The sequence below is a fragment of the Gymnogyps californianus genome, chromosome 4 (genome assembly GCF_018139145.2).
Source record: "Gymnogyps californianus isolate 813 chromosome 4, ASM1813914v2, whole genome shotgun sequence".
Classification (NCBI taxonomy): domain Eukaryota; kingdom Metazoa; phylum Chordata; class Aves; order Accipitriformes; family Cathartidae; genus Gymnogyps; species Gymnogyps californianus.
The window spans coordinates 26,268,826-26,323,424 of NC_059474.1; the positions used below are offsets into that span (position 1 = coordinate 26,268,826).

Consider the following 54,599-nt stretch of genomic DNA (forward strand, 5'->3'; position numbering starts at 1 on the left):
CTGAACCAAATTTATACTGCCAGATTTTCTGTCAATGTACAGATACAAGTTTAATGAACATCCAACCACAACCTAAGCTGTCAGGACTCACAGAAAAAATATGGCTCGGTGGAAGGAAGAAACTCCACTGAAATTGTCAGAGGATCTATGGAGGGCTTTTGTGCTCCTGAAGCATCAACATACCAACACAGACTTGGAGATAAATTAGCCACAGTCCAGGGGAAATGATCACAAAGGATTGCTGCAATGCTTCCAGATCACAGCTGCCTAATGAAGTTTCCCAAACTAGGAAATGGAGGAAGGAAATCTGAAAATGAGGGGATGACAAGGATTATTTTACACTCAACTAGAATATCAACTAGTAACTTAGAGTAATTATGAAATGCAAGCAGGCCAACTGGGACACTTACAAGATCAGGCCTGCAAAAAACATTTAAAAACAGAGGATTAAGATCTGAACCACCAAATTGCTAATGGTAACACTCGCTGGTAAAGATATACCATTTGAACTAGGCTGAAATGGATCTGTAGAATTAGAACAGTAAGTTCTCAGTAATTACACAAGTTAATGAGACAAAGGTCCACTAAATTTCTTTGTGATTGATAATTATGCAATCAGTGTCAGGAACATATTTTGCAAATACTTTGGGAAATCCCCTCTAAAAATGCGGTCTAAGTGAACCAACACTGGTATAACCTTAACAAATTGTTTCTCCTCTGGGGCAGAAACCGTAATAGCAGCTGCACAACTGTGGTGGCTTTCTTGCAAAGAAAAGATGAAAAACAGTGTGAACTGCTTCTTAAGCAACTGTAGTTCACAGCCATAAGCTATCTGCAGCCATAAACTTACCAGCAGCTAACATTGCTATATTCATCTGAAAATTGCTGCCACTTGGGAAAAACACATCTCATGTCACCCTCTATCTATGTTCAGAGCCATTTCAGCATTCAGTCTGAAACTGCATCTGAACATGAGTCAGAGCCCTCAACTGTTACAGTTCCAACAGACTTGAAATAAAAATTAATCCCTGTTCATTTTCCAAGTGAACATCTAATAGAAGAAGCCATATCTAATAGGCGAACCACAGGCACAAAATGCAAGCCAGTAGATTTGATGAATGTTAGTGCAGAAGAAAATGTGAGAGAAGGAAATGAAAATAAGATCCCAAAGGATTTTTTTGGAACACTTTACTACATCTAACTAAGAAGCAGCAAGGAGTTAAACTTTTCTGGTCAGGAACTGGGAATTACTCTGATCTGAAATGGATATATGCAGTTTTGCAGTTGGTATTAAGCACTCAGTATATGACTGAAATTTAAGAGTAACCATCCATTAAAAAGCCAAGGCATTATTTACCAAGAAAAAAGAGAGAACAAAGAGAGAAGACATTTCATGCATCACTGAGGAGGTGTATCAAAAGGCATAACTCTGCCAGTCAGTCCTTGGAGATCAGTATTCTATCACACAAAATGTGGCAGCATCTCTGTATGGACTACAGAGAACTAAATCAAATTGTTGGAAAAGAATCTGATCTGTTATCACTGTAAGTGATACTCTGGTTTCTGCCGCACATTCAACCATACTTTTCATTTTGGATCTCAGAACGTGAGTATTGACAAGGGAACTAGAAATGAGTGCTTTCTCAGCTGGCCAAGATCTGTGTGAACATAATGCAAGGGTTTTAGCTTGTGCACATTTGCTGTTTGAGGATGTGGTATGATGCAGCTGGATGTTTGCTGCAGTATGTCAAACCTGTTGAACAGGAGCTGTAAACCCTACAAGTGGTTTGGTATAAGAAAGAAAATTAGGATTTACAGAACTTGATAACACTGTCAGGTCAGGAAAAAAAAAGAATTCTGTAGTATTCAGCTCACACTTCACAGTTAACAAATTTTGCAAAAGCACTGCACAGATTAAGGGAAACCATTTCAGTGTTCAAGAGTGTGAATTTACATTTTCAGTGTTTAAATGGGTTCTTGTGGTTACTTTGTGTTAAGCTACTAAGGTCAAAATTGGACATAGATGTTGTCTCTAAAACTGGAGGTAATTACTAAAAAAAAAAAAGATGGAAAGATTTGAAGCCAGTGCCGTATTATAGCAGAAGTCCAACTCCTCTGTAGAGAAACTACTGAGGGAGCCAGACTCTTCTCAGTGGTGCCCAGTGACAGGGCAAGAGCACTGGGCACAAACTGAAACACATGACATTCCAGCTGAACACAAGAAAACATTTCTTTACTCTGATGGTGGTTGAACACTGGCAGAGGTTGCCCAGAAAGGCTGTGGTGTCTCCATCCTTAGAGATATTCAACACCCAAACAGACATGGTCCTGCTGGGCAACCTGCTCTGGCTGACCTGCTCTAACAGCGCGGGTGGACTAGATGATCTCGAGAGGTCCCTTCCAACCTCGACCATGCTGTGGTTCTGTGATGCTGTGCCACTCAACAGGGAACACAGGAGTAGGTACATCTGCAGAGCACTTTCACCACAATTTCAGTGGGAGTAAAATTATTTGGGATGGGTAATATTAAAATACAGGGATAGTAAGACACCTAGAAATACCAGAGCAGGAAGACACTATATATATGCACTATTCAGTGTTAATATCTTTTATGTCTGCTGTATGTTTCGGGAAGGGACCAACAGTGTAACGTCACAACATTCCTAGGACTAAGAGTTAGGATCTGCAAAATCCTGAGAGACAATCGTACAGCATGACTGAATATCTCCCAGCATGACTAACCTCTAATTGGGGAAAGAAAGATACAATCTAGAATACTGCCTTTTAAAAGGTGACAGCTTCCAATTTACCATGTGATCTTTTTGCACTCTGTCAGGAAGATGAGAAAGCTGTAACAGGGAATTTTATGAGGGGTTATACTTCACTGAAACAGCTATAATTGCTACCCCTCATTTGAGAAAAATGTACAGGACAAGAAACTCCGTACATCTAAGCTAGATCTTCCACCTAAACAAAGGAATATGCTACTACTGAAAAGAAAGACACACAGAATAGTAGGGATTTTCTAGATACTGTTCTGTGAAACATTGTGTGCCTGACAGAGATCCAAAGACCAGAGAAATTGCTTACTTCTGCTGCGTTCAGGGAAACTGTACATTACTCAATACATCAACAGAACACTATTTGAGCCTTGTTTGTTTAACCTGACTTTATCCTCAAGGTTCTCCTCTAATAACTTGCCAGATCCTATGTTCTTGCTAGCCACATGGCCAAACTGGAGACAATCAGGTTACGAAAACAACAAAATACGCTTGTCTTAATTTGTATTCTTGAATTGGTCCTTACTGGTTTCTATGACTTCAAATGCAGTTCAATTAACTTACACAACTGTGGTCTACACAGTGACTACTGATTTAGACTTAATGATTTAGCCCTAAATGATTATTCTACTGTAGTAAGATCAACAGAAAAGTATTTTTTCCTAAAACAAAATTGTTCTAATCTGCAAAATGCAGATATTTTAGGATTGTATCAACAGCAATACAGCTTGATAAATTACCCATCTGTCATTGTTGAGCTCTTTCTGGATGATCTCTGACAAACTTCACTATTTTGTAAATTTTTATTGTAGACAGTTCCAAAAGACTTCCATCAGCTGTGGATTTGGTGCCCGTCATGACAGATTATACTGTAGTTTAGCATGATGGCCATCATTAGAAATAAGTTCAAATTCTAGTTAGAATTTTCAAAAAGCCTCAGAATCCCAAAATTGCTAGATCAAGCAATAATAGCTGAATTCAAGAGCTCCAGATTTCTTTTTTATTAAAAGGAATGATATTTTCCTGCCTTTCAGGATCTCTAAAGAGTCTTGTGCTTTACAAAACAGAGACACCATTGAAGGGATTCATAACAATCGACGATGCAAAGTACACTGGAGTATGTTCTCTCTGTGGTTTGGCTTCTAGTAGATTTCTGATTTTACTGCATATATTCTTGTATTATACTGTGGTTATTCCTACATCTTTAATCCATATTCTCTAATAGCTGGAAACCTTTTTTGAGTTGGGACCACAAGTACTGTGTAACACTATTGCCTGCAGGAGCTTGATCCTGCATATACCTCTCTGCTGCCTGAATTGATGGCTCTATGTCTCAGGTTACATACATGAAGAGGAAAAGGTGTCCAGTCTCATCCTTTTCTCCCGAGAAGACACAGCAGTGATGTAGGAGGACAGTTTGCAACATATACTCCCTGAACAAGTGTCTGTCTCCTCAAAGGAAAAGGCAGGAAGCCAGGTGGAAGCATCCTGGAGACCCAGATGTGATCTACATGCTATCAGTTAGACCACTTTATACACAATGAGCTTTCCAGCAGTTAGCTTATCTACACTGTCAGGACTATGAAAATATTTTAGCAATTAAAGACCACTACCAATGCTGTGCAATTAAGCTATGACTGCATTTACTTTTCCTCTGACAGAAAGTGGTTTTATTTTTTCTTTATTTTGGATTCCCATATTCATTTAATTAATGCTTCACAATAATTTACTGTTCCAGTTCTAATTGTAAACTCAACTCTCCTAATGACAGACTCTAACTCCACCCCCAAGCAATCATTCCAAAATATTAATGCCATTTTATCTTCTCTCTTATTTACTCGCTGCATTTAGGTACTTCCCTGGCTACCACTGCACTGAACAACAAATTTAAGCTTCCAGCTTCAAGGTCCTATATACTTCAGTCCTGATGACATTTATGAAATGGAGGTTTTCTGAGCATCAGCCTGAATCTGGTTTCAGCCCCTATAGTCATTAAAATAGCAGGGATTGTTATTCAGTCACAAATCCTAAGGACATGAGGACAAGGTGATGTCCAGCTGGCCAGGAAAAGCTGTCCAGCTGCCCTTTTAAGGCAGCTCTAAGTCCCTTTTGTACCTATCTATGAAAGGAAGACTGTCATATTTAATTAAAGTTACACAGATTTGATAATGTACGATAAGTTATTACATTAATAGATGGTAAAACAAAATATTTCAAATGGTACAAATACTTCACTCAGGGTGGAAAAGTTTCTGAGTGGAAAACAATATACCAGCAATGTAGCATGGTGACTATATGCTTTATATTATTGGCCAAATCCTCTGTTCTCTTATAACTCTAATACTCATAAAACTAATAATAATAGCCATGTTAAGTTGTGAATCTATTTCTGTATTCCCAGCTTACTTTCATTTTGAAAGGACCCTCAAAAAGATTGCTATCTTCTTTTTGTAATAGGAAGAAAGGAGCATAGCTTTACACATTTTCCTTTATAAGAAATGCTTTTAGTTCCCTGTAATCAACTTGTCAGTCTGCTGATGCCAAATTTTTCAAGGTAGATGCCCACTCATTAAGAATATTAATAAACTTGGGATCTCCTGCAGAATTACAAGAACTCTCTCACAGCTGAACCTGCTTTTTTTTCTTCTTTTTTTTTTTTGCCTTTCATGAACCCACAAGAAACAGCTCCTAGACCCCAAGGTGTACGTACCACCGGCTGAAAATCACTCCTCCACAAAGAAGCGGAAGTTTAAAAAAACCAATAATTTTGCTAACAGACTTAAAAGCATTGGGGCTGTTTGTATCTAGGTTTTCCTACCAAAAACATCAGGTTCAGACATAACATTAATTTAGAAGATACTGCCAGGCCACCAAATTAATGAAAAGTCCAGGGTGTCCTGTGAATTTTCTAAATAAAAGCCCTTAACAAGTGAAGAACAACAGGGTGTTATTATTAAACTACCAAAAATTTCTGCACATGCATTATTTAATGAAAACTTTGCTAAATCTTGTTTAAGCCATGGATTGATTGATGTAAAATCAATAGCTGAATTAATTTCTGATCTAACTCCACTAAATCAGATGAATTGCATCATATGGATTCAAACTGAATGACTTCAGATGACTCTGATGTTTAGTTAGTACACTTACTGCCTTTTTAAGCATATATATTTAAGCTGCTAATGACATGAAAAATACAATTTGGAAAGTGCAGAGATCATGAGTGAACACCTCCTCTCTCTACCAGGAACACCGAACAATTTCTGTTCTACTGTTTTAGGCACTTCTGCCTGCAGAACTCCTACAAGTTCTTCCTCAACACCTGTACAGGAAAGACTGGACAAGGCAGTAGCAATGCCATGAGCTCTTTGTAAGGCGAAGAGCTCCCCAACAGAGGGATCCGTCTCACAGGAACAAGCCAATCTGCCCTGTTCCACCCAGGAGAGGGCACTCTTACACCTGTCCACACAACCGGACGTGGACACGTATAGGAGGAACAGGAAAGTTAAGATGACAACTTAGAACTCGGTCAACTTGCACAACCAGTTAGTTATTTTTATGATAAAGCTAATCTTCAGAATGAGTTGAGTCATCCAGACGCTGCCACAACAGGAACACAATATGACAGACAATAAACGTGCAGGCTAAATTTATTCATAGTCTCTGAAATGTGCTGAACGATAGGCAGATAAAAAAAGACAACTTCTGGCATGTAGGCCTCTCTGTTAAAAGCTGGGATGTCAGAAAGAGAGCTGTAGGTGTAAGTTTGGTGGAAAACGAGGGTCAAATTTAAAAATAACCTAGTTTTATGAATATTATTTGTTGCTGATTTTTCTTTAAATAAAGCATTATTATAAATAAGCATATGAACATTTAAATGCAAAGTGCATACTATCTAATACTGATACAGCCTGTAAAGTTAATCCTCATATGGATGCCTCATGAAATAAACAAAATAAGAATTAAAAATATGTTACAGGTTCAACCCCTGTTTCTAAAGTCTTTGAAATCAATATACAGATCTCTTGAGACAGCTCTCCTCTCCAGTAAGAAATCGTCCAGCAACAATGAGAGAAGATCAAGCCCGACATTTTTTATTTTTCTAAACTAAAGAGGCCAAGATGAGGAGGGGGGAAGTCTTGTTATGCAAGACACAAAGCAGCAAAAGAGGAACAGAATGTTGCATGCTGGAAAGTTATAGTTTCAAAAATGGCATTTTCTTCTAATCACAGGGAACAATCTCAATAATTCCAAATTCTGAGTAATTCTAACAGAAAAATATCCTATTGATATGAACAGAATAAAATTAGGAAAATATGGAAATGAGAAAAAGATCACCAAGAATCTTAACTTGAAGAACAGGAATTTAATCATACTTAGTGCTATCATAAGCATCTTGGAGTCCCCAGGCAGTACACTGGGGTTGGGGGCATCCATAGTCTCAGACAGATGAACCATGCACATGGTGACTGTACTGTATGTACAGCGAGACCAACATGCGCAATTTGTGCGTGAACAGTAGCCACTTTTCCATGAAAATGTGGGGAACTGTTTCCTATATATAGGTTGTAGGATAGACAACATTTCCCATGGGAAATGTTATAGTGTTTAGGATGTTTGGTTATCCTAGCATCGGCTAATGAATATTGGCAGCCTTTCCATATTGAGAGCTTGGGCTGAGATCTTACAACCACTGATCTTACTTTGTAGGCACTGATCCTATAAACTTTTCTCCTGCAGTAATCTTACATAGTTTGAACTTCATTTAATACACCATATTTCCTGCTCCCACTTCCAGAAGTATTTCAAAGCAATATACCAAACATACTAAACAATATGTGGATACCCAGAATTGTATCTCCCACTCTATTAGTTATGATCAATACCAATGGGCAAAAGTATAGACCAATTTGCAGCCAGTTTGTGAAAGCTGCTATTGAAAGAACTGTTTGGTATAAGGCTAAATTGATGATGGGATCAATGAAAGAACTATCTCCTGAAACGAGATATACTCCAAAATTTTGTAATTCAAAAAGTGAGCTGACTATGTTCAACGGACTACAGTTCTACATTTTGTGTATGGATTTTCTAAGGGTGAAAAACTAGTGAGAACTTAATTCAGAGGATAGATACAGGACTATATTATCAACATACTATAAAATATATTATGAAGTCAGACATGGAGGTCACTGAAATCACACAAAGAGGCTATGTTCTCATTTTTTCTAAGCATTTTCTTATTTCACAAAAAAAAACCCCAAACAAACCCTAAACCAAACCAAAACCAAAACCCAAAACACCTATTCAAAGACTGCTAGTCCATGGCCCTGTTCTGGCCAAAACCCCCGTAGAGTCTTCTGTAAAATAGTAAACTATAGTAAAGCTTAAAACAGTATAGGAGGTATACAATGATAACACCAGCATGCTGATTACATAAGGTACTGATTTTTATGCAGTATTTTAATCCTGGCAAAACTCGCCACTACTCTGTTCTACCCCCCAAAAGCCTTTCTATATCTATCTTTTACCAAAGAGAAAGCTAACCCAGTACATGGTGAATATGAAACAGCTGTGAGATAAGTGAAAGATGCCTATTTAAGGTCAAGGGAAAGGAGTGGGGTATACTAAAGAAAAAAGATACAGTAATTCATATTAATTTGATTTGCTTTTTGCAGTAACAGACTCTGACATTTGTAATCCAAATGAGCACATGAAAATGAACCTAGATACAAACCAGGCAAAATCATTGCCCTTTACTGTGGCTGTTACTGGATGTCTACTACCTATAACATACAAGCATACTCACAGAATACAAAGGATTCTGACACTTGATAAAGGTCATGTTTTCCACTCCATTCAGAGCAAAATCTGCATATTAGAAGCTCAGCGTCTTTCTATGAGCTGTCTGAAAAGACATGAGACATTTAACCCAGAGATTTTATGTACTACCTTTATAATTTTTGTCTATAGTACTCAATAGGAGCTCAGCACACCGTAAACCTAACTTTCATCTATGAGCTCTAAGAGGCAGAGAAGAGTTATTACCCTTATTTTACAGGTGAGAGCCTAAGGCACAGAGAAGGCACAGAGAAGCCATGGCCTACCTCCTCAAAAGGAACTTAAGACACATCAGCGGGACTTAGATGTCTAAATTATTCTGAAAATGAAAGCCCAAGATCACACTAGAAGTCATTAAAAAGAAATCAGGCCTAACGCAAAATGGTCCTTCTCAAAAAGGTACTGAAAACCTCAGCTGAAAAACTGCATTGTGTATTGCATTAAAAACAAGTTTCAGTCTGAGGAAGACCTAATTTGGTGAACAGATACACATGGTACAACATTCTTGCCGGAAAATGGACTTTTTCCAGTCAAGCCACAGGGGAAGAGTAAACAGACACAGAAAAAGGACTATATGCATCTGTATATAGTTGCCATGGTTTTTTTTTATCGGGTGGGCCTATACTTTCTTTACTGTGTATATAACAGTCAAAATGCTGTGTGTACTAATGGAGATAAATAAACAGCACTTACAAATGACAGCCATACCAGAAGTAGACATTTGTTGAGATAAGTATCTGTTGTACATTGTCCCGCACCGCACCGTTAAGACAAGGCACTATAAAATCTTTCTATAGACCTTAATGTCTTGAAAGTCTCTAGTTCCTGAATAAACAGTTGTAAATGCAATCTCATGTTCCCCTCTGAAAATCTGTCTACGCTCTTCCATACCATACCGTATTTTGCGCACCTCAGGCTAGCAGGGATGGTTACTGGTATCCTATTTCAGTTTTCTGGACAGAGCAACATCTGTGGCTTGCTGTGTTTGCTTCTGCAATAAAATGTAACAGTCCATTAGACAGGACTAATGTTCACCTTTTACTCTACTTTTAAAATCTTGTAGCAGAATCCATAAAAAGAAACAGTTCCTTACACTGCCTCCTCAGCTGCCTGCTCCTGGGCCTGCCGGGCCTGTAAGCTCCCCCCATCCCGTGTGAGAAGGCAGCAGCGTCTCCAAGGGAAGGGCGAGGGTGGGAAGAGGGCAGGAGGTGGGCCAAGAGAGAGATGTGTAAGGAACTGCAGTTTTCTCCAGGGAGCATAAGGGGGGAAAAAAATAGATGGTAACTGCTGTATGGGCAGGTTGAGCAGATTCTCAAGGCATGTGAAAACCCTCCTGGTTATTTTTGCTCAGGGACTTCACTAGAAGACATGTCAGCTGCTCCTTGAGCCAGCTGTTTCCTCGGGGACACCTCAGACTTCTCCCCTGCTACCTCGGACCCCCCGCCCCAGCCCAGCCCAGCCGCCGGCTCAGCCCTCTCGAGGGCACTCCTTCACCCCCTTCCCCGGCCCCGTGCCGCAGGGCTCCCCCCTGCTGCGCGCTGCGGGCACAGGGCCGGGCCGGGGAGGCCGGGAGGGCCGCGCCGCCCGCGGCGGGAGCCATGACAACACAAACGCCTTAACTCTGCCCCGGGGCCCGCCAGCGGCGCGGGGCGGCGGCAGGGCTCTGCCTGCAGACGTTTGTCCTCACGCTCTCGCCAGGCGCCGCCGGGAACCCGCCCGGCCCATGACACGGCGAGCGGCAGCAGGCAGGCAGGCAGGCGTCTCCCGGGGCGGGCGGCGAGCGGGGCGAAACCCCCGCGCCTCGTCAGGAGGCGGCGGCATCCTTCCCTCGGGGGCAGCGGGGAGGAGGAGGCCGAGAGCGCATGCCGCCGCCCCCGCCGGCCAGCACTCGACGCCCACCCTCGGGGAGCCCCGGTGCCCGCTCCGCTCCGCGCACACGGCGGCCCCTCCTCAGCAGCGGCGGCAGAGCCGGCTGTGCTAGCGCGCATGCTCGGCGCGGGCGCCATTTTGGTGGGGCCGGGAGTTTACCAGCGAGAGCGGCGGCGGAGCAGCTCGCTGGGCCCGGCTCGGAGGCAGCGGCGAGTGGGTGCCCGCTGCGGAGATGGCTAACATCGCGGTGCAGAGGATCAAGCGGGAGTTCAAGGAGGTGCTGAAGAGCGAGGAGGTCAGAGCCTCTCCCCCTCCCCCTGCGTGCCGCCGCCACCACCCTTCCCCGTGTGTGTGTGTCTTGTGAGTGTGGGCAGCGGGGGAAGGTGCGGGCGCCCCACCGGCCTGCGCGGGGACCCCGCTTCCCCCTCGGCCCCACCTCCCCGCGCTGGGGGTGGGCCCGTCCCACGGCCTCGGGGAGGGGAATGGCGATTCCCGGGGAGACGGGACCCGCTAGCCGCCGGGAGGGGGGAGGAGGGGGCCGCGGAGCCCCTCCCCCAGCGGGCAGCGGGAGCCGCCGGCGGCCCGAGGGGGGAGCGGGGCCGGCGGGCCGGGCCCAGGAAGTGTGGCGGTGGCGGGGGGCGCGCGGCCCGAGCAGGCCGGGCAGGCAGGCCCCCGGCGAGGGTCCCCGCGGCGGGCGGCCGATGCCCGGGAGCGCGCTGCCAGGCCGGAGGCTGCGGGGCGGGGTGGGGCCTGCCCGGCGCGGGGCGCCCGCGGCCCCCGACCCGCGCCCGCCCGCCCGCCTCCCTCCGCACGCGCGTGAGTGCCGCCGCCCGCGCGCGGCCAGGCCCACGCGCCTCTCCGCCGGGGAGAGGCTTCTCCGTGCGGGCCGGGAGGTGATGAAGCGAATTGGTGAGGCTGAGATGGGGGGTACATGATGTCACACATCCCCTTTCACTCACCCCGCTGGTCAGTCAGTGCCTGAGGCTGCAGAGTATGGTTTTAATTTTATCTTTTTTTTTTTTAAAGGGTTGCAAGTAAATTCCTATTTATTTAGGTTACTTTAATACAGAACTTCCTTTATCCCACTGCAGGCTTACTCACCTTCAGGTGGATGCTTTTAAAGTCTCACTCATTTCAATCATGTTACCTCGTTTCCTTAACAGTATGTTTTGAGGTATGTGGTGGTCAGTAAGAGAAGCTTACTACTTTCAGGGGGACATTAAAGAAGTTCTGAGCAGTTTGGGGGAACATACAGCAGCGTTTGCAGGGTTGCATCCATACAGCTTTTGCTGTGTCTGTATCCAAGTTGGTGGATGTCAGCCAGATAGGTTTTAATGGTTGTGTCGTCATTGTCGTCCTACTTGGGATGATGTTGCAGGTTAGATGCTTGTGAGATATTAATGTGAATATGTAACTCTTAAAGCTGGTGTTTTAGAAATCTGGACATATTCACAGAGGAAAAATCAAGAGGATGATTTTTGAAAGATACTAATGACTTAAGGAAAATGTGTTTGGGGTAGCAGTAGTTGATGTGCTTTTAAATTGTGTGCTAACAGCATTGTTGCTATGCAGCTTGAACTAGCCCCTAGAAAAATGTACGGGCCTTGTTTTACAGCTGCCTTCAGAGCCCAGGCTGATTTCACGAAGCTATTGCACAGCGAATACAGAATTGCATGTAAACTAAGAGAAATTTCTAGGTGGATACCTTTATGCCAAAGCTAGAAAATCTAGACCTTGTACCCCATATAACCAGCTGATATTGTGGGAACAAAGAAGTCTTTATTTGAAAGTGCTGTCTAAGGCTTCAAGACCCTTTCCCTTTGCTTTATGTAGAAAAAAAGAGACCTTAACTTACATAGGTTTTGGGGGAGATCCATGCTAAATTTTCTTACTGTAAAGGTTGGATCTAGTGAGCACAATTTTCACTATTCCTGTTTGTTTAGTCTATGCATTGAAGGGCTCAGTACAGAATGTTGGAAATAAATAATATTATGAAATAGCCTTTAAGCTGCCTAAAGCTTCCCAGAAATAAGACCACAATTCTTATGAAACTAAAATTATGGAATTTTAAAATTACAATACAGAAGAGTTTGATATTTCTTCTTTTTCCTGCCATTAGCAAGCTACATATGAATGTTATACTGATATAGCAGTATCTATAAAATTGCTGTTTACAGAATATACTAAGTCCCCTGTCTTGAATGCAAAATTTCAGCATTACTCAATGGTTGTCTAAATTTCACAAAAAACTTTGCTTGCATGTTTGTACATTCAAAGGCAGTCAAACGATGGTGTCAGTACCACTGAGCACATGTGGACTGAGATGGTGAATGGAGGTATAACTAAATACTACAAATCACAGAGGAAAAAAGTGTTTTTTTTTCCTCTGTGATTTGTGTACTAAAATGATTATTAAACCTTGTTTCTTTGAAAAAAAAAAAGAAAACTTTTTCGTGAATGGTGATGCTAAATTTGTTATTTAAAAGTTTTAAGTCCCTCTGTGAGCAAAGTGGCTCACATTATCTGCACTTAAATTATTCTTGATTTGATGCTTTGAACTACACCTGAACATGAAGAGCAGCCCCCCTGTTTCCTTGCAGATGCAGTATGAACACAAATGCCTGGGGGAGGAGGCAGGCACACTTGGAAAAAGTACATAGGAAGTTTGTTCTCTGTCTTCTAGTACTCACCTTCGGGCTGAAATAGAGTGGTGGAACCAGAAATGTTTTTAAAAGGGAGCAGCTGGATGGCAATTAATTCCTTCTGCATTTGAAGTATGTATTGGAAGCACCAAATTTCACTTCTAAATACCAGTGAAGAAAGAGTTCTGAAAAGTGTGTTTATCCTTGCTAGGATAAGGATCTGTGGATCCTTGGACAAGGATGCTATGGATCCTTGCTATGCATATGACTAAATATACTTTTCATATTACTTAGTGTTTTCTGTTTCCTTGACTTAAATGGCATTTCTGGGAAATCACTAAAATGTGAATTTTAGACTATCTTACTTTCTGGTTTACAGATAAGAGATGAAGGATTTCTGATTTTTTTAAGTTGAGTCTGGGGCTGCTTGCGTATTTTGAAAAAGCATTTAAAGTCTTTTCACGCTTGAGCAACAGAAGCATTTTTGCTCCGCTTGCTTTATTATTTGTAGTTTTATTATAAGCCCTACACATTAAGAAGTGGGATATTGTGTATTTAAGAGAGATCCTTGTAACTTTGCATCTCTTCAATATTTGAATTAAATAGATGAAACTAACAACAATTTCTATGTCAGGAGTGCTCTCCAAAGTATGACGTAAATAAAACTTTCTACCTTTGTATGTGGAAAAAGCTTTAAAATTCTAAGGTAGATGAGGTACTGCATCTTTAACAAAGATGAAACTGTTAAGTTAGTCTAGGTAGTAACTTGAGTGGTTAAATATGTGTTAAATAAGTACAAGTACTATGCTTGTATTAAAATTCTAAAATGAGTAAGCAGTACATTAAATCAGATCATACTCCAAATCCTAGTCTAGGCAAGGCATCAGTTGCTCAACTTTTATCTCTTTTCTTGTTCTGTCATTTCATTAATCTGTTATCTTGTTCGTTTTATGGGGTGAAATTCTAAAGCCGCAAAATGTATTTTGAACAAAAGTATGAGGCTGCAGCATGATGGAGAAACCAGTAAATAGGTGGAGGGAGAATAATATCCCAGTTTTGGTAAGTGGGAGAAGGCTTTGGTGAAGGTTAGCTGGTATTATTTCAGAATAGAGTTACTGGAATGCTGCAGTGGGTAGCCAAATCCTTACCTGCTCTCTGTTTATAAGCAGCTATCTTATGAGAGGAAGAATCTGTCTGACATTTAGCGATGAATAGAAACATGTTGAAAAATCTTGTGGTCACTTAAAGACTGATGCTGAGAAGTGGTTGTAGCTCATCAGGTATCTGAAACAATGTGTGACTTGTTTTCTTATTTTAATAGAGCATCAGTGTTATGCTTTAAAGAAAATATATTATGCTGGCATTGAAGGATTCCATGTTTAATTGGCCATCCAGTTTCTTCTATCATGTAGAAATGTAAGGTGTTTTCGGGCCATCTGTAAGTCAGAGGCTAATAGATACCTTACGGTGAAACCACTATTCTGGTACTGAAGGTAATTCATTGGGAAACATAGCTTCCTCCTAGCAAGAAGAGAGTTGCTGGTATGTCTACCACAAAATGTTCTTCTCTTACAAATATCAAGAGGCAGGGGTTTATCTGCATGGGAGGTAAATCCAAACAGAGCTGAGAATAAATTAAACTCAACTGCACTTATGGAATATGAATATCTGCATGAGCAGATACCTGAAGTAGCAGTTAAAATTTGTAACTTGCTTCATAATTTCCTGTTGGAAATTGTGAATGCTTGTTTTTCTTCCCATTTATCATGTAGAACCAACGCAGATATATAAGAATGAGATGTCTTCTATTATGGCTCCTGAATCTGCCACAGATTCTTTTTGAACAGCGTTCATTTTCTGCTAATACATATGCTTAACTTCTGATTTGTAAGAATAGTCTCATTGAAGTCAGTAGAGGTTTAGTGAGTGCAGTGGGACTGTTTGTGTGAATAAAGCTAGAGCGTGCGTAGTTAATTAAAACGCGTAGACTTAAAAAAGGCGTAAAGATGAGAACTTCTAAACTGACTGTCATGATTTAACCCCAGCCAGCAACTAAGCATCGTGCAGCCACTCACTCACTCCTGCTCCCTCCCAGTGGGATGGGGAGGAGAATTGAAAAAAAGAAGTAAAACTCCTGGGTTGAGATAAGAACAGTTTAATAACTAAAGTAAAATAAAAAATAATAATGAAATATAACAATAATAATAGTAATGAAAAGGAATATGACAAAAAAAAAAGAGAGAAGTGAAACCCAAGAAAAGACAAGTGATGCACAATGCAGTTGCTCACCACCCACTGACCGATGCCCCAGCAGTGATCTGCCCCTCCCGGCCAGCTCCCCCCAGTTTATATACTGAGCATGACGTCCTATGGTATGGAATACACCTTTGGCTAGTTCAGGTCAGCTGTCCTGGCTATGCTCCCTCCCAGCTTCTTGTACGCCTGCTTGCTGGCAGAGCATGGGAAACTGAAAAGTCCTTGGCTTAAGATAAGCGCTACTTAGCAACAACTGAAACATCAGAGTGTTATCAACATTATTCTCACACTAAATCCAAAACACAGCACTATACCAGCTACTAGAAAGAAAATTAACTCTATCCCAGCCAAAACCAGGACACTGACATTATTATATTGGTACCAATCTCTGTTCGGCCTCTCAGAAGGCTTGCATATGATAAAAAAGCAGTGGTGGGGTGTCAGTGCATTGGATCACAGGGCTGCTATGTAAAGGGATCTTAGTAGGCTGGAGAAATGAATGGGCTGACAGGAACCTTTTGAAGTTCAACAGAGGTAGGTACCAAGTCGTGCATCTGGGAGGAAATAATGCCATGCATCAGTACATACAGACTGGAGACTGACTGGAAACAAAGCAGGGTAGCAGAAAAAGACCTGCATGGCCTGGTGGAGAGCAAGTTGAACATGATTCAGCAGTGCTCTTGTGGCAAAGAAGCTGTCGTGGTTTAACCCTAGCCAGCAACTAAGCACCACGCAGCCGCTTCCCCCTCCCCCTCCCAGTGGGATGGGAAGGAAGATCGGGGAAAAAAAGGTAAAACTCGTGGGTTGAGATAAGAACAGTTTAATAACTAAAGTAAAATAAAATATAATATTAGCTAATAATAATTGTAGTGAAAAGGAATATAACAAAAAAAAAAAAAGAAATAAAACCCAAGAAAAGACAAGTGATGCACAATGCAGTTGCTTACCACCTGCTGATCAATGGCCCCAGCAGTGATCTGCCCCTCCCGGCCAACTCCCCCCATGTTTATATACTGGGCATGTTGTTCTATGGTATGGCATATTCCTTTGGCTAGTTCAGGTCAGCTGCCCCGGCTGTGCTCCCTCCCAGCTTCTTGCACACCTGCTTGCTGGCAGAGCATGGGAAACTGAAAAAAATCCTTAGCTTAGAATAAGCACTACTTAGCAACAACTAAAACATCAGAGTGTTATCAACATTATTCTCACACTAAATCCAAAACACAGCACTGTACCAGCTACTAGAAAGAAAATTAACTCTATCCCAGCCAAAACCAAGACGGAAGCTGAGCCGCATTGAGTTGTATTAACAAGGATTTAGTCAGTGGGTTGCGAGAAGTGATTCTTCACCTCTATTCCATGCTTATGAGAGCATATCTGGTGTATTGTGTCCGGTTTTGGGCTTTCCAGTGTAGGACATTGATATACTGGAACACCATCAAAGTGGTTAAGGGGCTGGAGCACATGATGTGTGAGGAGAGAGTGAGAAAACTGATGTTGAGAGAACTGTTCAAAGGGACATCTTCCTGTCATCCACAAATACAATACAAATGAGAGGCTCTGGAGAAGAAGCAGATTTGTCTCAGAAGTGCACGGGGATAGGATGAGAGGCAACAATCACAAGCTGGAACATGGGAAATTCTGACTAGACACTGGGAAAAAAAAAATTACCCTAGTGGTAGTCAAACATTTAAACAGATTGATCAGCGAGATTGTGGAATCTCTGTCATTGGAGATGTTCAAAACTCAGTAAGTTCTTGAGCAACCTGCTCTCATTGGACCCGCTTTGAGAAGGAGGTAGGACTAGAGGCTACCCAGGTGTCTTTTCCTACATGATTCTATTTTTCTAGTATAATTTTGTTTTTTAATTACTGTGTTTTTTCTGTTTGTGAAAGAAGACGTACAGACAGAGGCTCCAACTCTGTTGCCACACCCGGTAAAACTTTCCCCTGTAAACAAATTGAAGGATTTTAAAGTAGACTTTTTAGCTCAGAAGTTTCCCCTGTTGTAAGATAATAATGAATCCTCTTCCTCTTCAAATCAGAGGCTGGGTTTTTCTGGTAGATGCAAAGCTGTCAAGGTTTTTAGGTTGAACAAGTTCTAGGTTGGAACCCTGAAGGTAGAACAGATATGATATCCATAATGCTTCTTGAAGCTGCATTTCTCTGAAATGTGAAGATTATCTTAACTTTAAAATAATTTTGTGAGATCCTTTGTACATTGCCAAAAAGAATTTTGTCTACTGTGTATTTCAAGCCATGCCTATGATTTTAGGCAAGACAAGGTTTAGGCCTGTTTCCTATAATTATATAAAAAGGATACTGAAATGCCATTACTGTGCATCTTTGGTATTCTTAATCCCGTCTATGGTGTGTTTGGTTATGTCTTCCAGTTTGTACTGGAAAATAATGCAGAATGGACCTGTAGATCTTTGCCTTCAAATGAGTTTGTCCGTAAGTCACTTTTTTGGTAACTAAAGAATAGTTGGCTCAAACCAAAATACATTTACTAGGAAGTTTTAAGAAAACTGCTTATTATTCTCACTTCTAAGGTGATTTCTCTGAATTACTAGTTTACTTGTAGTTTTACGCCTGTTTATCTGAACGATTTAGCTGTTTTTCAAATTCTATGAATATAATACCATTGCACTTTTAAGATCAGTATTACCTAGATACTAATAAGCACTAGTATTGTGAATATTACTTAAATCTGTGATTCAAAATACTTAACATATAATGTTAGTGATCATTTGACCAGACCTATGAGTTGGCCAAGTATTGGTAGCGGGAATATTTGTGCAGGGAAGGCAAGATCTATTGCTCATTCCTATGTTCAGTTAGTGGCATTTTTTCATGTTAACATATATCCAGTTGAGTCCAGATTTCTAGTGGATGGTCTACATATCAGTTGACAGCATCCTAAAGATTTTGGGAGTAAGTGGAAAATAGAAAAAAATTTGGTCTCCATTGGAGTCAGGCTCAGTTGGTTGTCTCTGGTAGTCTCTTAAAAACCTGAGGAAAGAGAGCAATCACTGGTTACAGGACTGGGTTAGTCAGTTTAGGATTAGGGGTTAGGCCGCAGCTACCAGACAGTACCCTCTGACCACAACTCTTCATGGACCTAAGGGATAGTAGGAATTAACCAATCTTTTAACCTTCCCAGTCTCCCATTCATTCTTCTATGCTTGTTTCCAGGAGTTTGGCTTTAATAGGAAAGAAGTGTACGAGTCCTAAGGTTAGTTCACTTTACTCAGTATGAAAATTAAAGTTAATGTTTTATCATAGTAAATTTGTGTAACTATAAACTGCAAGAAAGTGCTGGTTAAGAGTCCAATCCTGAGTTGTTTAATGGTCTTTCAGTTGCACTAAACTTGTTAAACTAGTGCAAGTACTTAGTGTAGTTCTTAAATTATTCACCTGTTAAACAGTTTCTAACTTGTTTCATAATCCTAGTAAGGATTGTTGTCATTACTGTACTTCATCACTTTTACACTAATAATTGCTGCTGGTATTAAATTGAGAAAATGCTTTTGGTTAAACTTTATCATTAATATGCAGACTTATCTTTTTGTCTCTGACAAACTAGGTAAAACTTTGCTGCAATTCAGATAAGGAAAATAAGCAATTTAGTTCTTTTATGGCAAAGAGTGTGAATTTTGAGGAATAGTATTCTATAGGGCACTCTAGGGATGTAGTCCACTTTTGCACTCCTGACTTATCTAGCATTTTCCCTTCAGATTATATTAGTGTTAATACTTGTAATATTTGAATTGGGAGCACTTGAATATGCTTGCCATGAGTATTTCATAAAATAGTATCTGCATAATAAATAATTACCTCTGTGAGCAGCAAAAATAACCTTGTTTGAGGACTAGATCTGTGTCTGTTATTCTAGTATGTTGTAACAGAATTGTACTAAGGCCATGGATTGCTCCTCTCTAGTCTTCGAAGTGTCTGCACAGGAGAGTGATGTTGTGAATATCCTTGGCTACAGAAGCAGCTTAATTCAGCACTTATGCTTTATTGGACACCATAAAACTCAGTCAGTCGTACAGTATAACTCCAATTTGGCTATGCTTATGTCTAAGAGAGCTGAGCTCATACTGTGTATCATTCTTCTGTTGGGATGCTAATAGGGGCTATCCTGTCTACCTTTATCTGTTGTCACAAGACACGTAGGAAATGAATCGGTGTTCATTATTTCGTCATTTCTATTCATTATTAGCCAGTAAGATCAACAGTTCATTGGGAAAGGAAAGACTAATGATTGTATAAGCCTAGTTACTTTAGAATATCAAGGTTTAAGGTGACATGCCTTCAGATTCTAAAGTATGTTTGTACAGTGTTTATGAAGCGGGGGAGGGGGGGCACACACACACACACACGACGACACCCAAACCCACAAATGCATTAGTCCATGTTTTACTTAAATAGGTAGTTTAGTTCAAGCCAAATATATATCGTTTTTTATTTTTAGCTGAAAGTGAACTGTGAGAAAGTCTTTTTAAGTTTTTGCTGTGTTAGGATGTGTTTAAGTACAGGAGGCTATTGTGAAATAAGGTAGCATATACAAATGGAAATTATGGTAACTGTGTTGTATTTGCTCCCTTTCTGGAAACTCTTAGAACTTTCATGGTGTTTAGGTAAACCCTTCCACTTTGGAATAAGGGTGTCCATATGGGAAACTAGTACAGAAAAACTGTTCTGAGTTATTTCCACAAGTCTTCAAGCTCTGGGACTGCAAATGAATTAGCATAATTGATTTAAAATGAGCTGAATCCTGTGATTCCTCCATATATAGAATTACTAGCAACCCAAGTAGGGTAGACTTACAGAATTGACTGCAGAATCTGCATCAAATGGTTTTGTGTGTTTGTAGAATGACTAATTCAAAGTATGGTTCAAATTGACTTAAAGCATACCTTATCTGCAGGGTTTTTCAGTTGTTTTGTATCAAAGACAGAACTGTGCATAGAAAGGTAAGGAAAACGTATCTTGCATTCCTGCAAAATCGCTTGTTCATTTAGGCTTTCCTGAACGGGGTTATCCAGAACAGGAGTCCCTTGCACTGTGCCCATTCTGATGTTAGTATCTCAGTGGCGCTCAGATTAGGTTTGGGCAACTCCTGCCCATGATTAATGCTCCTAGGTACTGTAAATCTCTTGCATAGTTAGACATAGCTTATGGCTGTGTAGGGGCCCTTACACCAGTACGGGAGTGTAAGTATGCTGTTACGTACACAGCTTTCATGGCATAACTTTACCAGTTTAACCACGCTATCCCTTAGTGAGACAAGCAATGATTGTATAACTGCACTTAGGGCTTATGTCAGCATAGCTGTGTCAGTTACACCTCTGCGTGTCCATGACTGGCGCAATGATTTTGTCAGAAATAGTTTAGACAGACACTAGAGCTGAAGTTTCAAAGTTCTTTGAAGTTGTCCTAAGGCAGTGCCAAGAAGCAGTGTCACATTCCTCCTGCAGCCTGGTCTCCTCTTCCCACTTTAGTGCTCCTTCTCTTACTTGCAGTGTTTGTGGTGAATCAAATCAGGGAGTTGGGTTAAAATGAAAGAACTAAGATACTTTTAATTCAGATGTTTGCTGTGCAGTTGCATGAACACTTGCCCAAAATCCTGCCCCCTCCTTTACATTAGTTCTGCCAGGACCAGGAGGAAGGCAGGACCTTGGCAGCTGTTAGACTGGCTTAAGTTGCCGTGGAAGTACAGTCTCTCACGTTTTTTGGTAGAGTGATGTTTTAACAGCTGAACATTAGCAAGAATAGGTATTTAGATACCTTAAATAAAAAAAGTTTTAGTAAAACTTGGTGATGCTCCAAATCTAACTCTTGCAAAATGAAGGTGCTTTTAATATTTGAGATGTTTTGTGTTGACAGGAAAAAAAAAAATCCCTCTCAGTATTGTTCTTGTATGTAAACGTGTAATAATACAGAATTTTAAGGTTGGCACAGGTTTAGTCTCTTGTTAAGACGTTTTATTAAAGAATCTTATCAAGATGCATTTAATAAGTAAAACTGTGATAAATATGAAAATTCTAGTCTGAGTCTATTACCAGTACTGCAGAATTCACACAGTATTCATATTTGTAGCTCCTTAGATATATTAAAATACAAGTTACGTATTAATAACATAGTATATTGATCAGTAAATGAAAAAAATTAGTATGCAAAAATAATCTCACATATTTTTACTAAAACAAGCATAACTCTAGAAAATACATGTGAATATGGTGAAATGAAATAGAATGTGAAATGTGGAAGAACTTCAAGACTGAAATTGATAGTAGGGTCAAAGAACATGGGAGCGTTTTAAGAAAATGCATTTCTTTGTAATGACCTTTTGTTATCTAGGAAAACTGCTCTTTAATGTGCTTTAGACAGACTTGTTTCCTCTCTTCTCCTTGCCCTGCCCCAAACATTTGATTGTTTCACAAATGAGTGTTGCTCTGTGCTTTGAAGGTCAGCAAGAGCTCTCTCTGAGAATGCAAATGTGATCTGCTGATCTCAACTGATAGTGCAGCGTGTATTCTTCATAGGCCTGACTGTGGTAATTATGTGACATTTCTGCTTCTCCTCTTAATAATAACAAGCTCAGGCTCTGGAGATGCACTTGATTCCAGCTTTTAAGCTGGAGTGAGTCTGAAGGAATACCTCCGAAGTATTGAACTATTCCCTCTTGCTTTGGTAGCTCTTTGTGACTGGGGGGCAGGGATATCAAGAATTTTACAGACCTCAGTATTTTTGAAGTTGAATTTGCCATTTTGCTGCAGGACAGTGTTCTGTACTTTGCTTCCTAGCAGAGTGATATATCCTGCCTTTTTGCTGTTTTCCCATTTCTTGCAAAAGAGTGAGCTAAGCGGATGCAATGTACTTATCCTGAGCTACTCTGGGCTAACAAAGGGTTAAGAACGTAGAGTGTTGGTCTGAAAAGTAAAGCCAGGGAGATGAGAGGAGAGGCTGGTAGGTGACTTCTTAGACAGCAGCCTAAGAGGTGAGCTTTTGTTAGGATCCTTCCTTTCTGGCATACCAGTGAAGGGGAGAGAGCTGAATCATTTGGACTAAGTTTAGAGAGTTAATGGTATCGTAGCAAAAGAGTGTAAGAAAATAATGTGACAATTATGGCAAAACAAAATTACTTTGAATATTTATCCGCAGATTTGCAGGGGATTGGTAAATAGCATAAGAACGAACTTGGTTTTGTTTTTTAAGTTATAAATAATTGTTTAATGGAGTAAACTGCAGCTGAAAGGTTGGAGTTTTCTGCTGAACACTTATGTTGACTCAGAGTACTCATGGCCTTTTGCAAAAATAGTGTTATATGGATTTCATTATGATAGTCAATCAGATGATCTTCTTCTATAACTCTCTTGAGATATGTTCATGCCAGATTTTGGTGTAGATTAGGACTGTTGTGGTAGAATATAAAATGGAGAGGAGGGTAAGGAGTTCTATGAGACACTAGTAACTTTGTAGTACCATAGATTAATTTTGCTAGCATGGCTTCAGACTAGGGTGAAGTATTTCTTACTTAATTTGGCTTATTAAATATTGATCCTTATAGCATCAGTATAAAATGTTTGGATGTTCAAAAGTACCTACTTTACATTTGTAAGTCATAGCTGTATTAAAGAAGTAACTAAATTTTGATTAGATTTTAGGTAGGTTAAGAAGTGTTTATTGCCAGTTTACCTCATAGAGGAATCAATAATTTAAAAATTCTGTCTGAAAGATAAATAAAAAGTAATTTTTTTTTATTGATGTGATTGGGAAATAATTAGTGATAGAAAGCATTTTGTTTTAAATGCATGCCCTTCCTCACAAGCTAGTGGACTTTGTCTTTGGCTGAGAAAATTCTGCAGAAATTTTTCAAATTTATTCCTTCATCTTTGCTGAAATCTTGGCACGTACATTCTTTAATATTTTTGTCAGTTCTTAAAACTTTTCCTTAGCATGTAAGTTGCTAGTCTTAAAGCACTAAATGATTGCAGAGTTTTAATACTTAGCTGCTTTTATTGCAACTAGACTTGTTTATCTATACACATCATTTATCATTTATATGTGTGTCTTTTCAGGTTAGGGTTTTTCTGTTGGTTTTTTGAGGTGGTTTTTTGTATACATATGTTTCTAGAGTTTTCTATGAGTTACTTTCTGTAAAAACAAAGTAAATTAACAGGAAAGAGTAGTACTTTATCCTATATAGAGTATATTCCCCTTAAGATGGAGGAAAATCATGTTACAGGACCTATCAAATCACAGACTGCAGATAGTGAATTGCTGTATAGAATAGCAGGATTTTATGTTGGTTTTTTTACGTACAGAGTTATTCAGAAATAACTATTGGGTTTTAAATTCTGAATCTGATTCTGTTTAAAGTAGGATTTTTTTTGTTTGTGTGTGTGTTGTTTTTTGTTTTTATAAATCCTTATTTACCATCTCAGCATTTATACCCAAAGATATTTTATATGAATTTTGCATGTGGTATCTGAATATGTAAGGTTAGACAGATACACTTAGAACTTACAAGTAATAATTCATTTTGACACTACTTTATTCTTTTTAAGAAAGTAACCTGCTGAATTGAAGCTATTAATATTGCTAATAAATGTAATTTCTTTTCTTTTTTTGTTCTGACCACAACAGTTTAACACATAGTATGTATGCTAATGGATGCATAGTGGAGAATTTGACCTGTTACATTTCTTTAGAGTAATTTTATTATGCAGGGATCAAAGGTCTAATGTTAAGATAATGTTGGGGGGGAGTAAGTAGAGCTGGTTGGTTCTAGAATAACCTCACTCAAAATTCCTTTTTTGTATGCCATCATCATCCGGTATTAAGTTTATAATGTGTTTTGTAGCCATGGCTGACATGGAAGTGTGAGGGATTTTTGAGGGTTTTGGGGGTTTGTTTTTTCCTTTCACTCAAGAGGGTTCAACGTAGATGCCAAAAACTGCTGGCCATGTAATTTAAAAAAAAATAAAATATTTAAAAACATCTTATTCCTGCATTTTTGGTTAAACCTAGCAGTATCTATCCATACATTGCCAGCTCTGATAATAGGCATTTTTATGCTGATTAGTTGAGGTTAACTTTTCTTCTGATAGCCTACTTATCAAAATAACTGTAGAATTTGGAGGCTTTTTAGAAAGCATAAAAAATTCTGATGCAGTTGTAATCCCTACTTCTTAAAAAAAAAAAAAAATTCATCTACCTGCAGTCTTCAGGAAGGAGACTTATCTCAAGATGGAACTTGGAATATATAAAATTACTTTTTTTGGTAAATGTAGTAAATAGTATTTTGTATGTGGGAAAGAAGTGTTTAGAACAGTGCAATTTTTATCATCTTGACTTAACGTGCTCCTGTGATGTTGATATGTTATAGTTTTATCTTGGCTCTCTTTTTGCTTTTTATCTTCTGTGAAGGAAAACTTTGATTTTTAAGAGTGGAGGTACTGGACTAGTGAAGAGGATAATGGGCCATGAATAACACATAAATAAAAGAATTTTTTTAAAGGCAGATTGGAGAAGAGAGAAGGAGATGGCGTGGAAGGCTCAGGAGAAAGAGTGGGTTAATGGCAGAAAGAAGGCAGGCCCCTCTAATGAGGGACTCCTTGTTAAGGTCTGTAGACTATGGTGAATAAAAAGAACAGAAGAGCTTGTTTTCTGCTGAGAGTAATATTACAAGGTCCAGAGCTGCTCTCTAAAAGGATTTTAGTGGAAGTGGAGAAGACGAGTGTGATAGTCTTCACAGTGGCAGAACTTACTCTTCAGAGTTCCTGCTGGAGTGGATTGTGTGTTCTATACAAGGAAGATATTCAGATATAAAACTGGACAGTGTAATTCTGGATTTTTTTTTTTTTTTTTTAAAGAGGAGGCAGGCAAAGACAAGTCAAAATATTGTCGATCAATAGCTACTGTGATAAATGTGGTTGAGTGTCCAGTCTTCAGGAGATGCTCACAGAATGACTCTTCATGAAGGATTGATTCCTTTGGGTTTCTTTTTAGAGATAAGGCTTTTGTAATGGATGAAAGTGCCTCATATGTGTCTTCCCCAACTTTTCTGCCTCATGCTTTTAGTTTAGTTTCCATGCTTGGGTTTAATCTCCACAAGGCAGAATAAAATTGGGTTAGCATGACTGTAGCAATGCATAAAGAGTCTCAGCAGTTGGGATGGTCTAAAAGATTACAAAACTTTTGACTAGAGCCCTAGTGTGAAGCAAGGGATGCATTTAAAAAGAAGACTATGCATAATCCAAGTAGAATATGAAGAAAAAAAGATGAGGGAATGGCATCATGCATTGTGTAATATGTTGCACTAACACTCCTTTCTCTTTTTTTTGTCAGTCTTGATCAAAGCAATTTTCAGGTGTGATGATGGGAAGTTCTGCTGGTGTGGTGTTGGACTTGTAGATTCCTAGAAAAGGATTTTGGTGTCGATGGAGTGTTTTCATGTTGGTGAGAAATGCTAGTGGGAATTGTATTGTTACAGAATTTAACTTCTTTGAGATTATGGGAATAAATGCTGCTAGTGATGGCATGGCTCATATTTCAGGAATTGCTGGCCCAGTGATTTAGTCACCAAATTCTTACTGAATCAACAGGAGATGATGCTATTTTAGACTTGGTATGGAAGCGTAATGAGGTCTTTGTAGAATAACTGCCTCTGGAAAATAAACTTGTGAGATCACAAGTTGATTCATGAATTCTGTGCTAAAATGATCGGTGTCAGAGGCATGCTTTTGGAGAACTCTGCTGTTGGTAACATTTTAGAGACAGCTCAGATGATTATGGTGGAGACCAGGGATTTATTCTGTTAGAGCTGCTAAAATTAAGTAATTTTATGCTATGTGGTCATCATAAAGGGGAAATATTGTAGGAAAACACTCCAGATTTAATTGGATGAATAATCACTTCAGTACAGTTAAATATTAGTTATTGCTCCAGGGATGAAGGAAAAAGCAAGAATTGGCAAGGTCAAGCTGAGTTGCACCTTGAAAATTCTATCAGAGTAGCATGAGAAGGTTCTTCAGCTATGTAGATAAAAAAATGCATTTGTTATATGGAGGGCATGGTAGAATTTAAGCATGAACCCGAAATTAAATTAATCCTTACACTGAAACAGTGTAATATAGCCTGCCATTTTTCCTTGAGGTTCTGTACAAAGGAAATAAGGGTATGGAGATAGCTACAGCTGTAGTAATAAAAGCAGTCATCTCAAATGGCAGAACCAGGTTCACTGACTCTGGAAAGAAACTGAGCTTAGCAATAGGGGGTTTGTTTGTTTGTTTGTTTTACCAGATTTATGCAGTCAGGAATGATTTGTTGTGAAGAACAGCTAGTGTGGTACTAATTGAATATGAAGGTGAATATCTGGGCTGGTACAACAGTGTGCAGGGCACTGAAGAAGAGTAAAATGCTAAGTAGAAAATTAAGCAAGCTGCAACATGGGTTAACCATAGATTGTATCATTGAAATTGATCCCTTTTGCTATTGCTTCAGTCCTCAAGATGGAAAGTTATGGGTTTACTTGCAAAGAACAAGAACTCCTGCTGTCAGCTTGGAGCTTACCAGGTGAAGCTGACAGCTTACTAGTTGACAGAGGGAGAGCAGGAGAACCTGAATAGACCTTAGAATGACTGCGTTACCCGAGCAGGTAGTTTTGGTGACTCATTAACTGTATTGGTTATTTAAACTAAAGTGCTGCTTTGTGAACTAAGACGTAATGCACAGGGGCAGTGCCTCTGAGAAAGCACAGTGCAGTCACTGGAGAGGACGAAAACTTCCATAGGAAGCCTTGCTGGGACTCTATCACTTGATCTGAGCCTCGTGTCATGCTGCCACAGAAGGTGGCAAATTTGATTTTAGGTTATGCTGGTTGTGATGTTTTTTCAGTGAGTGCAACAGAGTGTTCGTGGCACTGATTCTGAGACTTCATCTAAATTCATTTATGTACAGCTAGTTAGGTGATCATGGGACATAGAGTGGAGAAATTAAAAAAAAAAATCAGTATGGCGAGATTAATATTTCAGCTTGTTTAGAGCAAAATTAAGGCTGAAAAGCGAAATCAGTATAAATACCATATATTTTGTGAGGGGAATAAATACTAGAGATACAAAGAAACTTGTTGAAGCTGGGAAACAATGCTGTCACAAGTGGGCATAAATAGATTATAACTTTACCTAAATTGTAGTTTAGAAAGCTTTTAACAATTGTGAGGTTGTGGAGTGAGCTGCCAGTTAGAATAGTGAGAGCAAAAAACTTAAAAGGGGGGTTGGAAAGCTTGTAAGATGAATGTGTTGCCTATGATTGAGTTTGGATTCAGAGAGGGAGTTTCTTACAGTGCCTAGCTGTTGGAGAGGGCTGTCTCGCTGGGTGTCCTGGTTGCGGCTGGAATGAAGTTAATTTTTTTCCTAGTAGCTGGTATAGTGCTGTGTTTTGGATTTAGGATTAGAATAGTGTTGATAACACACTGATGTTTTAGTTGTTGCTAAGCAGTGTTTATAGTAAGTCAAGGACTTTTCAGCTTCTCATACTACCCTGGCCAGTGGAGGCTGAGAGTGCACAAGAAGCTGGGAGGGGACATAGCAAGGACAGTTGACCCAAACGAGCTGAAGGGGTATTCCATACCATATTACATCATGCCCAGTATATAAACAAGGGGGAGTTGGCTGTAGGACCCCATGGCTTGGATTGGCTGTGCACCGGTCAGTGGGTGGCGAGCAATTGCATTGTGCATCACTTGTTTTGTGTGTTCTATTATTATTATTATTATCCCTTCCCCCTCACCCCTCACCCCGCCCACCTTTCTGTCTTGTTAAACTGTCTTTATCTCAACCCACGAGTATCACTTTTTTTTTTTTTCTTAAATTCTCTCCTCCATCACACTGTGGGGGAGGGAGTGAGCGAGCGGCTGTGTGGTGCTTATTTGCTGGCTGGTGTTAAACCACGACACTGAGACAGTCTGTCCTTCTGCTGCTCAGTATTACGGAAACAAAGCTTTGAAAGAAAACTATTTTGGTTGCTCTCTGGTCAGGCAACTTATATGAACAGTAGCAGGAAAGAAAATAAATCCAGAATATGTTTAAATTCTGTTAATAACTTCTTTTCTCTGATGTCTTAGCCAAGGTCATGAGAGACAACACAAGATCTGATGCTGAGCTTAAAACAAAAAGCTAGTTTATAGATATAAATTAGTAAAACAGAACCATTACATTTAGTATTTAACTGGCTTTTGATTTTGGAGGTGTATGGTGCGTTCTTAATTTGTAGTGTGGTTGAATCTTTGTTTTTTGAAGTGCAGTACTTGGCCTCAACTATGCAGTTGGAGGTGCTGCCTCGTTTGTGTGGGTTGAAGGGTTTTTACCTGAGTTTTAAAGACAAATGTTTATAGCTATAGATGTAAAAAGCTCCCAAATCACCATTGGATTAATTTAGTGAAACTTTTAATTAGGGTCTTTTACATGGTGAAACTTCTACTTAAACTTTGATTTTTCTTTATATCTGTGAGCATCTCTGGTCAGCAGAGCACCCTTTTTGGTGGGGTGGACTGAATCTATAGAACATTTACAGGAAGGAGATAGAGGTAATCTCCCAGCTGTTGTTCAGTGAATTCTGCATCCTTAATGGTTCACATAATTGGTAGAGCCAAGAACCAGTTGATGGCAGCCATCAGCTTTATCTGACTTAACTATTCTCTCATAGCTGTCAGCAACCAGGTTTACTCTGAGAGAGAAGTGAAGTGTAGCTGTACAGGGCTTTTTGGCGGAGAACTAGTTGGAGCAATTGTAAAGGATCTGGGAAGATGATACGAGTTCTTGAAAAAAATAACATAGGATTCAGGAAATCTGTATTGCAGTCAGTGAGCATGGTGTACAGAAGTAGCAGAGTGGACAAACCTGTAATAACTTACCTCTAAAAACTTCATGGTATATCTTTCTAAAAGGAGATTCTGCTTTGCATCTCCCCAAAAAAGTTACTGGCTGGAAGATTTGTATGAATTTCACTAACACTGCTCTCTGGACTTGGAAAGCAAATTCAATGGAATGAGTAGCTCTGGCTAAACACTTCTGAGAATCAGTTTCTGGGAAACATATGTTTTTTTCAGTATCAAAATACAGTGTTTTTATTTTGTAGGCAAGTTGATATGGGGTGTGAAAATGTTGAGGAGGTGACAATGACATTCAAGTGTATAAATAAATTGTACCTTACGCCTAAATATTAAAGATAAACATGATCTTAAGCAAGACTACGGTATTCTGTTTAGATCATCGTATTGCTTAAAAATAGTGAGCACTCCATTTGGGGAAGTCTTTCTGTATTCCAGTGAAAGTGACAATCATGTCTATTATTAATTAAATTGCTCTAAAAAAGAAAAAACCCAATGTGTAACTCAGTCAATTCAATTTTATAGTTTAAGATATGTAGAATTAATAGCTGATTTGAAAGATCATGGTCTTTTAAAAATGTAATCAACTTAAAAATATAACTTTAGATATTGCTGGGTTGCTTTGCTTATTTTAGTGATAGTATAAGTAATATTATTGAAATTTCTAATGCTTCACATAGTCTATTTTTAATGAAATAAAATTCCAACTGGAAGATAGCTGTTCATTTTAGGTTACTATATTTTTAAATTTTTATATATATATTTTTGAACAATTACTGTTCTAAAAATTTAAAATACCATATTTTGGGGGAAATCTGTATGTCAAATGCTTACTTATGATTCTTTGTTTCTCTGTTTATTTTTAAGACGAGCAAAAATCAAATTAAAGTAGATCTTGTAGATGAGAATTTTACAGAATTAAGAGGAGAAATAGCAGGACCTCCGGACACACCATATGAAGGCAAGTAATGTTTTTGTGTATGCAATCATTGTACACTTCAAATCATGTGTCTTGAGATGCTTTGTTTGTAAAATTAATTTACAGCATAGAAATGTAGAGCTACATGTTTTAAAATAGTCTGATTTTTTTTAAATATACAAATTTTAAGCTTGAAAGATATTTCAGTTTGGTGTCTGTGTTGCCTGAAGACAGATCTGTTCTACAGTCGGGTAGACTATCCCATATCAAAGGTTAATTTACAGGTGTAAGCTGTGCAGTGTAATTGGTATAATTCTGACTTTTAGTTGTTTGTTTACCGTCTTGACAGTTTAAGCTCCTTAGCCATGAAGCATCAAGAAACTGAGCTTCAGAATCTAATGTAACTGTACATATATTTCTGTGATCTAATGTGGTGGTCATTCAAAAACATGTTGCATTTTTCTATCTGAAGGAGAGATGCCATTAGTTAAGAAAGTTAAATTAGGGATTAATCTTGGGCATTCATGGGTCCCAATACTTAATTTATACTGGAGTGGAGGACTCTATAGTAGAACTTCATGTCTATAGCTCTCTTCAATAATTACACCTTACTGACTTTCTTGTTTATTAAAGTTGGTATCAGTAATCGTGCATCTCTTCAGTCTGGAAAAAGCAAGATAACTTATTACATATAGCAGCTTTAACAGAAGCTACTATAGCACAGTTCATCAGAGATACCAAATTACTCAATAGTGCTGGTACTTGTAAACTTTCTGTTTGTGTATAATATATATTGAGCTGGCAGACACACCTTCTATTAAAGTTCTTTGATGATAAATGAGGATTTTTAGTGGTTTTTGTTTGTTTGTTTTGTTGGTTTTTTTTTTTTAATTTTTGGTTACTTTTAAATGGTGTTTTATTCAAATTTTTTGTGCCAGGTATCTACTTTGATTTGAATTTGAACTTCCAGTTAAAAAAAAAAAAAGTCTCAAGGAATGTTACAGGCAAATAAATTGTTATGTTGGAAATTAAAACAATTTTCCAAGTTTTCAGTTGCTCTAGTTGCTCCATGCCTTGGAGCTAAGAGTGGGACTTGAGCGTTGTCCAGAGACCAGACAAGTGCTGTTTGTCATTATTTTGAAAAACAAATTCTCATCAAGTGGGGAAAATACTTGAAAATTGTTGTGTAGGTATATGTGTATATGCACTCAAGAGCGTTAGTGGCTGCTGATGAAAACCTAGTTGTTGCATCTTCACTAAGGAGGACATCCCTTGTGATTGCTTCTCCGGGCTAGGAGCTGCTGGTGCAGCAGCATTGGACTTGAGGGCAGGGAGAGTCTCCCCAGTGCCCATCCCTCCACCCGCTCCCTGCTGGGGCCCAGGGCAGATAAAGGATGAGGAAACAGCCTAACAGAGGTTGACAGTGGAGAATATTGGGCAGGGGTAGAAGGTGTCAGAAGCTGAGGAGAAAGGAAATGAGCCTGGAAGGGAGAGAGTAGAAAAGTAGAAGCATCTGTAACGGTAAGGACGCTCCCCTCTAGAACTTGAGTCCCAGCGTTCCTCTGCTGTCTAGCAAATAATGGTGGTTTCCCCCCTCCCTCCCTTCCCCCATGCCTCTCTATCCTCATCTCATCAGCCACTAGTGTTTAGTTGACAGAAGATAATGTCTGGAAAGAAGATAATTTCTTCTGGTTATAACATGTGCCTTTAAATTAAAAGGAGAACTATGCTGTGGACCTAAAATACATAGTCATGCTGGTGACCTATTTGGAAGTGGATCATTCTGTTTAGTGTAATAGTTCTTTTTGCAAATATAGTTGGTCTTGTAAAACCAAGTCTTATATACAGACGTTAAGATGTTGCAAAATTAAGTAATGGGATACTAGGAAACATCTGAATGGTGGGGGGAGGGTGTTGTTTTGGGGGTTTTTGGTGTTTGTTTCTTTTCCATTCAAACAGAATTAATTCTCCTCGGGTGAGTTAGTTTGTCATGGCTTGCCATTTTTTTTTTTCCCTCCAGGTCAGCATTACCTTGGCTTATAAAGTGGACATTTTTGGAGAATGTATCGAGAATTATTTTAAAAGAAAGATGTATTCATGTGTCACAAAAGTTAAAAACTGTATAGCAGTTCATGAAGAGGGTAAAAAAAGATTTGAATGCCTGTCTGCAGAACTGGGTTCTGTGTGATGCTGGATAACTCAGCTAGACCTAAATTTCAAAAGCTGAGCACTGTGTATTCACATATTCAGCATATCCTGCTAATGAAAATCAGCAATATGTGTTTAGTGTGGAATTTGTTGATGTGAAATGCATGCATGCATACTTACATGCATACGAGTACATTTAATGATGAGAATATAGTAAATATCCCTTTTGGGGGGCTAAAACTATTATGTATTCTGATTATGGCAGGGATCTCATGGAAAAGTAATGTTATCGTATGTTTACTTCAATCTAGAAGGCATATACACCAAGGAGCAAAATAAAAGTTACCGCCAGCCCAATTTCTGGCATTTCCTGACACTTGAGTAATTTACTTTGGAACGTTAATATTTCTGTAATATAATTTTATGCATTTATTCCCTTATGTAGTTATGAAGGGCTTGCCAGTGTGTGTAGTTCACATTTTATGACTAACGCAGTAATGCATGCTGCGTAATTACTGACTGATCTCCTGTCATCTATAGTCTGAACAATGACACAGCAGGAAGTGCATTATGAAGAAAAGCTAATTAATGCAGTAGTTCAGGTCAGACAATTCTGCGATACAGGAGGGAATTCTAGGACCATTGTGAAGTGAACAGTAATATTTATTGTTGACCACAGTTGGTGAGGTATCTGAAAACAAACTGCTGCTGCAAAATTCTTTTATAGGAGATGTTGGGACATTGGTTCAAGTATGACTGAGAGGAAGAATGCCATCTATTGTTGACAAATTTTACAGCTTTTATTTTTCTGTCAGTAGTGTCAACTCATATTGATCAATTATCAGAATATTGCAAGACACAAGTTCAATTGAAACACGTTTGCATCCTACGTTAAAACATGTATGTTTGGAGAGAGGACCTTTGAAAGTCTAGGTTAATGGCTGCTGGGTTTTACTTGATTCAAGAGCTTTTCAATAGATAGGTTGGTTTTTTGGTTGTTTTTTTTTTTTAAACTCTGTGTAACCATGGTATTAATTTCAAGCCAAGTTTGTGTGTAAGCCACAGTAACTGCAAAATTTATAATAGGGTATTTCTTCAAGGAAAATAGTTAAAACTTGCTCTAACTCTATTGTGAGACATATGCTCCAGTAGAAGTACAGAAGGAATATTCTGCCATTACTGTTTAATTCGATCTCAAGTATTAAATAGCCACAGAAGAGCCATACATATGCATACTCCTTTTAAAAAAAATTCTGCAGAAATATTGACATGCAGAAGTTAGTATGTTAGTCACTTGCATTTTAAATGTCGTATTAAGGATATTAATATCCAGATTTGTTCAGTTTGTCTTCAAGCCTGTATTTTTAGTTGTAAAATTCAGTGCATGACAACAATACTGTATAAATAATATTACCAACTCATTAGTCCCTGCAGTTTTAAAATCTTTTGGACTTGTACATTCCAGGTGGAAAAAATTGGTGGCTGAATAGCCTGTTATGCAGAAGGCTGTAATAGTCTGTCTTTTAAAGGCAAGTTTTAATGGTAAGCAGAAGAAATGGTAATACCTAAGGATAGGTTTTATATTACCTTACAAAATGGTGTGGCAGTAAAATCATACAGGGACTGATGAATTTTTGCAGTCCAGGAACAGTGTAAGTGTTCTGTTTCTTAGGAAAAATTGCTGCTGAATTATGCTTCAATTCAGACAAAAGGAAAAGCAAACTTCCTTAAGGTCTGTTGTTGATGTACGTGTCTTCAAAAATATTTCGCCTGTGCTGTCCTGTAAGCAGACAAGCGATCAAATTAGACATTAACTACTATAATTTTGGATTTATTGGCCTTTTTTCTATTGTATTTTCTGTTAAATCTTCTCAAGTTACTGTAGTATTAAGTGAGAAAAACCAGCTGTAGAAAGTAGTGTAAAATACCAAACTGATATTAACCAGTTTCAGGTGTAGTGTATTAGACTGAATTACATTTTAAAAGTGAGAGGTGTTAGTAGCTGCTAACGTCCATTTTGGCACAGATAAAAGCGTGCTGTAGACTATAACTGTTCAGAGTATTCCTTTGAGGTTTTTTTTCGTGCATGTGAATCTTGCTGCCTGTATGGAGACTACTTGACAGCTGGTTTTGTATAGAGTGATTTGCAACAAAGTAAATCACTCTTGAAACCCCAGAGGAAGTAGATTGTGGATACTTCCACTTTAATTCAAGGAGATTTATAAATTGTAACAAAGTATATTGAGGAAGGGAAAAGGTTTCTTTCTGAAAGAACAGCAGTAAGATGAGGAAAAAAATGTGAGGAGAAATGGTTTCAGTTTCTATACAAACTAAATGTCTAAATTGGTGTATCTGTTTTGTTATACTCTGTTCTTGTTGTCATTAAACTGCTGCCTGGCAAATGAGCTTCAGTGGGCAGGCAGACAGTTTGAGATTGCTTCAGAAGACATAAGTATTGATAGTAAACTTGAATGTTAACAAAACTATAATTGAAATAGACATAGGTAATGATACTGTAACAGGGAGAGAAAAATGTGAAATGTTTAGAAAAGGGCAGTAGAAGGTGATTCTGTCCACCAAGCTCATACTATCCTTTATTACATGCTGTAATCCTGCAAACTGTATTAATAGTACTAGTGTGTCAAAGTGTTTGCAGAATTGGAATAGAAGTAACTACTTCAGACAGTAATGTAGAACATAATGGAAGTAATATTGGAGCCTCCTCCCCCCCCCCCCCCCCAAAGTGTGGGAGCTTTTCTTAAATGACTTAGTCGAACATTCTTCAGTTCCAGAAAGTTTAAAATTAAATACAGTTAATTCCAGTTGTGTAATTTGAAGAAAATTTATTGGCATGAGGTATCAGAAAAGAGTCAAAATAGTGTAATATCCCATGTTCAGCGTGAACGTTCCTGTGGCCTATTGTTTCATCTGTTTGGGGAATATTTGGTTCATAGTTTGGTGTATTTTACTAAAATAGAGCGTGGAAATTACAATGTTGGAAACGAGAAACTATAGGAGAATGTACACATCAAATATACCTAAGAAATACAAATTCTGATTTGCATAAGCAAATATGACTTTATTGGATTGACTTTATATGCATTTATTTATAAAATATATTAAATTTAGAAGTATATTCTAGCTAATACTTCTGAATAAAATTGAATTACTTGAAAACCTGTCCATTTAGAAACGTAAGCTTTATTGTCCTGAAAGACTAAGCTTGAGTAATGTTGTTTTGTTTTAATTTCTAACTTGTTCTTGTCTTTTGCAGGTGGAAGGTATCAACTAGAGATAAAAATTCCAGAGACATATCCATTTAATCCTCCTAAGGTACTATAAACACTTTTTTGGATAAAATAATTTGGCTGACAAGTTGTTTTTGAGTATTCTTATTTATTTGCTTGCACGTGTAGTCTCTTTGTAGTACCCATCTTCCATTTTTTTATTCTCCTCTAGATAGGCATTGGAGCTGTCATCTTTAGGTAGAAATAATGCACGATGCATAGCTGTATCCAATCAGAAGTACACTCTGATTATTCCTTAAAGTACAAACTGGCAAATTCTGGGGAGGAGCTTGTGCCTTTTTATTGACCCTCATGTAATTTCTTTTTGGCAAGATAAATACAGTTTTCGGATAGTTTCACTTGATGTAGAGAGTATGGCTGTCTTCCCTCCCCCTCAGTATCGTTGAAGAAATGCTGTAACAGACAATTATTGATTCTTTTAATTTCTTGGGCTCCGTAAGTTTTATTTAGTAGAGTCTTGGGTCTAATGTACCAAGTTTCTAGTAATAATTAAATAGTGAGGTGCACAGTTGTGTGACTTGGAAGAACCAGTAGAGAAATGTAATGGTCTTACTGCAACTCTATTGAAGGAACGCATAAAACATGCACATGGATGAGACACAAGAGAAATGGTAGTGGTAAAGTCACTCATATATTTTTTGCAACTTTTTGCCCTTTCAGCTTTACTGTATCTTTCTAGCACTTTAAATTTGTGATTCCACTTCCCTCCTAAATGGAGCAGTCTGAATGGTGTTCTCCCCAGCCACGTGCAGCTGCAACTGTATATTCCTGTGCCCTGATTTAGTCCCTTCTTCAGTGGCTTCTGATGAATCAGCAGACTCCTGAGTTGTCTGACTCAGCTTCTTGTTTGGTTTTCTGTTTGTCTGAAAGATGTCTTTGAACTAAGAACGTGTCCTAGATCCTGATTATTTTCACCCTGGTATGTAATACTGGGAAGGAACTGGGGAAGAGGAAGAAGGGAGAGATGCCAGTAGCTCGTAGCTCCTTGGCTCTTGTCCTTTGAATGACTTCCTTCAGGCTGGAGTGAAAGACACAGAAAGTCTTAATGAAATGTCTGTTGGTTTCAGTTCTTTCAGCTGCATGGTGGGAACTTCTGGCAGGAGCTAAAGTAAGGAGCTGAAACAGGTCGTGGACACTGAAAGATGGGTCTATGGACTATGTTTAATTGCTGCTTTAGGGCTTGGTGGTTTCCATTTCCAAAGCTTATAGACAGCTGTTAGAAGCTCAGTGCACTGTAGCATAGTACAGCTTATTCTGGAGTCTGTTGTCTTGAATTGGAGGCCTTTTTGCTTGGGTCTAGCCCTGCCTTTCATCTGAAAGATTTCTTTATCTTGTTCAGTATGTGCTTTGACAGCCATTGTTAGCCGTCATTCACTGTGAGAAATCACCTGGTATTTACATGGCTTTTTACGTTTTCAAAGTGATATAGAGAGTTGAGCTAGTTAAGTGGCTCAGCTGACATGATCTCTTATTTTCTGTCCTGGAAAGCAGAATTGTTATGGTCTTGCCTATTTATACACCATGATTGCACTGATTTTATTATAGTCCTGTATGTACAGTCTTTTGCTGTAGTGCCTGACAAATAGCGTGTTCTCTGCACTGATTTGCTTGCAGATCAGGGGCAAAAGTTGAAAGATCTGTGCTATAAGTAGAATGTCAGGAGTTTGGCGTGAGGAGGTAGAGATGAGAAACAGACATAGGTCAAAGTCACTAGAAGGCAGTTAAAGCGCAACCTGAAATAAGGGGTTTGAAGAAAATGAAGAAGTTTCTAAAGGCGTGTATATATTCCTTTCAGAGGAGAGCTTTGGGTTTTGAGACTTTTAAAATAAAATGATGCTTTTAACTTTCTTGGTGTCTTTTTAAAAAAAACAAAACCAAACTGATTTTATTCATGCTTTGTGAGCGTGAATACACTTTATTTTAGCGTAAAAAATATGGACATGATCAATGAATGAATGCTGGGACTAGATCCTTTCAACAGCAAAGAAAAATAATTGTAATCTAGTTAGGTTTTGGTTTGTTAAAGAGCTTTTTGTATATGGGTAATGAGACTGGATGGTTGTAGAAGTAGTAGCATTCACCAAGAAAATTTTTATAGTACTTCTGTAGCTACCAGCAATTTAGCTGAACAGTGACATGCAATGCCTACATTAAGAGTTCAGGGACTTGTTTCACTTTTAATAAAAAGTGGACTTTCTAGCATTTACAGTATTGAAAGTTTTAAGTCTGTATTTGACCATCTGCTTATGTCAAAACACTGGTACTGCTGGAGGATGTTTCTACATGGCTTTGTGTGATGCAGGGATGTGCATACATGACAGTGTATGGGAAAGCAGCTGGGGATGAGTTTGATGTCCTCAAACGGGCAGTAGTCTGTTTGTGAGTAAAGCAACGCTCTGTCTAACAAATGGCCTTGCAAACTTGAAGCCTCCTGAAATAAGTGGTATCACATGTCTTAGTTCTGTTTTTTAGCTTGATATTTCCTAAATTAGTATTTCTTTATAATATTATTAGAAATGGTGCATTTAAAATGTTTACTTAATACACTGCATGTAATAACTGTTTTTGTTTTTAAAAATTGTCTTGTCTTCTAGGTGCGGTTTATCACCAAAATATGGCATCCTAATATTAGCTCAGTCACTGGGGCCATTTGTTTGGATATTCTGAAAGATCAATGGTAAGATTCCATGTGGATTTAAATGTGCAGAATTGAATATACCAGTGTCCTGGATAGGAGGCAACAACTCATGTTGCTTTTCAGTTTGCATTTGTAATTTGAGATGTCCTTAAAGCTTACAATATTTCTGCATAGTATTTTGAGTTTAAAAGATGCAAATGAAATGATTGGGTGGTAATTTTGGAAAGTACTAAGTAGATACTATATGCATAGAGAGCTTTTCCAAAAATTTTTACACTAGGATTGGGGTGAACATTTCATTGTTGTTGATGTTTTGGGTGTTTTTGTAGGAGTTAATTTTTTTAGTTATTTAGTTCTTTTCCATTAACAAATGCTACCTATTGCCTCGTGAATTTTGTCCTTTCAGCCTCCTGAGGTGTAAGCAGAAAAAAACCAAGTGCTTATCTTCATTCTGATTCTTGACTTCTACTTCCAAATAAAAAATAGTTCTGATAGAGCTAAAACAATGTATGAAGTGAGTCTGGGAGTATAAAAGGTAACAGGTCAGCAATAGGAAAGGGAGAAGAAGAGACTGACCGTACTGATTCTGTCTCACAGTTACCACTGATAATATTTATGATTTGCACCTCTGTAAACCATTTGCCTTTTAGTTGCTGGTCAGTTGCTGACTTTTGATTGCTTAATGTTACTGAAAAAGTTTGAATAGCCAAAATCTCTGGAAAAGACCTGTAAGTGTCCAAACTGTAACAGCTGAACTCATTGTTCATTTGTTTTTCCAAGTGATACATTTCATGTGGTTTGAAGATCATGTGCACCAATTGTATGATAGACGTGATATCTAACATGAATGGAATTCATCTTTGTTATTTTCCTCCATGTCTGCCCCAACAGAATAGGACTGTAATTCCCCAGCAGATAATATCAATATCTAATCCATACAAGCTTCAAATGCTTGTAAATTCAACAACTTCATCAAGACTGCTGTTCGCCAAGCAGGTGTGAATTGGGTTTGAAAGAGAAACTCTAGAGCAGAAAGCTTGAGTTGAGGTCTTGCAGGTTTCATATCCAGTGTATTTGCCTTTTACAGAGTGAGAAGATTATGCAAATCATGTGGCACAGGATAGTGTAAATTACTAAAATGAAATCATAATAATCATAAGCTGTTGTCTTTTTCATTTCTGGAACTGCATATTTTTTCTTACAGTCTTGGAGCACTTGATGTTCTTTCAGGCAGTAGAATCTTTCAACATACATGCTGTGGTACATGGTATAATTTTTCTATCAGCAAAGCCAGTGCACTTTTGTACCTGCACCTAGGTATTCATACCACCCTACAATTATACTAGAGATTAATAACTCTTGAAAGGCGCAAGTACAGTTTCCTGGGAGATCATACTCTAAACCAGATTAGTGAATGGGCATGATGTTGGCTGGTTGGTTTGTGTGTTGGGATTTGTTTTTATTTTTGTTTGGTTGGTTTTGGGTTGTTTGGGTTTTTTGGCAAAAGAAGTTTTGGAGGGTGTTTTTAACAGGGATCAGTTCACTGATTTGAACTAGAGCACATAAACCTGCTCTCCCAGCTAGGCTTATTTCACTCAGGACAAGGTTTAAGTAGTGAGGATATGGGAAGGCAAAAATTCTTTATTTCTAGCAGCAAAGGTGCTTAACATGGAACTGCATCCCAGCGTCATTAATACTCTCCTAGGAAGAATTTATCCAAAGTTTTTAAGCTCAGGGTTTTGATTTTTTCTTCCATCTTGTGTTACTCCTTTATTCACTGTCTAGTTCCTTTACTCATAATATCAAGGTCTGTGACTTTTAACAAGTATTTTCAAGGCTAATCTTTCCATACTGAAGCCCCTAAACATCATGTTTCTCAAAAACAACACTTATCTAGCACTTTTGCCTAGAAACTTTGAGGAAGGACAGTCCCTAGCAGAAGTCATGCTTATTTATCACATTCTGAATTAAAACCAAAGTAATTTAACAGCTTTTTTTTAACGTTTTCTTGTTATCTTCATATTACTTTAATATATTCCCTAATTAGTGTTTTCTGTGGAGAAGGATGGATGATCTTGCTTCTGTAGCAACGGACTGGGATTCAGGGGACCACATTTTGGTTTCCAGCCCTGGAAACAGGTCTTCTGTTGTCTTTCAGCATTGCCAAATGTTGTGACTTGAAACAGTCTCACAAAATTCAGTCTTATCCCAAAACTACTGCTTTAAGAGTGAAGCAGTTAATAGCTTTAAGATGAAAGTTTCTGGCCTTTTCAGTGGCTGATCAAGCTGAGAAATATAAAATACCACAAGGCAACAAAGACCGAAAAAAATCATGAGCTTCAACTTAATTTGTTTGTTTTGTTTTGTTTTGTTTTTTTTTTTTTTAGTCAAAACCGTTGAGATTTGGAAAGGAAGAGCAGGAGAGGAGATTTGACTTGTGTTCTTGTAATCTTTGAAAGTTAGGTCTTGCACAGATAACTTAATCTGTACCCTAGTTCTACCTGATGGAAAAAAAAACATTAGTACCTTCCTTCACCAAGATGTATACAAAATAGGAGTATTGGAACAAGAACTTGCCTTCTGTTTATTTAAACCCGCTGGCACAGGGAGCACCAATATTATGCTATGTATATACTGTTAAACTCTTCCTCTGAAACACTGTCTTCATTTGGAAGCACTAAGGAAAGAATTTCACAGAACATGGTGGGGGGGGGGGGAGGCTTCCTATATACTATAATCCCTTTCAAATGATTCTTAATGTAGTAATCCCGTCATTTTTCAGTGGTGCTCTTTGTAAGTTTTGGTTTTTAATCATAGAATGGTAAATGAAAGTCGCTTGAGCGTTGTTGAAGTGCCTATCAAAGCGTCTGGTCCTTCGGAGAAGAGGAAACTGTTGTGGCTACCTCCATCCTTTCTTGTTTGAAGGATTTCAGTATTGTGATAGATAAGACTTTTTTTCTGAGTAGCTTCCTAAAGCTTCCTAAGCCATATGAATGGTTAATATTGTTTAAATAAGTTGTTTGTTGTTCTTCAGTATATGCTGTTTTAGCTATTTAAACTGAGGAATGCCCACATCACCATGTTTAAGTTTTTTCTGCGTGTGTAGGTTAAACGATGGTTTGAATAAAATGATAGCTTCATTAGAAAGCAAACAAACAAAAAAACCCAAGCAACACCCCCCCAACCTTGATAATTTAATATTTAATGGATTTCGCCAGGTATTCAAAGGTAAATGGGACAAATGTAATTCTGAAATTTCTGGAACACAGCCATTAGAATAATATATTTGGTTCTGCAATCTCTCTTGTCAAATCTTTTAGTAACAAGCTCTGTTTCTGAAGTGCCACTTCATTGACTTGTAATGCTCTTAACAATAATGATCTTCTTGTTGCTGTGTTTAAATGTAAGACTCAAATTCCAATGCATATCTGTGTTTTTTAGTGAGGTCAGTGGGAGCTGAAGGACAGAATTTGGGCCTACGGGACTTTGTAGGGTTTCTTAAAGAGTTAATAAACTGATAAAATACCCATTTATATATAGTGAATACAAATGCAAAGATTTTAATGTGTTTGTATGGTTAAAAAAAGGTCTCTTCCCTACTTGTCCATCCCATGATAATGATTTTCTATTTTAATGAACATAGTTGAGATATTGTTCTGCATATTGGCAGGAGGTTTTATCAGTTTGCAAAGTAATGTCTTTAAATGATTTTTTTAATGAGTTTAATGAAGTTCGTTCTCCACAATATATGCTTGATGCTGAAATTCTTTGCAGCTGTGGATTTTCATCACGTTTAGATTTGTAAATACCTGTTATGCCAGTTTGTTTGCAAAACAGCTACTGTTTGCTGCTAGAATTAAAATAAGGATATGATTTTGTAGAAGGAATACTTTTTATGCTGATCTGATATGACTTTTGTTATGTGGTTTCACTTACTGTAGCCTATATTTATCTTCCAGGCTAGTATTCTGTCTCAAAATTTTATTCTTAAATATAAAATGTATCTAATACTGTTCATTGAAACCTGAGAACTAAATTACTTGAAAGCTGTTCTGCATAAATCCCTTGAGCAGTGATTATCAAGCGAATGTGTTGTGGCTGTGTGTATGGCTACAAAAAACTTCTTGGCTGTTGTGGTTTTGACAGTCAAAATAAAAATGAATAATAAGAATATTTTTTTTCATAGTGGCTGTACTGGAGGATTCACGCTTCAGTTTTAGTTGAGATGCAGAAGTCATTATTATAAGAGATAATACAATTTTAGTAGATACATAAGCAACAGCCAGCTCATAGTAATCATCTTCTTGGGCATCTAAAACTGCTGGGTTTTGTTGTTTGAGGAGCACTGAGCCTCTTTAAAGCTTTGAGGAAAATGGAGAGAATATTAACATTGTTTGAGGGAACTCTTCAGCAAGCAGGCTGTCTTTCCCCCCCTGCGCTATGTCAAAGCTATTCTATTATTCTCTTTTTTTTTTCCTTTCCCTAATGGGTGCCCAGTTTTGTATTTCTCCTGTAAATAGTGACTATACAAGGGGCTTCCACTCAAAGGCCTTATTCATTTCCTCCCTCCTTCCAGATTCCATAAACCCTTGGTACAAGTTCCCAGAGCTTTTCTCTTGGATTAACAAGCTTAGTTATTTCACAAATGGAATAAATATTGCAGATTATTTATAAATTAATAAATAAGTGTTCCCAGTAGCCATGTTTGGTTGACAGAGTGGAGCAGCAATCTGCTGGCTGCAGCAGTTCCTGTTGTTCTGCCGGGTTACCTCTCAGAGTAACTAGAGAGATTGTTTCCAGAGAGGAATGTACAGAACATAAGTAAAAACTTCCTAAATGGAAAATTACTTAGCCTTTAAAAATGAAGAAGAAAAAGAAAAACTGCTAGTGTTTCATAATCCTCTTAGGACTCTTTCAGCTCATTGAAAGGTAAGAGATTTCTTACCTCAGGCATGCTGGGCACATCTGGCTTGCCATGCTTTTTAATATTACCACTATATTCACCCGAACTAGGGGTGCTCTTTTTTTTAATGGAAATGCCCCAAGATATTACCTAAAAAAAAAAAAAAAGTGTAAGTGAATAAAATACATATCGGCTTGCTTTGTTCTGGTTCACTCCAGGTTTCCCTTGCTGTTTAACAAATGCAATGCCAATAGAAAGACTGGTTTTTGGTTAGGATGTCTGAAGTGTGGAGACTTTTAGTCTGAAGTTCTCAGAGGGACAGTGCTTCCCTGTAGTGAGCTCTTTGCAGCTTAGATGTTACTGACCTATCCTCCCATTTTGTAGATGGCAAACTTGCAAGCCTGCATAGTGGCTACGCAGCATTTTGGGATGGGGATGGGAGTCAAGGGTTATTGTAACCTTTAGGAGAAAACAGGAGCCAGTAACGTCATGGGACAAAGGCAATGTAATGTCATGTGCAAGGCAAATAGGATGCAGGGGTGTAGGAAGTTTTACCTGCAAAACTCGTGACGTAAGCTGCCTGCTTTTTATTTGTGATTGGTCAGGCTTCCATTGGAGTGATGTACCCACTTTGAGCATTGTATTCCAAGAAAGATGGGAACCATAGGAAAAATCCAGAGTAAAGTAACAAGAATGATGGTCTAAATAAATACGACCTACAGTGAAAGATTGGAAGGCCATTTTAGCATGCAGAATATAAAGAATGGTGAAGCATTGAAACAGATTTTCCAAGAAACTTGTGAGGCTCCAGTTAAGAACAGATTAGACAGAAGTCTGTCAGGAGTGATACAAAACCTTGCCTTTGGCAAGGACAAGAGAAAAACCCTAAAACCCAAGCATGCAGCTAGCTTGAGTTACCAAAGGAAGTTGCTTGAACTCCATGAGATGTTGCACATAAGTCCACACCTAGAAATAAACTTCAAATATAGGAAGAGTTGGAAGTCTTTTTTTTTTTCCCCCAGGATTCTGTTCTGGAAAAATAAACCCTTGAGGAGCACTGGAAAATGCAGAAGACACGTATCTTTCCACTGGAAGTTTGTTTTAAGGAAAATACAGCTTTTTTTGCAGCACATTTTTCTCTAGCTTGTGGGGATGTCATGGGGTGTGTGCATTGGGTTTTTTAGTTTTGTGCCACTATCAGCATAGATTTTCCTCCAGATCTGATGATGAGAATTGTTTTTGCTCTTTGCTTATGAGGAACAGGTCCTGCCTTACCAGTGTCTGTAAATAGTTCTGGGCAGTCATCTCCATTCACTTTATTCTCCCAAAAGAAGGTGGTGGGAAGGAAGAAGAGCTTTTTAAGGTACTGGGGAAATGAGAATCTATTTTTAGCTGTCCCTCTAGTTTCTTCTGGGCATCTTAATTTATGTCTGAAAAATTAAGACTAAGCTACGCAGAAAATAACACAACTTTTTTACTTTCTTTGACCAGGAAAGCTAATTGGTGTCCTAAAGGTAGAAAATGTTACATGAGTATACAATAGTTACGCGAAATACATCAGATTTTCTTTACCATTAATCACAAACTTTCATTTCCTTTTTTTAATACAAACAGCAGCTGAAGCTGTAACGGGGTTTTTTTTATGGTTTAAGGATACTTCTTCTTTAAACGTTTGTGTCCAATGAAGACTTTTTCTTATTATGCATGAGATGAGAAAGCCATGTTGAGACATGAGACTTGAAAATAAGTTATAAACTACATTTTAAACCTTTTTACATACGTGGCTAAACTAATCTTGTCTATAAACTTATTGTTTTAGAGTTTGAGTTCTCTGAGCATATAGCCATCTGTATATCCAAATGGATGAGGTATTTATTTTTATTACTCATTTTGAAATTGGAATGTCAGAACAGAAGTTCAAGTCCCAGTATGCTTTATATAAAAATCTACAAACGTAACAGATGAACAGGGACTGAAAGGGCCTAACAGTCTTGAAAGCCAGAGATGGCTGGAGCTAGCACAGAACTTGTGTTCTAGGCATCCATGGCACCTTTGGTCCTTAGTAATGCCCCCTGCTCCCCAAGGTATATTTTCCACTCCTAGAAGGTACGGTGTAAATGGAAGTAAATTGCATGTAGAAGTGGCACAAGTGGCTGCGACCTCTTTCGTGTCGTCTTCTCTGCTTTAAATAATGGCAGTATTTTCAGGTGTCTCTAAAGTAGGATTTCTGTAAAGGAAAGTGCAGAACAGCTTTTATTTGGTGAAAGTAACTACAGTATCAGTTACAGTTGATAGATATTTCATGTTAAGTCTATCTTTAAAACTACACTAAATAGCGTAATAAAATTACTTAACTGGGAAAAAAGACTTTAGGTTTTATAGAGTGTGTGGTGGATGTGGTGGTTCCTGAAATTCACTGCATAAAAATAAAAATGGTTAAAACCATTCGAGCATAGTAAGACCTGAAGGACTTAGCATTCTGTGACACCTGAATGCCAGAATAGTAAACATGTTGCATTACATTCATTTAATACTAACAGATACCACTGTGAATTATGTCATCAATGCGTACATTAAATGGATTAATTTCAAGACAGTATAAACCAGTAGAGATCACAAGGAACAGGAAATTGAGTGAAATAGCATAGGTACATGTAAAGCAAAAATATTTCTATGTTCTTTCACTGAGGTTTGTGTGTGTGTGATTTAGGTGTGGAAAAACAAGTACAAGCTTTGTACTCTTAAGTTTACTATGTTAGGCTCTCATCGACTGAGGATATGTTTCAGTAACTAGGTGTTCTTTATCTACTTAAATATAATCTTACTAGTTAATTGCCAGCTTTGTTTGTAATTTAAAGAAACATTCTTTAGTTTGGAAGAAGCATTCAGCTTGGAACCTGAAATACTTAAATTTAACTGGAAGAGAATCTGAAATTCTGGGGGAAAAAAAAGTTTAGTTACTAAGGAATAGGTTTGGAAAAGGAGAATTATATGCTGTGAAGGTTTTGTGATTTGCCAGAATTCAGATCTAAAAGCATGAGGGTTTTTTGAAGATTCAAGTCTGCGAAGTTCAGCTTGAGGGACTTCAAGCTGATGTGGCGGTTGGAATGAGACAACATGTGCTAATTAAAATCTCTGTCACTTGGGATGTTTCTCACTTGCGTTTTGATGTAGAACACTGCACTGTGAAAGCTCAGTCATGATTATCAAAATTCAAAAAAGTAAGTTTCTAGGAAAAATCTTCTAGAATTAGAAACAATTAGGGAAGAATGCCATATTTGGATGGTTAGTGACATAGCAGGAAAGCTGTAAGTGTAAGCATCTAGGATATAATATTCGGGTGTCACAAATGTACCTCTGACATTTTACCAGCATCTACTCTCTGTTCATCAGTATACTCTGCTAGAGTACCTCAATACAGTGCCTTGGTACTGGAAAATACATACATTTCTGAAATCTGAGACTGGAAATAGACTTGCAAACTATTCCCTTTGTATCTGGACCATCAGGTCAAACTCTTCCCCACCCACTCTGACAGACTCTCTGCATTTACTTTCAGTCTTCTGAAAAGCAGAAACTATTTTCTGTCAATTGAAAATTTAACAGTTTGTCTGTAAGAAATCGGATGCCTGTGTTTCACAACTTTCCTCCGGCATTTCATGTGCCATAACTATTTTGCTCAAATCTAAGATGTCACATTTTCCCCACTTACCTTTCTGTTAGTACTTAAGCAGAGTAAGCAGTTTTGTGTATTGTCTTGAACATCTGTCTGTGCCTCCATCACAACAAAAGAGTCTACTTAACTCTTCAAATCAACTGAAATACTGAACTTTCACAGATTCTGTGGGGTCCTTATTTGATTTCCATTGTGTGCCAGCTGAAATGGTAGATGAGAGATGGTATTCGTGATCAAAATCTAGTTAAACTGTATATTTAAAATGTTACAACTTTCCAGATTTACAGTGTGTAAATATTTCATACTTTTACTTTTCTGAGTGTTTATTGACTTTTATGAACATACTTGGTTTTCCCTTACTAAATTATTGAAATCTCTTATTCTAAATATACATTGAGATCAAGCTAAATGATGAGAACTTAGAACCTTAGAAGTTCCGACTCTAGAACTATGCTACGTTCAACAGGGTTCTTTCACAGGGGCAAAAGAGTGACTTTACAGCACCATCATGACTACAGAATGTTTTTCTGCTTCCAACAGTCATGTCAGATTGAAATGAGAGGAGGCTGAGATAGTATTTTCAGTTGCACATGCTGTCATAGCCTAATAGCCAAACTTTTTTATTATTATAGTAGTAATTCACTATGTAAATTGTTAAATTTTATTGAAAAATATCATATTAAAACTGATTCAACGTGAATTATATCTAATGTATAAAGTTCCTTATCTCTTACAAGTATTCAAAATATGGGTCACTATTTCTGTATATGCTCTTTCGCTATGAAGAGTGCCAGCAGAGGGAGCACACATGGGCTACCAGTTCAGTACCTAGACCTTACACAAGGTGCAGTTACTGGTAGTAAGGAAGGACGACACAAACTTCAAATTGGCTTGCCCCCCCCCCCCCCCCCAAGATGAAATCAGTTCTGTTAAGTGGGCATGGTCAAATGTGTAGGTCAAGGACTGTATTTTCCAAAAGCTTAAGAAAGCATCATTAATAAGAAAGTCCACATTTAAAACCCTATTTAAATATATATATTGAATATTATTCTAATACCTATAAGCTGCAGCAGTTTAAAATTATGATTCTTAGACTTACAATCTGTACATGTACTCTTCTAATACTAGTACAGCAGCAAAGGTGAGTACAGGCATGGGATGTGGTAAAGTCATTTTCAAATTTTTAATTTTAGGGCAGCAGCAATGACTCTAAGAACAGTGTTGTTATCGCTGCAAGCATTGTTGGCAGCTGCAGAACCAGATGATCCACAAGATGCAGTAGTGGCAAACCAGGTAAGATGCTCAGTTGACTGTGAATTTGTAACACTTCTGTAACCTTTGCTAACTCAGATCAGGTCCCAAACCTTGGAGGAGATAAAGATTTTAAAGAATTTATTGGAAAATTGCCTTACAGTAAGTGTGAGTTACTATGGTGTTTTGTGCTCTTTACTCTTTGGATTCCAGAGCAAGTAGCAGTTATTTTACGGTGTCAGGAGATTTATTTTCTTAGTTTTGTTCCTTATTTAGCTTGTCAGAAATGTCAGGAGATAACAGCATAGTAAAATGAATCCCAGTATAACTTGCCTTTTAAAATCTGAGGCTTCTAGTGTAAGAAAAGCAATGTTGTATTGATTTAAAATGAGTTTTAAGTTGATGGTGTTCATTGGATTTGGCTTGGTATATAGCTCCTCTTCCAGATTAATATGAATATTGTTGAGCTTTTCATTTGTTTAATGTCAAAATTTTAGGAATAGTGACTTCAGATGAATTACTGTTGCATTTAATCCTGAGGAGCAATTTATGTGAATGAAGCATCCTATGTATTTTAGCGTTGTAAGTACTTGGGATAACTATTTTAGTCACTGGTTGAATTGGTGTCAGTAGAATTCTATAATCAACAGAGTTTGTTACTTTTCAGGCAGTAGCAATAACTTATAAAAAGTAATAACAATAAAATGTCAATTGGATCTTATGCCATACCAGGACTGACGTGGTTCTATTTCAAGTGTTGATGAAAGATAGGAACAGTCATTCTATAACTGAAGAATATGACAATTTTCAACAAAGTCCCAAGTATGTGCATGTTGTTTTCCTTTTTACTCTGGGGGAGAGAGAGAGAGAAGGCCTGGCTTCCCCACTGACTCATAGTAAGGGTGTATTTCAGTAACAAAAGAACAAAGCAAGTAGAAGGTTCTTCCAGCATCAATCTCATCTATATCTCCTGTAAGTCAGGACCCTCTGGGATAGGGTGACAAAGTGTGCACTCCTTCCCTCTGAAAATCTGTGTAGGATGATAGATTAGCAGTTTATCAAACCTGTCAGGATTTGGAGGGAAACATGGAGATCAGAGGTAGCCCATTGCATCACTGGGTGGGGGAGAGCTGTTTGCTACTACTATACTAAGTAGTAAGTACAGAAGGCTTGTGGGATTCTGCAGTGCTGTAAGGCTGCTCTGAACGAATGTCCCCAAACAGTTCTGTCAGACTGAATTGCTGTATGCAGGGAGAATTGTTGCAAAGGCCAACAAGGCCACCAGGCATGTCCCTGCACCGGTTTTTCTTGCCGGATGCATGCCCTTGCTGTCACACTCTCTCTTTATTAAACAAAACTAGTTTTTCCTTTTTTACCAAGAACAAGAATAATGTTTCCTGTTCTGGCCCCAGTGGTGGAATTTTGTATGGGAATCATAACGGTTTTGTAGAAGCACTTAAGCTGGAAAGAGTTTTTTCTCGAGCAAAAAGCTTCATGAAACTTCGTAGATTCTGAAGAGCAGTTTTCCAGGCTGTGTCTCAGGTGCTTGTGGGGATGTGTCCAGTGGGACTGTGGCATGGCTGATGCAGGGAGGATTCAGTTTCTCCTGTTCCCTGTAAATACCTGCATGAAAACTATACTGGGGTTTGGCCTTGAGTTATAAGCATGTGTATGTAAGTAGAAAGTGATTATAACATCTTTGAGAGATGTGGCGCTAAATACCCAGTTCCTTCATGGGTTTTATTTGGTGGTGGGGTCTTTTTTAGTTTGTTTGGGTTTTTTTTTCCCCAAAACAAAAATTCACAAGGAATTAGTTATCCTCCATACTCATTTTTCATTGTGTTAATTTACTAAACTATGTGTTAGACTACTAAGCTGTCCAGGTAAATGGCAGTGTCCATACAAGCTTTTGAGTTGAATCCCAGGGAGAACACAGGGAGAACTCCTGTTTGAGTAATGGCAGTATTATCAGACACCAGCTGTCTGGTGTCAAAACTACTTCAACTAGTTGCTGGTTTTTTTTAAGTACAGCAACATTAAGTGCCTCAGATTCCTGATAGAGACATCAGTAAAAGGTGCCTTTAGGCTTTTCTCAATTCAGTGAGAAGCTAGATTATTTACGGATACCTAAGTAAAGGAATTTTATTTATAGAACACTGAAAGCTAGTTCTGAATAAAATGCAGTTATGACTAATCCTTTGCACTGCAGCTAGTTGCATTCTAGGCTTGGCAGTGTTCTCAAAAATATTAAAAAAAAATATATTGGGGAAGATCTCTTAAGAGCAGAAGAATATAGTACTTCAGGATGCTACTGCTGCTTAACTTAATCCTTCCTCATTCTAGTTATTACAACCAAATAAATTTATTACAGACCACTGTATTTATAACAGAGAGTTATTTCCAACAATAGATTGTCTCCCATGTTTGTTTTAATGCCATTAATAATCAGATAGTAAATATACAAATTACTTCATGTGGAGCAGAATTAGTGGGAGGTGTACAAAGAACACAATGCACTGTAGCTGGTGTGTGTTGCTGTGGGAGAGGTAAAATGAAATGTACAGCAGTAAAGTATTGTAGTCACTTTGACAGTGCTTTATAGATTTAATGATTGTTTTCATGTATGAATAAAATGCTTAGAATGATAATCAGCCATGTTTCTGTCCTTAAAATGCATCTAAATATTTGAATAATATACTTCCCAGTATCTTGTCTTACTACTTAGTGCTAAAATTTATTATGTATCTAAAGATGGGAATACCTTCTTTTTTCTAAAGTGTAATGATTAAGGGAAAGACTCTTTTTTTTTTTAAATACAAAAAACTTAAACTTGATATTACATACAAAAGTTGCTAGAATAGGAAACTCATCTTGCTTTTCTGAGTACAGTTTATGACAGATGACCCACTTTCTTGGCTTTTGAGTTCTTGGCACAGGCTGAAAACTCTCTGTGATAAGGTCCATTCTGTTGTTTATTAGAAAACTTGTTAGTGACGAGATTGGTGCAAAATAATATTTACATACCCTGCATGATTTTTTTTCTGGTAAATAATAGCTTGCATGAAAAGAGTTGCAGCTTCCTAGCTCTTTGCACATGCTCACCCATTTTTCAGCCCTTCTTTTGTCATATACGCTATCAATATCCCTATTCTCAGGAGGAAGCCTGGTAGTAAAATGTCAGCCCTGACTGAAAAACTGCGGACCTACTTGCAGTGTATAAAACCAGGCGTATTTTTAAGTGATTAGAGAAATGCATTAGATTAGTATGCAGTATGTACATTCAGGAGATGTTAACATAGGGATAATTTGTGCTCTGCTGCACTGAATATAAATTTTCAGTAGCTGTGCTAAATATAGCTACTTTACTTTTGATCAGTGCAATTGAGAGCAGTACCTAATTGTACACATGAAATACCTATAGTGTGTAATTTAACCTAAAGGCAAATGCATTAAATCAAATGCTTGCATAGGTTTACTCTATGTGTAATCCTCACCTCCAAATTTCATTTCAAAAATAGCAGTATGATCAGTGTGAAACACTGTTGAAGGTATTGTAGAAAGAATGATGGATTGGAATCTGCCATATCATCTTGCTTTTTGGTTGGATTGCTGAGTTGATTTAACTTTCCCCTTTTCCCCCCCTCTCTCTTTTTTTGTGTAGTACAAACAAAATCCAGAAATGTTTAAACAGACAGCTCGACTTTGGGCACATGTGTATGCTGGAGCACCAGTTTCTAGTCCAGAATACACCAAAAAAATAGAAAACCTTTGTGCTATGGGCTTTGATAGGGTAAGTATACGTAACTTAAATATTTTTCAGTAGGGGCAGGGCAAGTATATCTGTATAAATACAGGGAGTCATTAGTATACTAAAGTAGATTTGCTACTTCCATGACCTTTTGTAGATCTAATAATTCTGTTTTGCTAATTATTTTTAAGAATCAGAGTTTTAAAATTTTACTATGTTATTAGTAAATCTTGTGAGCTACCCCTGCCTTTTTTGAAACAATTTTTCTATAAATTATTAGTTAGGATTTAACAAATGGTAAACTAACGTGTTCTGATTAATCTGTGAACTTTTCATTCTATTTCTCAGAGTTGCAGGTTCACACACTGAAAATATTATCGCTTTTGTTTTCTCATTGCAGAATGCAGTAATAGTGGCCTTGTCTTCAAAATCATGGGATGTAGAGACTGCAACAGAATTACTCCTGAGTAACTGAGCCATGTAGAGAGAGCTGCTTCAGTAGTCCAGCTTGCCCCTTCTGGAGGAGCATCACCATCTGTTATTTTTAGGATTCTATATAGATTCTCTTTTAAAACTGGCACTCTTGCCTGATGATGCTATCTAGGCACTATTGGAGACTGAAAAAAACCGCTCTGTAAATAAAGCTAATTAAACGTCTGTGTAAATTTAAAAAGGGGAAATACTTTAATTTTTTTTCTTACTAAATATTGTAAAAATTCTTTGAGCTCAGCTAAAATAATGGGGGAAAAACATGCCTACTTTAGTGTTTAGCAGTGTGACGAAGACTAGCAGGAACTTGCTTCAGGATTTTGATTTAGTAATTCGGAAAGCAACATTTTTGAGTGTTAGTCATCAAAATTGTTGGTGCCACTCATCACAGCTATCTTACTGTTTTCAACATGGATCCTATGTGCCTGTGGATTGACCTATATTTGCATGCTTGTACTTAATAGACATATTAGGTAGGGTCGCTGAAGAGAGCACCATTGAAATACTCGAGTGTTCTTGTAACTTTTTTCCTGAAAGACTTTCAAGACTTACCCAAAGTTCCAAATGGTGACCTATTCAGAACCGGTTTCTTTCTAGCTTATTAATTGGGAAGCCTGATTCTCCTCTCCCTTACATCATACAGCTGAAAATCCTCACTAGATTATGTTTCATCATCTGTGGGTATTATGTATGCCATTTACAGTAGTCTAGGCTCCCCTTTAAAAAATATATTTTGAATTATCAGTAATGATTTTCATCCATCATGTTTTCTACACAATCTTGTAAGGAGTATGCCTCGATATAGCACAAAAAGATGGAGCTGGTTTTCTTTCCTTTTTTTTTTGTCTTAAATAGATGTAAAATGTTCTTCAGTACATTCTGGATAATATGACTTCACTGTGTTTGAAGGAGGAAAAAGCTGAATCTCTAGCGTACTGAGAATTAAAAAAATTTTTCTTTGAGTACTTGATATGATGCAATCAGCTGTTTTTTGCAGCGGTTTTCTAGCTTTATTTTGGGCTTCAATTTAAGGATTGCTTACCAGGTACTTTAAAATTCATCCTTGCTTGCATTTTTCTCTAGTTGACACATGGAGGCTGTGTTGGTGTTTTTACTGTACATACTTCAAATGCACATAGAAGTAGAAGTGTGTTCTCAGTTTAGCTTTCTTTTGGATTGATGTTTCTGATAAACGAGAACTGAAATCTTATCTTGGCTTGTACATACAGTCAGTCTTTTTATTCGTATTAAAATGACATTTCATCCTGAGTGCAAAAGCTTGAAAATTATTAGTTTTGCAACTTCAAACACTAGTACATCTATTTAAAGAGAGCTGTAATGTCTTTGTGAATATGATGCTAACTTTTGAGAATATATCTGACAAGGAAGTTCAGAGAAATCCTGAGACTAGAGAGTGGGGATTGTGGATAATGGAGTACTGTATAAGTCATCTTTTCCGTGACTGTTTTTTCTCCTAAACTGTGGATTAATGGGGCGGGGAAATATATGTCTGTTTGGGTTTTTTCTGGAGCTATGAAGTACAAGTTGAAATAGCTTCACACTTCATAGACAGTCTGTTTTTAAATCACACTAGAGGAAATCAGGAACGTTATTGTATCTGTTAAATATCTGGAGCATAGTGGTAGGGGAACAGAACCAGAAAATAGAGCTGTAGAGACCTAGCTAGTTCAGGGTTGTTCCCTCTACCGCTCTGTCTGATGTGTCCCAACTTAAAATATTTCAGGGCACAGACAGTAAATACTTTGGACTCATATCAGTGCAATACTAAATGCATTTGCTTAGTCTTTATACTTACTGCTTTTTAAGGTGTAGTCAGTGATCAGTTTTCTTGGGTTTTCTTGAGTTAGTGTAAATCATTTGCAATGATGCCAAAGGAAATGAGTTGTTTTGTCTTTCCTTATATTTATTTATTTTTTTAACAAGAAGCTGCTACTGTTCAGCTGGTTTGCTAGGTGAAAACCAGGGACGGTAGGAAACTATGGCAAAATGCCACTTGTGTTAATCTCAAGTTGCTGTCTTTTCTGTTATACAGGCTAAGAACTTCTTGATTACATCAACACCTTTTTTTTACCCTGGTGGTAATTATAAATTGCTGACTACTTTCCCTTCTTCTTCGCTGCTATTTATCAAAAGAAAGAACTTGGAAATCGTTGTTGGGGACATAAAGCTTCTCAGTTACGGGCTTCTGAACGTGTCTTTTGATAAGATTAGTCTCCT

At 38.2% G+C, this 54,599-nt stretch overlaps 1 protein-coding gene across 4 annotated transcripts; it reads left to right on the top strand.

Annotated features, from left to right (window-relative positions):
• Window positions 1-10,557: 10,557 nt before the first annotated feature.
• UBE2K (ubiquitin conjugating enzyme E2 K) lies at window positions 10,558-53,631 on the top strand. Of its 4 annotated transcripts, XM_050896701.1 has the most exons (7): window positions 10,565-10,782; window positions 30,149-30,242; window positions 35,623-35,681; window positions 38,251-38,333; window positions 48,067-48,166; window positions 51,786-51,914; window positions 52,273-53,631. In XM_050896701.1, the coding sequence occupies exons 1-7, from the start codon at window positions 10,720-10,722 to the stop codon at window positions 52,345-52,347; spliced, it is 603 nt and encodes a 200-aa protein (XP_050752658.1). In that variant the 5' UTR covers window positions 10,565-10,719; the 3' UTR covers window positions 52,348-53,631. The 4 variants fall into 4 exon arrangements, with proteins under 4 accessions (XP_050752661.1, XP_050752659.1, XP_050752660.1 ...); XM_050896702.1 differs by lacking the exon at window positions 51,786-51,914 and having other exon boundaries at window positions 10,560-10,782; XM_050896704.1 differs by lacking the exons at window positions 38,251-38,333; window positions 48,067-48,166 and having other exon boundaries at window positions 10,558-10,782.
• Window positions 53,632-54,599: the final 968 nt, after the last annotated feature.

Coding starts and splice junctions, on each gene's coding strand:
- UBE2K (XM_050896701.1), top strand. CDS start 10,720: ATGGCTAACATCGCGGTGCAGAGGATCAAGCGGGAGTTCAAGGAGGTG. Junction 10,783..30,148: donor AGGTGCTGAAGAGCGAGGAG/GTCAGAGCCTCT, acceptor TTTATTTTTAAG/ACGAGCAAAAATCAAATTAA. Junction 48,167..51,785: donor ATGCAGTAGTGGCAAACCAG/GTAAGATGCTCA, acceptor TTTTTTGTGTAG/TACAAACAAAATCCAGAAAT.